A 72,089-nucleotide genomic window follows, 5' to 3' on the forward strand; every position below is an offset into this window, starting at 1 on the left:
TCCAAATTTAAAAGTGTACTTCAACCTGATAAGTCCACCTTCGTTGGCCTCTTTTACGGTTTCTTGTGGCATTTCCCATTTCTCTGCGAGCGGCCATACCCTGAAGGCAATATGCTCTTGTACTAAGTCTCTCGTTCCAATAAAAGAACAGATAACGCCGAAGGCCCTCTGGCATTCTTCGGCAGCTTCATTCATTTCAACCTTCGGCCTCCGAAGGCCGAAGCTTTGCCAAATAGGGCGCATGATTATACCTTTGATATCTTCTCGTACTGTCAGATCATTCTTCACATAAAACCATTCTGTCATCCAATCTCCGAGCCATCTCTTCCGAAAGGTTGGCACGGGGCAGCTTGACCCGGACCGGGAAACGAAACTGTAGCAGCCAAAATTATTGTGATACTGTTCTTTACCCCAAGGTTTTGTTTCATATGATAATTCATGTATATTGCAGAAGCTTTTTGCGTCAGGCTTCAGACCTTGGCTTCTCACGGCCCACACGAAGATATTCAGCCTTATAATTGCCTCGGGGGTAAGTTGATGGAGATAGACTTCGAATATTTTCAGCACCTCTACAACGAAGCTGCTCAAAGGAAATCGTAGTCCAGCTTTCAAAAAACTTCGGTATACTACGACTTCATTCTCTTCAGGGTGTGGGCAAGTTTTTTCCCCTTCGTCGGCCCTCACAATCGACAAATCCCAAAAATACCTTCCTCTCATGTTGACAAGATGATTCTCTTTAATAGTTGATTTACCATAAACTGAATGGCTTGGTCGCCAGGGACGATCTTCGGAGTCTTCACCACCACTGTCTACATCATAGCTGTCGCTGTCACCAGTATCTTCAGACAAACCTTCCAGAATCTCCTTGGTAATTTTTTCTGTGTTGGTCTTTGACATCGCTATGAGAAACCCCAAGTTTTTCTCTTCGTCAAGGCTCAGCTTCATCTCAGCAGCAGTCTTCTTATCTTCAGACATCTTCGGAGACACTAAAAAACTATTTTCAAAGCCGAAGCTTCAAAACTAAAAGCTTAGCAAATCGTAGTGCACAAGAGCTAAAAATTGAGTCAGCGGGAGCAATTGGCCAGAGAGCGTGTCAAATGAGTTTGCGGTATCGCCCTATTTATACGCCAAGAGCGTTGAAAATTGAAAGACCCCGCTTGTCAGTGAATGTTGCTATTCTAGCAAAGGGAAGGTGTTTTTTCGGACCTTCGGCGTAAAGCCTTCGTCCATGTCGCAATCTAAATTTATTATTTTAAACAAATTTTTATTGCGAGGGGCTACTGTTGGGGACCTTCGGCATCCGAAGGTCCTCAAAAACAGGATTTAATAGTATTTCTGGAGTATAATGTGTGAACAGGTATCTTCGGACTCAAGTCGGCATCACAGTAAACCAGAATAATACGAAGGTTGATGCAGCGCCGAAGGTGTAAGCAGGAAAGCTTCGGCGTGACAGCAGAAGGGGAAACCGACTTAAAGATAAAAAGGCTATTTAGACCTCGACAGATTACTATAGAATTATTATCAAGTGTAAAGGGCATGAATGTAATTTTGTATGGGTTGTGTCCCGCGCCTATAAATAGGTGAACAGTACCCCCGTACTGAACACGCTGACTTGGCATTCGCTTTTTGCGTCACGCTCGTACTATCATCTCCTTCCAGTTGAAGGTACACTTGTAATTCAACGATATTTCTGTTTATGCTTAATAATAATACATAATTATTCATGTTGTCATCTATATTCCTTACATTTCACCCTTCGTCATTATATAATGAATTTATGAAGGTATACCCTTCATAACCTTCGTCCGAAAACCATTATACCCAAAGGGAAATAATGTTTCGAAGGACGAAGGACTTTAACGATTAACATTTTTTATGTTGCCTTGTTCTTAACTCATAGCATTTGAGAACAAGTCTCCAACAGTAAGTACTCACCCTTGCTTATTTGTTGTTTTTCAGAAAAGGAGATCGCTGATCGGGTAAGAGTTACGCCTGTTCCCAACCTTGCATGTGGCTGTTGGACCGCTGATTTGCTTCGCTGCGTATATTGGGTTGCTTCAGCCCCACTCTGATGATATGTCTCGAGTTGTGGACCAACTCTTAAAGTTGATTGCCACCTTTATAGGTTTGTCTCGTTTAAGCAGATCTGGAACTATCTGATGTATAAATGTGTTTACTAGCCTCCTCGGACTAGTAATTGTATCACATTTGAGTCCCAGAGGATTGGGACGCTTCATCGTTCCTAAGGGAATGCAGAGCTATGTTTTATTCACCTAAGTAACGGTGAAAAGCTCCGAAGTCATTCCTAAGGGGATGCAGAGCTATGATTTATTCACCTATGTAACGGTGAAAAGGCTCCAAAGTCGTCCCTAAGGGAATGCAGAGCTACAATTCATTCACACCGGCATAAATATAGTTTACTTCAAAATCATCTCTATAAGTGTTCCTTTGTAATGTGTGAAAAGAAGGGAAGTTGTTTTTCGTCTTCGGCTCAAAAAAGCGTGTGAAATAAAATTTCACACATCACAAAATAAAGTAGAGAGGCAAAATGAAGCAACAAGTACGAATATATTACAAACCACTTGAAAAAATTCGAGGTATTTAAACACTTCAGACCAACGAAAATATTTCAACAAATTATCATTGTTTTTCACATGATTTCCCTTTGTTGACCTGCATCACTTCACCATAGATTTGCTCACACATTTTGAGGACAACGTCATCTATGGCTTTCTTTACAGCCCTGACAGTTGCTGCTTCGGCTTCAATAGTAGCATCCTTAGCTTCAACTTTTAGTATGCTTTACTTCAATTATCACATGTGAAATAGAAACTTCTCAGCAAAGATTAGTAAAACAATTGCTAAAGCTTGAATGCACCAAAATCTAACATAAGCGAAAAAGGTCAAATACCTTCGTCTAGGGCTGGGCAAAAAACCCGAAACCCGAAACCCGAACCCGGAATACCCGAACCCGAACCCGAAATACCCGAAACCCGAATTTTGTTCGGGAATTTCGGGTAGCAACTTGCAAAACCCGAATTTAGTTCGGGTAATTCGGGTATCACAATCGGGTACCCGAAATACCCGAATTACCCGAACTTTCATGTGTCATGTACTCATGTCATGCTTAATTATTAATTTGTACATTTATAATTATGTGTATGTGTGCATAACTTGTGATTGTAGATTGCTTGTGTTTTATATATACATGTATATCATTATTAAAACTATATTTTTATACTAATTTAATAGGGTGTATATGTTTTTTTGAAGCCAACACAATAGTTCGGGTAGTTCGGGAATACCCGAACCCGAACCCGAAATTTCGGGTACCCGAAATTTCGGGTATTGCAAAACCCGTTGTAATTTCGGGTATCGATTCTCAAAACCCGAAATTTTAAAAACCCGAATTACCCGACCCGAAATTTTCGGGTAACCCGAACGCCCACCCCTACCTTCGTCTTTTTTGCTTTGTAGCTTTTTCTAATATCTGCAGCTCTTTTAGTTGTCTGTCGTGTATGTAAAGATTTTGAAAGTCTGTGTGTGCATGCCCCACGCAGGTAAAGACAAAGGTAACAGGATACAAACATTCTCCCTATTCTTTATAGATTCTTCGATACTTATTTCCTTCCTGCCCTTCTTCCATATATCAGATAAGAATTTTTTAGTCCACTTTGAAGCCTCGTTGGTCGATATTCGGACGTGGTCAGCAGAAACTCTAAAATCAGGGTCGGTACAAACCTTCAGATGATTGCACCCGACTTTCAGCAAAACTGAAGCAGTGCTTCGGGCGCCTATCCATGCGCAATAGTACTCTTGTGCTGAGAGAACGATTTTATAAGCACGAGTTTCACTGAGCACCCACCGCATTAAACCCTCCAAGTCACCATCTGAAAATTCTTATCTTTAGATGAAGCTCCGGCAGAGGAGAAGGTCTTCAATAATTCATTATAGCATCTGTTGCTGAGGGTGTACAGTTTGCCACCATGATTCAATAGTTTTCATTAAGTTGTCTCACATGATTCACTTCATCTTTGAGATCATCTATTCTCACCTGAGCGGTGTCAAGGTTAACTGCTGCTTCGGCAGTTCGGCAGATGCTTGCATTATCTTCATCGTTTCAGCTTCATATTCCTCTTTTGCTCGTTTTAGCTCAGCCTCGAGCGATGCAATTCGCTTGTCCTTTTTAGTATTCAAAGCTTCAAGCTCTGATACTTCCCTCCCCATTATTTCTTCAACCTTGCTTTTCTCTTCGCACATAGCCTGACTTTGGTTCGACTTTCAATAAAATCTTTTTCCATAATTTTGAAATATTTCTCTTTCTCTTCGCAGTCAAATCGAAGCTCGGATACTTCGGATCTGAGCTTAACTATCTCTTTTTGGGCAGCTTCGCCCTCAACATTTCTTTTGTTTTCAGAGCTTTGCTCAGAAATAAACCCTGTGAAAAGTCAAGAAAAAAGAGATAGGTTAACTAAGTTTCATATCAGTCTAACGCGAAGTTTAAAAGTAAAATCAACAGAAATTACCTTCAGATACGTGTAAGCCACGCAATCAAAGAAATCTTTGGAGGACATGGTTGAAAGCATGGCCTCCAGCTTTAGGAAACCAATATTATCCACCATGTATTGGCATGTTTCAGTTTCCATATTATCCGAACAACAATACAAGTAATCATCTGGCCCTCCCCCAAAGATGGTGGACCCCAAAGGGTATCCAAGTTGTTCAGCATAGCCGATAGCTTCGGCCAGCTGCTTTGCACCCATAATTTTCCCTGCAACATAATGAACCCTATAACTTCGACCACCCAACTATTGGTCAAAAGGCCCTTCTCCAAGCGGTGTATCATCTTCAATAGCCTTCTTGGCCGCTTCAACCTTAGTAGGCACATTACCTTTGTCCTCCGTAGGTACATGTTTCGAGGAACCTTTCTCTTCAGTTATTACGATCGCCGAAGGTGTCACCGCTGCAGCCATTTGTCTAAACTTTAGACTACATGGTAAAGTCACATTCACAGCAGGCGATGTAGCACCTTTCGGTGCTAATATTGTACCGACAATATCCTTTTTATTAGACTCACCTTCATAAATATCAAAAAACGATCTCATTACCGGAGCTATTCGCTCCTCCTCTTCCTATTCTTCGCTCTCTGGGAGTGTCTCCAAAGGAATAACGTTTTGTGCTATCAAGGCAATAGATTCTTCGATCTTTGTCTCTTCCGCTTCCATAGAAGGGAGTTCCTCAACTACGGCTACCACCTTAGCTTCGGGTATAGCCTTAAAAAACACATGAAAAATAACAAGATATTAATACAACAAATTTATGAGCAATGCAATAAATGTTGGAGAAGCCCTTTGTACCAAAATTTCCTTTGAAGCTTGAGGTGTCAACTTAGATTGTGTCTTCGGGACTTTGCTCCGCTTCATAGTCACTCTTCTCTTCCTCTTCTTTGAATCCTGAACCATGTTGGGATTGTTAGGATTGAAGAAGCCAATAGCATCGAAAACATGGTTCAATCGTTGCCTTTTTTGAGCCGCAAAAGCCTGTTGCAAAGCTTCAGCCTCAGGTTTACTATAATTACCAATTATTTCATTGCATTTTGCCTCAATATAATCTAACCACTCATCATTAGGCTCTCAAAACTCGTCTTCAAACTTATACTTGTAGTGAATTCTGATCAACCCAGGTTCCGTGTCTAAAGCGTCTTTTTCAGACATGTTCGACATCTCCCATTCAGCTGCTAGTGGCCATGTTTTAAAAGCTAAAAATTCCTAAACAAGATCCATTGTTCTAATGTGTGTCCAAACAACATTGAAAGAAATTATAATAGCCTGAGCTTCGAAGTTGATATAACACGTTGGCTTTTTATATCCGAAGCTTGTGATAATAAGAGTCTAAATGATTTCTTTTATATCAGTCTGTTCATTCAAATCATTCTTCATGTAAAACCACTCCCTCGCCCATTCATTCGGCCACTTGCTTTGGTATGCAAGAGCTAGAAATAATGCACACCTTCGATAAGCGAAGTTGTAACTACCAAAGTTGTTGTGAAGGCCTCTAGTTGCCTTTGTCTGAAAGTGCATCTCATGGACTTGACAGGAGGCTTCACATAAAGCTTCAACATCAAATTCAACACCCTGACTCCGTACAGCCCAAATGAAAATTCCTAAACGCACTATAGCATTTGAGGTGAGTTAGTGAAGGTATATGTTAAACTTTTTCAATATTGCAACTGTTGTCTTATGCAAAGGAAATCAAAGCCCAGCCTTTAGAAAACTTTGAAACACAAAAAATTCATCCTCTCTCGACTTTGGCGCTAAATCATCACCTCCTAGTCGCACCTAATCAACATTGTCAATATAACCAAAGCGGTTAAATACCTCAATATGTCCTTCTTTGATATTTGATTTGCTAAAGTCCACATGGCTTGGCTTTGTAGAACGAATGGTAGTGCTATCTTCTTCGACGTCAATGTTGTCACTATCCTCGAATGGGTTCACAGTGTTGGCTTCGGCCTGAGAGGCGGTAGCCTCTATTGTTGTAACTAACTTCTCAACCTTCACCTCTTGGATGCTTGATGAAGGTGCCAAGGGCACATCAGCACACTGTTCTCCTGCCATTTCCTATTGAGAAAGCGTACCTTTCAACTATTTAAGGCTCGTTTGGAGGTGGAAAAGCAATCGAAGTAAGCTTCGAAGGTAGAGCAAAGTAGGAAACTGTGACGACTAAAAGGGGGTGTTGGGGGCCTTCGTCTTCTGAAGGTCCTCAAAAATATGATTTAACAATATTTTCCAAGTGTGATATGTAAGCAGGTACCTTCGGACTCGGGTCAAAAGCATATATAATATGGAGAGCATGATCGGGACGAAGGTCAATCCTATCGAAGGTCGAGTCAATCCCGAAGCTATGCGCAAGAAAGCTTCGGCTATATGGCGGAAAAAGGAACCGACTTAAAGGGGAAAAGGCTATTTAGTCCTCATAGAATTGTATATGAGTTAATAATAAATATAAAGGGCATGAATGTAATTTCTCACAGGCTGTGTCCTATGCCTATAAATAGATGAACAGTACCCCCGTACTGTTCACGTGGATTCGACATTTTCTTTTGCGTCACGCTTGTGCCTTTATTTTCTATCAAGCCGAAGGTACCAAATGTTATTCAATATTGTCCTTAAATTGACTTATAATGATATACTGAAATATATATATATAATAATGTTATTATTCACATCGTTTCTTATGCTTTACATATCTCATTCGTTGTTAATATTTATACATATATGTATGTTGAGATGATGAAGGTATGTCCTTCATGACCTTCGTCCAAAGATCATTATATCCTTCGGAAATAATGCTTCGAAGGACGGAGGGTATTAACAAATAACTTGTTTTGGTGTTGCCTTGTTCTCAATTTATAGCATTTGAGAGCAAGTCCCCAACAGGGGGTGAATTAGGACTTTTAAAACTTCTTTCTCTAAACTAGCCACATATAAACCCCTAGAAAAAACCTATGCCAATAAACAATCTAGAATGTGCAAACTAGGTTTTGTCTAAGCGTTGCTATCTCTACCATAAAGCCTAAGTTTCAATCCTAAATATTCTAACTAGAAAGGAGAGGTTGAAACTTAAGTATTTAATCTAAATACGGAAGGTAAAGAGTAAGGGTATAGATGCAAAGTTTCGTGGATGATGCCGATATTTTTACCAAGGTATCCGGAACCACGCAAGGTCCCAACTAATCCTTGTTGGTGACCCTACGCAAAGGGTATCCCACGCGAGGGCCAAGCACCATGGTCGAGTAACTCCGTAGAGAGTTACGGGCCTTCTCCACGGGCAAGTGGTACTCCGCTTCCGGCTTCTCTCGAACACTCCCCGTCGTCTCCACTATAGAGCTTCTGGACGATACGTTGCAGGCCTCGCTCCGTCCGGAACATGGTGGCAGCCGTGACACAAACTCGGTTGTCACGGTCTCGCAAAACTCTCACCCCACTAGGTACAATTACAACTCACTCAACTAACTGGGAATTACCTAGAGCAAACGCATAAGCGGTCTAACTAACCTAAGCACTTCACAAAGTACCTACGCTCAACTAACTGGGAATTACCGAGTGATTCTATTAAGCAGGTGTTTGAGCACTTGGAAATGTCAACAACATGTATTGATATGTTGCTTGGGCTCCCACACCTCCAAATGGCCAGTTGGGTGGAGTATATATAGGCTCCAACTCAAAACTAGTCGTTGGAGAAAAGTTGTTGCTTCTCTGTGGCACACTAGGCAGTCCGGTGGTAGGCACCAGACAGTCCAGTGACCTATCCGGTGCGCCACTAGCCGTTGGATCTGGCAGGTGACCGTTGGCGCTATTAGCCTTGCACCGGACAGTCCGGTGGCTCTCCTTCATAGTGCCACCAGGAACTAGCCATTGGGCTACTATTCCTTGGTGCGTCGAACAATCTGACGATCTGGCATCGTATAGTCCGGTGTGCCAGCAGACAACCTAGTGCTCTCAGCCATACGGTTCACCTGAGGCAACACTTTCTTCATGTTTTGGACTTTGCTTGATCTTCACTTATGGTCTTCTAAATGTCTTCTTTTGGGATATTTCTTCCTCAATGCCTTAGTCCAAGTCACTTCAGCATCCTGTGAACTACAAACAAACACTAGCAAATATATTAGTCCACAGGTTATGTTGACCATCAAACACCAAAATCATTTAGACAAATGGGTCGGGTCCATTTTCCTTACAATCTCCCCCTTTTTGTGATTGATGACAATACAACCAAAGCAAGAAAATATAATAAACATTTTGATGAAAATATGCAATCTTCTTGTTAGGATGCATGAATGTCCCCACAATGTGAGATTATGGACTTAAGCCTCCTCCTAACTCCATAATCCACATGCTTCCTATTTTAGACCAAAGATACTTGTAGAACCAAAACCACTTGTAAGCTCAAGATTTTAAATTTTGAAATTGGGTGGTGTTTGATATATTTTGAATTGCTTTGGTACCTAAAACTTCTCCCCCTTTGGAATCAAACACCAAAAAGGAAGACATTAAAAGCATATAGGAAGCAAATAAAACTTGTCCTCCAAAAAAATTACTCCCCTGAAAGAGTGTTCTCCCCTTTTGAAAGAATATTCTCCCCCTTTGTTATAGACGAAGATATACCCCCTATCGAATATCCTCTACTTAGGAAAAGCACATGAGAAAGAGAGGTACAAAATATGATTGATTAGACTAACTTCCCCTATGCATAGGTAAAGGATATATTTTAACAACATATGCATTTATAGCAACACAGGAAGCATAAGATATGTAATATAGTCTAATCAAAATATGGAGAAGACATTTCAATGATACAGATAGTGGAATGAAACCACTTGCAGGGAGTACTTGTAGATTTGCAGTGGAAGCTTATTATCTTTCTCCTAAGAACTCAATTTTCCTTCAATGAGACTACTACACATGATAGACTTGAAAACATGTATTAGTCTCAAAGACTTATATTATAGAGTAACCTCGTCCTAAAAGTGTGCATACAAGTTTTGAATACTTGTAGGAGACATGCACTTTGATTTTGATATCAAGAGGGGCAACTTACCTATAATCCGAACTTTGGCACATATAAGTCAAAATGACACCACTTGGGAATACCACTACTAGGATATAAACTTAGAAGCATTAGTGTCATTTACTTAGGAATGTTAATAAGCTATGTGTCGTGCTTAAAACATTTTAAACCATGTAGGTTTGCTCAAGAATATGAATTGAAAATGAGCATTCCTACCATATGATTGACCTAGTATGCATGCAACACTAATTAAAAGTAAATACCACATGCAAAACTAGGCATGTAAGGTAAAAACTAGATATAGAAAATATATACGCATATTGTTGGGGACTTGTTCTCAAATGCTTCGAATTAAGAACAAGGCAACATAAAATGTTAAATATCATTGCCCTTCGTCCGCTGAAACATTATCTCCACAAGGATTTAATGAACTTCGGACAAAGGTTACGAACATAATATTACGAAGGTTTTACCTTCGTAATTAAACATATAAAGATAATACAAAGTGAAGTTAGAACATGAAACATTAAAGGTAAATATATTAAAAACAAATGACCTCATTCGCATATTTTATTATGTGAATTTAAGATATTCGAATACAACGTTTAAGTATATTTATACCTTTGCCTTGATAAATAATTCCCGAGTGATGCGTTAGCAATTACAGGAATGTGTGAACAGTAAAGGAATACTGTTCACTATTTATAGGCACAGGACACAGCTCATGAGGAATTACAATTATGCCCCTCATAAAAGTTTACAACAATGACTCAGACCTTTGAAGGCTAAAAGGTCATTTTATCTTTAAGTCGGTTCGACCCTTCGTCTTCGGATATGCTGTAGTTCCGAAGCTTCGTGAACGGTGTCTTCGGCATCATGTTCAAGCAGCTTCAGTTGAAGCTGTTTCTTTTCGCAGGACCTTCGGCGATGAAGCATGGTCCCAACAGTAGCCCCTTCGCAGTGCTAGATCGTTTTTCGTAACGAGCTTGATCCGTGAAAAAAGTCTCTTAGGCTTTAGGAAGCCGAAGGTCCGAAAAACACCTTCCCTGAGCTCGTTGTCGAGAAACGATACAACTTTCGAGCGTGTAGCGGTCCCACCATGCAGGTTCACTGTTCTGATTTTTGCGGCCCACCGTTGAGCGGGTGCGAGCAACTGTTTGCCTGGTGTAAAAATCCTGACGATTCACCTTCTTACCTGCAGCACTATATAAACAGACGGGTAGGTGTGAAGTTACCACAGCATTCATTGCTATTGCACTGTTTTGCTACCAAAATTTTTAACCATAGTCGAAGCTTGATTTTCGCATTCAAACGAAGCTCTAATTTGGTGTTTGCTTCGTCAGAAGAATAGCTTTGGAAGAGAAGGTTATTATTTTCCAAGAAATTTTTCAAGAAATTCAAAATTAAATGGCCAGAGTGCGCTCTACTGCTAGAGTTGAGTGCGAGGGGGACGAAGCCGAAGGTGCGGAAACTATTCCTATCTCTGAAGCAATGAAGCGATCTGGATTGATGACATCAGAAGACACCCCTGCTGCTGAAGCAGAACAAGCAGATATTGAGGAGGCTGGTACTGACGATGATTACAATATCGCAGTACCGAGCAAGCCTAGTCATCTGGACTTCGGGAAATCGACTATCTCGAAGGCTGATTTCCCAAAGATGGTGAAGTCGGGCTACTTCAGCGAAGATGAGAAAAAGATGATTCGCTTTGGTGGAGAAGAGATTACCCCGAAGCCGCAAAAAGATGAAATAGTGATTTTTAAGAGTTTCCTCAAAGCTGGTTTGAGATTTCCTTTGAATAGGATGATTGCCGATGTGCTGAAAAAATTTGGGATCTATTTTCACCAACTAACTCCTAACGCTATTGTTAGGCTTAGTGTTTATATTTGGGCTCTCCGAAGCCAAGCAGTGGAGCCATTTGCCGAAGGTTTCTGCCGAGTACACGAGCTACACTACCAAACTACCAAGCAGTGGAGCCATTTGCCGAAGGTTTCTGCCGAGTACACGAGCTACACTACCAAGCAGTGGAGCCATTTGCCGAAAATTTTGGTTGTTACAACTTTGCATATCGGAAAACTACAAAATTTCCTGTGATCAGCTATCGAAGCAAGTGACCGGCAGGCTGGAAATCGGAATGGTTCTACGTCAAAGTTGCTGACGACAAGGAGAAGCTTGTACATAGTCCGCTTGAACTAATCTTCGGAGAAACCCGACATCAGTGCAATATGACACCAGAAGGTCCAACCCAAACGGTGTTGGCTGAATTCAAAATTATTGCATAGCACATTGGCACTAGGGATTTGGTGCAGGAATTTCTGGCTTTCAAAGTATTTCCAACTATGAAAGAATGGGCTATGCCGAAGCTTAAAGGAGAGAAGAAAGAGGGGGAGCTTGTCCGACTACCCTATCATTATAAATTCAAGAAATATTTTAAGGCACCCTGCCAAGAATGGCTCGATACAATCGAAATAATGAGTACTGAAATTCTTGGAAATTATTCTAAAAAAGAGGATCAATTGATGACAGCAGCCTTCGGCACCCGGCCGAAACGAAGGCTAAACAGAGTACTTGATGCTATAGGCTTTGAATATCCTGACTATGGGCGACTGGGCGGAGATGCTGGCGGCCCGAAGAGAAAAAGAATTGCCAGCGCCGTTGACGAAGAGAGCACCAAAGTGACAAAAAAGAAAAAGGAGATTTCTGAAAAGCTGAGTCCTGAAAAGTTGAGCCCTGAGCCAAAGGTGGCCGCTGCAAGAAAAAGGAAAACTGCATCTCCAGAACCAAAAACGTTGGTTCGAGAAGAAGATACTCCTGCAACGCCTTCTGCTGCCGAAGTAGAAGAGATTATGAAGGTAATGACTGAACTCTTGCCTGTCAAACTAAGTCCGCTGGCGCCGGAACTGACGAAGTTTTTTCAGAAGGACAAAGCAGCTTCGGCAGAAGAAAGTCCTGCACTGCCGAAAAACGAAGAATTATTCAAATAGTAGATGTGATCCATCAGACGCCGCCACCGACGACAATGTCAAAAATTGCTTTTGCCGAGACCGCCGAAGCCGAAGGCGCCGCAGCCGAAGCTTCCAGAGTGGAAACCACCGAAGCTGAAACCGGCGACGCTGAAGCTGCTGGGGCCGAAGCTGGGACCACGGAAGGTTCAAATCTGGAAACCACCCTTGAAGTTATTGACAATATTCTCCTGAAAATGGCTGAGGAAGAAGCTGTTGTGGCTGTGGTAACCACGGCAACTGGAAAAGGAAAGGAGCAGATCGATGACACTTTAGAAGAAAAAAGTTTTAACTTTCAAGATTTGCTTGGACAAGAGCTCACAGGCGCCGGAAAAGAAGAGTTGAAAAAATATGCCATATCTTGCGGGTATAAGCCAGGGGCTACGCTATTTGGTGGGGTCAACGAAGGGAAGCTAAGATGCCTTCGGAACCGCACCGAGGCCAAAGTTGTTAGAACCCTCTCCAAAAGTGTTGGCCTACCGAAACTAGAAGCTGACCTCTGCAGATATCAACGACACTATATCGCCGGAAGCCTGCTCTATGCTAATTTTAAGGTAACAAATTTTATTATTATTATTTTATTTATTTTTTAGGTCATTTGCTGACGAAGATTGTTTTGGCAGAGTATACTATTGAGTAAGGTTCTAAAAATGTAACAAGATCTCGAAGAAGAGAAGAACAAAACTATCATCAAAGATTTGGAAGAAAAAGTTGAAAATTACGAAGCTATTCTGAAAAAGAAGGACTTCACCATCCAGGACCTTGAAATCATGACTAAAGAACACGAAGGTGCATTAGAAAAGAAAGACTTTGTTATTCAGTCTATGGAAGGCTCCTTGGCTGAGGTCCAAGCCGAGAATAACAGTTTAAAGAATGAATTGCTCAAACAACTAGAAAAATCTGAGCAGGAGAAGAAACACCTTGAAGCAAGTCTTAAAACTGAGATGGAAAAGAATTCAAATTTGCCAAAATCGTTGAAGGAGCTTCAAGAGAAATGTCTAAGCTTCGGCAGCCGATGCGTGCAGCGGCTGAAGGATGTGTTTCATTCTATTGGAGCCAGCTCTGAAAAATTTACACCTTCAGTTGAAAACTTGCCCAGCACATTAGAATATATTGAAGGCGAGATTGATGCTCTTGATGAAGTTATTGGTGGCCATGCTGATTTCTGCGCCCTGGTAGCTTCTCGGGGCACAGCTACCGCTTTTCTGAAGGATGGCTGCATGCATGGAAAAATTGTTAATAGGCCCAATTTCAGCTTATCATCATCAGATCTGATAGATATTCCAAGCCTAGCCTGAAGTATCGGGAATAGATTTATGACCCAGATTTGGATAAATGGCGGGCGAAAAATGGCGGGTGATGAAGCTCGAAGTCATCTTAAGCCGGTAAGAAGCTTATATTCGTTACCTTTACCTTCTCCTTGAAATTTGCACCTTTCTTATTCTGTTCTTTAATATTCGTAGGATGACGAAGCTGAAGTATAACAAAGCTGAAGTATGACGAAGCTGTAGCTTGACAGTTGCTACAATATTCTTTCCTGCAAAAATTCTGGAGAGACTTTTGTTATATTATTATAGAAAAACTCATGTAAATTTGTACATACCTTGTAATATATTTTGTTCCCGCTATCTGTGTACAATCTGCTTTGTTGTGGACGAAACTTCTTTTTTGAGCCGAAGCCGAAAAACACCTTCCCTTCTTTTCGTACATAACGAAGCATAAAAAGTTTTCCTTTTTCGAAGTCTTTCCTCATTGCCGAAGCGCCTATCTTTTTTGTGTGATATGATGATGATTCTATACATGTCTAAATGAATGTTTATGAATGCAAATGATATGATGAAATGTATTGTGGAAATGAATATTGGGAATGATTCAAATCCTTTCACTTTTCAGCTTCATCGTTTACTTTTCAGTGTATCAGCGTTGACTTTTCGCTGTAAGCCTCCCTTAGGAGCTTCTTCGCCTTTTACCTTCAGCGGAATCAGCGTTGACTTTTCGCTATAAGCCTCCCTTAGGAGCTTCTTCGCCTTTTACTTTCAGTGGAATCAGCGTTGACTTTTCGCTGTAAGCCTCCCTTAGGAGCTTCTTCGCCTTTTACTTTCAGTGGAATCAGCGTTGACTTTTCACTGTAAGCTCTGCATTCCCTTAGGAACGACTTTTGAGCTTCTCCCTGTTTTCTTTTCTTTTCCCTTGACATTTACATTTTTTGGGGGATATCACTTTTATAGAATCGAAATAAAGAAAGAAAAATTACATGTTGTGGCCCCATTAAAAACCTTTCTCCCCCTTTGGAAACGAAAAGGGTGCCACAAAAAAAGAATAGAAAAAATTACATCAAATTAAACATAATATCGCCGGAGCTCATCCGCATTCCATGACCTAGGGATGTCGTTGCCGTCCATATCCTTCAATCTATAGGAACCGGGTCTTGACGAAGATACTACCAAAAAAGGTCCTTCCCACTTCAGCTGTAATTTGCCCACTGTCTCAAGGTTAGGTACTCTTCGAAGCACCAGATGTCCTGGTTCAATGTTCTTCAGCTTAACCTTTCTGTCACGCCATTTTATTTTTTCGGCTTGATATTTATTGATGTTTTCCACAGCCTGAAGTCTGATCCCTTCTATAGCATCTTTTTCCACAGAGCAATCAGCTTCGTCTTCACCTTTTGTCGAAGTTACCGTTCTTATTGATCCTGCTTTGGCCTCTTCCGGGGTTATTGCTTCATCCCCAAACAATAGTTTGAAAGGCGTAAAGCCTGTTGATCTTGACATGGTTGTGTTATGGCTCCACACTACTTTGATTAACTCGTCTGGCCACTTTCCCCTGGGCTGATTGAAGATTGACTTCATTATTCCTGTCATTATAATCTTGTTAGCTTGTTCGACAAGTCCGTTTGACTCCGGATGTCGAACTGATGCAAAATGGATCTTCGTGCCAATTTGATCACAAAATTCTCTGAAAGCTTCAGAATCAAACTGTGTCCCATTATCCACAGTAATGGCCTTGGGCACTCCGAAGCGACAAACAATATTTTGCCAGAAAAACTTTTGAATAGTAACCGAAGTTATTGTGGCTAGCGGCTTTGCCTCAATCCACTTGGAAAAATATTCCACTGCCACTACAACATATCTTAAGTTTCCCTGTTGTTGGAGACTTGTTCTCAAATGCTATGGATTAAGAACAAGGCAACATAAAATGTTAAATGATACTGTCCTTCGTCCGTGAAGCATTATTCCTTTGAGGATAATGGGTCTAGGACGAAGGTTGATAAAAGTCTTATTACGAAGTTGAACTTTCGTAATAAACTTTCAATAAACATTGTAAGATAATACAAAATAAAAGGTATAAAATGGATAAATGTTTCACAGATACATTATATCATATTCACTTAATACATTGAATCATTAAATACAATAATACCTATGCCTTGACAAAGGTTGTATTCCGAGAGATGCGATTGCAAAAATCAGAATGCGTGAACAGTAACGGAATACTGTTCACTATTTATAGGCACAGGACGCAGTCTGTGAGGAATTACAAGTATGCCCCTTATAAAAACTTACAACATTGACTCAGACATTTATGGACTAAAAGGTCATTCTATCTTTAAGTCGGTTGGCAATGCCGAAGCTTTACGAAGAGGAACCTTCGGCTATCTTATACAAACAGCTTCATCCGAGGATCGCTTCTCTCTATAAGACCTTCGGCGACGAAGCATGGACCCAACAGTAGCCCCTTTCGCGGTGCTAGATCGTTTTTCGTAACGAGCTTGATCCGTGAAAAAAGTTTCTTAAGCTTCGGAGCGCCGAAGGTCTCAAAAACACCTTCCCTGAGCTCGTTGTCGAGAAACGATTCAATTTCCCTGCGCGTGGTGGCCCCACCGTGCAGAATTACTGTTCAGTCTTTGCGGCCCACCGTACAGCGAGTGCGAGCGGGTGTCCGCCTGGTGTAAAACTTCTGGCGCTTCGCCTTCTTACCTGCGGCACTATATAAACAGACGAGTAGGTGTGAAGTTACCACAGCATTTACTGCTATTTGCACTGTTTTGCTGCCAAAATTTTTAACCGTCGCCGAAGCTTGTTTGTCATAATCGAACGAAGCTCCATCTTGAAGCCTGCTTCGGAGGAAAAAAGTATTAAAGTTTCACAAGTTCATAGCTAAATGGCCAGAGTCCGCTCTACCGCCAGGGTTGAACGTGAGGGGGACGAAACGGAAGCTTCGGAGACTGTCCCTATCTCCGAAGCCATGCAACGATCCGGGTTAGTGACTTCGGAAAGGGCTCCTATTGATGATGCAGAACAAACAATTGCTGAAGCAGAAGGAGAAGATGCTGAGGAAACTGACCCCGAAGATGATTATCACCTTGCTACGCCAAGCAAACCCAGCCATTTGGACTTCGGGAAATCTACTGTTTCGAAGGCTGATTTGTCCAAGATGGTAAAGTCAGGCTATTTTACTGAAAATCAAAAGAAGCTACTACGCTTCGGGGGAGAAGAGACTACCCCAAAGCCGGAGAAAGATGAAATTGTTATTTTTAAAAGCTTCTTAAAGGCTGGGTTGAGATTCCCCCTTCATGGGATTATTGCAGAGATATTGAAGAATTTTGGAATCTATTTTCACCAGCTAACCCCTAACGCTATCGTTAGGCTTAGTGTTTATATTTGGGCACTCCGAAGCCAGGCGGTGGAACCGTTTGCTGACAGCTTTTGCCGAGTTCACGAACTGCACTATCAGACAAAGGCTAGAAAGGATGGATTACATGAGAATTTTGGTTGCTATAATTTTGCTTACCGGAAAACTACGAAGTATCCTGTGATCAGCTATCGAAGCAAATGGGCAGCAGGGTGGAAATCAGAATGGTTCTATGTTAAGGTTGATGATGATAAAGAAAAGCTTGTGCAAAGTCCACTGGAACTGACCTTCGGGGAAACTCGCCCCCAGTGCCACATGTTACCAGAGGGTCCGACTCAAAAAGCAATGTATGAATTCAAAATAATTGCAGAGAACATCAGTACAAGGGACTTGGTCCAGGAATTCTTGGCTTTCAAAGTTTTTCCTAGTGTAAAAGAGTGGGAAATGCCGAAGCTGAAGGGGGAGAAGAAAAAAGGTGAACTTGTACGTTTGCCTTACTACTTCAAATTTAAGAAATACTTTAAAACTCCTTGCCAAGAGTGGCTGGATACGATTGAAGTGATGTGCAATGAGATACTTGGCAATTATTCCAAGAAAGAAGATCAATTGATGACTGCAGCCTTCGGCACCCGTCCAAAACGAAGGCTGAATCGAGTGTTGGACGCCTTGGGCTTCGAATACCCAGACTATGAAGATCTGAACAAAGGTGCCGGGGGCCAAAAAAGGAAAAGGGCAACTGAAGCCTTAGATGAAGGTGAAAAAGAGCCAATAAAGAAGAAAATTCAAAAGAAAAGGAAAGCTTCTTCTCCGAAGCAACAAATATCCGAAGCAGAAGAAACCCCTGCATCGCCTTCTGCTGCTGTTGTTGAGGAAATTCTGAAGGTAATGACTGAATCCTTACCTGCGAAGCTAAGTCCACTGGGTCCTCAACTGACAAAGTTTTTTCAGAAGGACAAGGAGCCCGAGAAATCAAGGAAAACAATCAAGGCAAAGAAACAAAGAATCATTACCGTGACAGAGGTAATTGACAAAACGCCGCCAAGAGCTTCGGCCCAAAAAACACGAGCGGCTGCAGAGGGAGCAGATATTGAAATTGCACCTTCGGAGGCCGCAGCCGCCGAAGTTACCTCAGCTGAAGATTTGAATTTAGAGAGCACAATTGAACATATTGACCAAATGCTGCTAGACATGGCTGCAGAAGAAGCTGCTACTGCTGCCGGAGAGACTGTGACCGTAGCGTCAAAGAAAGGAAAAGAAATTGCTGACGAAGCTTCAGAAAACGAAGCCTTCGCGTTCCAAAACTTAGTTGGAGAACATCTAACAAAAGCTGAAATAGAAGAGCTTAAAGAGTATGCCCAATCCTGTGGATACAAACCTGGGGCACTCCTCTTCGGAGGCGTTGATGATGAGAAATTAGAGTGTATTCGGGACCAAACAGGGGCCAAAGTTATTAGTACTCTGTCCAGGAGTATTGGATTCCCGAAGCTAGAAGCAGATATCAGCCGCTACCGACGACAACATGTCGTTGGTAGTTTGTTTTACTCCAACTTCAAGGTAAATGACTTGTCCCTTAACTTTTATTGCTTCTAATAAAAACATGTCTGACGAAGGTTGTGTTTGTGTAGAGTATGCTATTGAGCAAAGCCTTGCAAATGCAGCAAGATCTTGAAGATAAAAAGCATGAAGTTATAATTGGAAATTTGGAAAACAAAATAAAGGAGCAATCAGATGCTTTTGAGAAAAAGAACTTTGAACTCCAGGCAGCCGAAGGTTTACTGGCGGAAGCTGAAGCAAAAATATCAGAACTGAACACGAAGCTTCTCCGCCAGTCTGAGCAGTTCGAACAAGAAAAACAAGATCTCAATGTAAAACTTGAAGCCGAAGCTCAGCAAAATTCGGATTTGAGAAAACTACTGACAAATCTTCAAGAAAAATGCCTAGAATTTAGCAACAAGTGCATTCAACGACTAAGAAAGATTTTTCATTCAGTTGGAGCTAGCAGCGAAAAATTTACCCCCTCAGCTGAAGATCTACCAAAAACCTTCGAACATATTGAGGGGGAGATTGACGAGCTCGACGAAGTCATAGCTGGGCATGGTGACTTCTGTGCCTGGGTGGCTTCTCGAGGGACTGCTGCAGCCTTCCTGAAAGCTGGCTGTGATCATGGGAAAATTGTCAACAGGCCAAATTTCACTTTGTCACCATCAATCCTGGATGACATCCCTGATCTCGCCCGAAGCATCTCGAATCGATTTGTAAAAATGATATGGACAAAAGGTGGTCGAGAGAAGGCTGGAGACGAAGCTCGTAGCCACCTTGATCCAGTAAGAAATCATACTTTGTGCTTACCTTTTCCTGTAAACTTGATTTTGACTTCCAACGACCTTATTCGCGTAGGATGACGAAGCCGAAGCTGATGACCAAAAATGATGCCGAAGCCGAAGCTCCTTGGAGATTTAGATAGTAGACTGCAGACAGTACTTGAAAAACTTTTGAGATAACTTTTGTGAATGTAAACAAAACTTGTTTTTAATGTATGCTGTTCATACCTTGTAATATATCCTTAACTTTTCTCTAATGTATGAGAAATGCTTTGATGTGGACGAAACTTCCTTTTTTGAGCCGAAGGCGAAAAAACACCTTCCCTTCTTTTCGTACGCAACGAAGCATAGAAAACAACATTTTCCCTTCTTCTTTGTGCACGAAGCTCTTTTTTCCCTTTCTTTTTTCTCTTCTTGCCGAAGCAACCATTTTATGCTATGAAGATGATTATCCTACATATGCCTAGATGAATGTTTATGAATGCAAATGCTATGATGTAATGTGATGTGCAAATGAATGGCCAAACACGTATCCGAAGCCATATTCATAGCCATTATTTTCTTAAAAACAATCACACCTCAGCTCTGCATTCCCTTAGGAACGACTTTGGAGCTTCTTCGCCTTTACTTTTGGCGGAATCAGCGTTGACTTTTCGCTGTAAGCTCTGCATTCCCTTAGGAACGTCTTTGGAGCTTCTTCGCCTTTACTTCTGGCGGAATCAGCGTTGACTTTTCGCTGTAAGCTCTGCATTCCCTTAGGAACGTCTTTGGAGCTTCTTCGTCTTTACTTTTTGGGCACTCGATGGTGCACTCTCAGCTTTTACATTTACATTCTTTGGGGGATTTTGCTCTTATAAGACTAAAAAAGGAAATTACATATGCTGGCCCCATTAAAAACCTTTCTCCCCCTTTGGAAAGGAAAAGGGTGCCATAAAAGGAAAAATAAAAAATATGAAAAATTACATCGAATTATACATAATATCGCCGAAGCTCATCCGCATTCCAAGATCTAGGAATGTCATTGCCGTCCATATCTTTCAATCTGTATGAACCGGGCCTTGACGAAGATGCTACTAAGAAAGGCCCGTCCCATTTCAACTGCAATTTGCCCACTGTTTCCGGGTTGGCCACCCTCCGAAGCACCAAGTGCCCTGGCTCAATATTTTTTAGCCGAACCTTTCTATCCCGCCATTTGACTGTTTCAGCTTGATATTTATTAATATTCTCCACGGCTTGCAGTCTGATCCCTTCTAAAGCATCTTTTTCTATAGAATAAGCAGCTTCGGAATCTGATTCTGCCGAAGCTACTATCCTTATTGATCCGGCTTTAGCTTCCTCTGGAGTTATTGCTTCGTCACCGAATAATAACTTAAATGGAGTGAAGCCTGTAGACCTTGATGTTGTCGTGTTGTGGCTCCACACCACTTTGGTTAGCTGATCTGGCCATTTTCCTCTAGGTTGATTGAAGATTAGCTTCATTATTCCTGTCATTATAATGCCGTTGGCTCTTTCAACGAGTCCATTTGACTCCGGGTGCCTGACTGATGCAAAATGGATCTTCGTACCAATTTGGTCACAGAAATCCCTGAAAGCTTCGGAGTCAAACTGTGTTCCATTGTCCACAGTGATAGCCTTTGGCACCCCGAAACGACAAACAATATTCTGCCAGAAAAACTTTTGGACGGTAGCCGAAGTTATTGTGGCTAAAGGCTTCGCCTCAATCTATTTAGAAAAATATTCCACAGCTACCACAACATATCTCAGGTTCCCTTGGGCCGGTGGTAACGGACCTAACAAGTCAAGGCCCCACCTTTGCAATGGCCAAGTGGGTTGTATGAGCTGTGTCAAGGACGAAGGTTGTTTTTGATCTCTTGCACATTTCTGACAACCTTCGCACTTTTGAACCAATTCTGCTGCATCCGAAGCTGCCTTCGGCCAATAAAATCCTTGACGGAAAATTTTTCCAAGTAACGGCCTAGATCCGATGTGAGATCCACACAGGCCTGCATGTATTTCCTTCATTAACTCTATACCTTCGGTTCTGGATAAGCATTTGAGCAACGGAGCACAAACTCCATGTTTGTACAACTCCCCTTCTATCATGACATATGGACGAGCTCTTGCCTCTATTCTCTTGTTATAAGCTTCGTCATCTGAAAGAAATTTACCCTGAAGGTAAGAGATAATCTCAGTTCTCCAATCTTCACTAAAAACAGGAGATATATTAAGAACTGCTCTTTCAAGGAGTTCCACCGAAGGTGCTTTTATTGTTTCAAAGAACACATCCGAAGGTAAAGGCAGCCCCTGTGCTGCTGACTTAGCTAGCAGATCAGCATGCTCATTTTGTCCTCGAGGGATATTCTTGACAGAAAACCCTTCGAAGGAAGCTTCGACTCTTCGAACCATATCCAGATATTTTTCAAGCTTCGGATCCTTAGCCTTACAACTTTTGTCAATATGACCCGAAACAACCTGGGAATCAGTTTTAAGTATGGCCCTTCTGATTCCCATTGCTTTTAACTTCCGAAGACCTAAAATCAATGCTTCGTACTCAGCAATGTTATTTGTGCAATTAAAATCAAGTTTTGCCGCATAACAGGTTTTGACTTTGGAAGGTGAAACCAACACAGCAGCCGCTCCTGCTCCGAAGGTTCCCCAAGATCCATCACAAAACACTATCCAGGCTTCGTTGTCTTTATTTGTTTCCTCCTCCTGAGCCCCTGGTGTCCAATCAGCAATAAAGTCTGCCAGTGCCTGCGACTGAATCGAAGATCTATGAACATATTCAATGCAAAATTCATTGAGCTCTGCAGCCCATTTTCCAATCCTTCCAGTAGCTTCTCTGTTCCTCATAATATCCTTCAGAGGTTGTGATGAAGGAACAATTATGTTGTAAGCTTGGAAATAGTGCCGAAGCTTCCTGGAGGCCATCAAGACAGCATACAGTATCTTCTCCAACTCTGTATAATTTTTCTTTGATAAACTAAGGACCTCGGAAACAAAATATATTGGGGCCTGCCTTTTGACTTGACCATCAAGCTTCTCCTGAACAAGCGCTGCACTTACCGCTGAGTGCGAAGCTGCCACATATAACAATAAAGGAGCCCCTGGCATTGGTGGAGTCAATGTTGTTAGATCTATCAAATACTGTTTCAGTTCTTCGAAAGCCTTCTGCTGGATTGGTCCCCATTGAAAGACTTCGGCCGACTTCAGCACTTCGAAGAATGGTAAATTTCTCTCTGCCGGTCTGGATATGAATCTATTGAGAGATGCCAACCTTCCTGTCAATCTTTGAGCCCCCTTCTTTGTAGTTGGTGGCTCCATCCGAAGTATAGCTTCAATTTTACTTGGATTGGCTTCAATTCCCTTTGTTGAAACCAAGCATCCAAGAAATTTCCCCTTCTTCACTCCGAAGACACATTTTTCTGGATTTAACTTTAAGCCAGCTTGCCTGAAACTGGCGAAGGTCTCCTGCAGATCAGCAATATGATTCTCCTTCTTCGTGCTTTTGACAATGATGTCATCAACATAAGTTAACACATTTCTGCCTATTTGAGATTGAAGAACCTTCGCAGTCATTCGGCTGAAACTTCCTCCAGCGTTTTTGAGCCCCTCAGGCATCCGAAGATAGCAATATGTGCCACTTGGAGTGATGAAGCTAGTCTTCGGCTCATCTTCCTTCTTCATCCAAATTTGGTGATAGCCTGAATAGCAGTCTAACAGACTCATGAGCTCTGACGAAGCTGCTGCATCAACTAAAGAGTCTATCCTAGGTAGTGGGAATTCATCCTTCGGACAAGCCTTGTTAAGATCTGTAAAATCGATGCACATTCGCCACTTGCCATTGGCCTTTTTTACCATAACAGTGTTAGCCAGCCATTCTGGGTACTTCACTTCTCTAATAACTCCTGCACTGAGGAGTCTTTTGACTTCGTTGCGAGCACCTTCGGCCTTATCATCTGACATTTTCCGAAGCCTTTGCTTTCTGGGTCTGAAGGATGGATCGACATTGAGCGAGTGCTCAATAACATCCCTATTAACTCCGCATAGATCATTGGCTGACCATGCAAAAACATCTTTGTTATTGAACAAAAACCTTATCAAGGTTTTTTCCTGCTCTTCGGATAGTTGAGAGCCTAACAGCACCTTCTGCTCTGCTATGTCCTCACATAAGAGCATAGGCTTCGGCTGATCTGCTGAAGCTGCTTTCTCCCTTCTGAATTTGTACTGTTCACAAGCTTCGGCTCCATCTATATTATGGATTGCTTTTGAGTCAGTCCAGTTACCTTCGGCCCTTCTTGCGGCTTCCTGACTTCCATGGATAGCAATGGGTCCCTGATCCGAAGGTATCTTCATGCAAAGATAAGCAGGATGAAGGATTGCTTCGAAGGCATTAAGAGTACCACGACCAATAATTGCATTGTAAGGATATTCCATGTCAACAATGTCAAACACAACTTGCTCAGTTCTAGTGTTGTTGATGAATCCGAAGGTCACTGACATGGTGATCTTGCCCAGTGCTACAATCTGTCTTCCTCCGAAGCCACAGAGAGGATGTGTAGCATCATGAATCTTATCTTCTGGCTCTTGCATTTGTCTGAAGGCTTTAGCAAATATGATGTCAGCTGCACTGCCTGTGTCAACCAAGACATTGTGGACCAGAAATCCTTTGATAACACAAGAGATAACCATGGCATCGTTGTGTGGGTAATCTTTGAGCTGAAGGTCCTCTTGGGAGAAGGTAATAGGAATGTGAGACCATCTTGTCTTGATGAAGGGTCCTTGCACCCCAACATGCTGTACCCTTCTCTGTGCTTCCTTCTTCTGTTTCTTGTTAGCTGGCTCTGAGGACGAGCCACCTGTGATCGGTAGCACCAGCTTCGGGTCCGAAGCAGCTCCAGCTTGGTCGTTGAACGAAGCCATCAGCTCAAAAAGTGGAAGTGAGTTCACCGGAGGTGGGCGCCAATGTTGGGGACTTGTTCTCAAATGCTATGGATTAAGAACAAGGCAACATAAAATGTTAAATGATACTGTCCTTCGTCCGTGAAGCATTATTCCTTTGAGGATAATGGGTCTAGGACGAAGGTTGATAAAAGTCTTATTACGAAGTTGAACTTTCGTAATAAACTTTCAATAAACATTGTAAGATAATACAAAATAAAAGGTATAAAATGGATAAATGTTTCACAGATACATTATATCATATTCACTTAATACATTGAATCATTAAATACAATAATACCTATGCCTTGACAAAGGTTGTATTCCGAGAGATGCGATTGCAAAAATCAGAATGCGTGAACAGTAACGGAATACTATTCACTATTTATAGGCACAGGACGCAGCCTGTGAGGAATTACAAGTATGCCCCTTATAAAAACTTACAACATTGACTCAGACATTTATGGACTAAAAGGTCATTCTATCTTTAAGTCGGTTGGCAATGCCGAAGCTTTACGAAGAGGAACCTTCGGCTATCTTATACAAACAGCTTCATCCGAGGATCGCTTCTCTCTATAAGACCTTCGGCGACGAAGCATGGACCCAACACCTGTGCTGGTGGTAATGGACCTAGTAAATCAAGGCCCCACCTTTGCAACGGCCAAGTGGGTTGTATTAATTGAGTTAAAGACGAAGGTTGTTTTTGATCTCTTGCACATTTCTGACAACCTTCGCACTATTGGACTAAATTCGCTGCATCCGAAGCTGCCTTTGGCCAATAAAATCCTTGACGAAAAACTTTCCCAAGCAAAGGCCTAGATCCAATGTGAGATCCACATAGGCTTGCGTGTATTTCCTTCATTAATTCTATACCTTCGGATCTGGATAAACACTTGAGCAACGGGGAGCAAACCCCATGCTTGTACAGCTCCCCTTCTATTATGACATATGGTCGAGCTCTTGCTTCTATTCTTTTGTTGTAAGCTTCGTCGTCTGAAAGAAAATTACCCTGAAGGAAAGAGATGATTTCAGTTCTCCAATCTTCACTATAGACAGGGGATATATTGAGGACCGCTCTTTCAAGAAGCTCGACCGAAGGTGCTTTTATTGTTTCGAAAAATATTTCCGAAGGTAAAGGCAGCCTCTGTGCTGCTGACTTGGCCAATAGATCAGCATATTCATTTTCTCCACGAGGAATATTTTTAATAGAGAATCCTTCAAAGGAAGCCTCGATCCTTCGGACTGTATCTAGATATTTTTCAAGCTTCGGATCTCTTGCTTTATAGCTCTTGTCAACATGACCAGAAATAACTTGGGAATCAGTTTTAAGAATGGCCCTTCTGATCCCCATTGTCTTTAACTTCCGAAGACACAAGAGCAGAGCTTCGTATTCAGCAATATTGTTTGTACAACTGAAATCAAGTATTGCCGCATAACAAGTTTTAACTTTGGAAGGTGAAACCAACACAGCAGCTGCTCCTGCTCCGAAGGTTCCCCAAGACCCATCGCAAAACACTGTCCATGCTTCGACATCTTTATTCGTTTCTTCCTCCTGAGCCCCTGGCGTCCAGTCAGCAATGAAGTCTGCCAACGCTTGGGACTGAATCGAAGATCTGTGGACATAATCAATACAAAATTCATTGAGCTCTGCAGCCCATTTTCCAATCCTTCTAGTAGCTTCTCGGTTTCTCATAATATCCTTCAAAGGTTGTGAAGAAGGAACAATTATGTTGTAAGCTTGAAAATAATGTCGAAGCTTCCTGGAGGCCATCAAAACAGCATACAGTACTTTCTCCAATTCTGTATAATTTTTCTTTGATAAACTAAGAACTTCGGATACAAAATATATTGGGCCTGCTTCTTGACTTGGCCTTCAAGCTTCTCCTGGACAAGTGCTGCACTTACCGCTGAGTGCGAAGCTGCCACATATAATAACAAAGGAGCCCCTGGCGTTGGTGGAGTTAGTGTTGTTAGATCTATCAAATATTGCTTCAGTTCTTCGAAGGCTCTCTGCTGGACTGGTCCCCATTGAAAAACTTTGGCTGACTTCAGCACTTCAAAAAATGGTAAATTTCTCTCTGCTGATCTAGATATGAATCTGTTGAGAGATGCCAGCCTTCCTGTCAATCTTTGAGCCCCCTTCTTTGTACTTGGTGGTTCCATTCGAAGTATAGCTTCGATTTTGCTTTGATTAGCCTCAATTCCCTTTGTTGAAACTAGGCAACCAAGAAATTTCCCCTTCTTCACTCCGAAGACACATTTTTCCGGATTCAGCTTTAAACCAGCCTGTCTAAAATTAGCGAAGGTCTCCTGCAGATCAGCAATGTGATTATCTTGCTTCGTGCTTTTTACAATGATATCATCAACATAAGTTAGCACATTCCTGCCTATCTGAGAATGGAGGACCTTCGCTGTCATTCTGCTGAAACTTCCTCCGGCATTCTTAAGCCCATCAGGCATCCTAAGGTAACAATATGTTCCACTGGGGGTTATGAAGCTGGTTTTCGGTTCATCCTCCTTCTTCATCCAGATTTGGTGATAGCCTGAATAGCAATCCAGCAGACTCATAAGCTCTGATGAAGCTGCTGCATCGACTAAGGAATCTATCCTTGGCAATGGAAACTCGTCCTTCGGACAGGCCTTGTTGAGATCAGTAAAATCGATACACATTCTCCATTTACCATTGGCCTTCTTTACCATAACAGTGTTAGCCAACCATTCTGGATATTTTACCTCTCTGATAACTCCGGCACTGAGGAGTCTTTTCACTTCGTTCCGAGCACCTTCGGCCTTGTCATCAGACATCTTGCGAAGCCTTTGCTTTCTTAGTCTGAAGGATGGATCGACATTGAGCGAGTGCTCAATAACATCCCTGTTAACTCCGCAAAGATCATTAGCTGACCAAGCAAAAACATCTTTGTTGTTGAACAAAAACCTTATCAAGGTTTTCTCCTGTTCTTCGGACAGTTGAGATCCCAATAGCACCTTCTGCTCTGCTATGTCCTCACATAAGAGCATGGGCTTCGGCTGATCAGCCGAAGCAGCTTTTTCCCTTCTGAACTTGTATTGCTCACAAGCTTCAGCTCCATCTATATTATGGATTGCTTTTGAGTCTGTCCAATTTCCTTCGGCCCTTCTGGCAGCTTCCTGACTTCCATGAATAGCAATGGGCCCTTGGTCCGAAGGTATATTCATGCAAAGATAAGCTGGATGAAGAATTGCTTCGAAGGCATTGAGAGTGCCTCGACCAATGATTGCATTGTAAGGGTATTCCATGTCAACAATATCAAACACAACTTGTTCAGTCCTTATGTTGTTGATAAATCCGAAGGTCACTGGCATTGTGATTTTGCCGAGTGCTACAATCTGCCTTCCTCCAAAGCCACAAAGGGGATGCGTGGCATCATGAATTTTGTCTTCGGGCTCTTGCATTTGTCTGAAGGCCTTAGCAAATATAATATCAGCTGTGCTGCCTGTATCAACCAAAACATTATGGACCAGGAATCCTTTGATCACACAAGAGATAACCATAGCATCGTTGTGTAGGTAATCCTTGAGTTGAAGATCCTCTTGAGAGAAGGTAATTGGAATGTGAGACCATCTTGACTTGATGAAGGGTCCCTACACCCCGACATGTTGTACCCTTCTCTGTGCCTCCTTCTTCTGTTTCTTGTTGGCTGGCTCTGAGCATGAACCGCCTGTTATCGGGAGTACCAGCTTCGGAGCCAAAGCAGTTCCAACTTGAGTGTTGAACGAAGCCATCAGCTCAAAAAAGTGGAAGTGAGTTCACCGGAGGTGGGCGCCAATGTTGGGGACTTGTTCTCAAATGCTTCGAATTAAGAACAAGGCAACATAAAATGTTAAATATCATTGCCCTTCGTCCGCCGAAACATTATCTCCACAAGGATTTAATGAACTTTGGACAAAGGTTACGAACATAATATTATGAAGGTTTTACCTTCGTAATTAAACATATAAAGATAATACAAAGTGAAGTTAGAACATGAAACATTAAAGGTAAATATATTAAAAACAAATGACCTCATTCGCATATTTTATTATGTGAATTTAAGATATTCGAATACAACGTTTAAGTATATTTATACCTTTGCCTTGACAAATAATTCCCGAGTGATGCGTTAGCAATTACAGGAATGTGTGAACAGTAAAGGAATACTGTTCACTATTTATAGGCACAGGACACAGCTCATGAGGAATTACAATTATGCCCCTCATAAAAGTTTACAACAATGACTCAAACCTTTGAAGGCTAAAAGGTCATTTTATCTTTAAGTCGGTTCGACCCTTCGTCTTCGGATATGCTGTAGTTCCGAAGCTTCGTGAATGGTGTCTTCGGCATCATGTTCAAGCAGCTTCAGTTGAAGTTGTTTCTTTTCGCAGGACCTTCGGCGATGAAGCATGGTCCCAACACATATCTAAAAAGAAATGAAATAAATCTAGTTACCTTAGTCATGGGTGGGGAACTTGGGTCCAAAGTATTCACTAATCCACTTGGCAATAATCTTGATCCGATGTGATTCATCTCATGATATACATCCTAATTTTTCTAAGCCTCCAAATTCCCCAAAGTCCTTCAGACTTCTCACTTCCCTCTTTGGATCCAAACCTTCTTGGTGCTTTTCATGGTTGAGATAATCTTCTTTGGCACCCAGATGCATTTGGCCCCCTTTCCTTTGTTGGCTTTCTTATTTGCCTTGATTGCTATCATATTTTCATTCTTTTTCTTCTTGATCAAATATGGTGTAGCGACCTTTTTGTCCACCTTGTTGATATAGGTGTTAGAGATTTTGCATGTTGGCTTTTGCTTGAGCTTTTGCTTCTCCCCGGTCTTCGCCTTGCATTGGTAAGACTTGTGGCCTTCCTTGTGACATAGCCTACAAACCACGGTTTCTCCCTCTCCAGGCTTGTTCACTCCCACAGTGGTGTTATCCTATGGAGGTTGGGTTTGTTCGGCTTTGCCTTTCTTGTCAGCAAAGCCTTGCCTAGGCGAGCCACCTCTTGCCTTAATTGCTCATTCTCCATTGCAATCTCATCCAAACATGTTTCTATAACAACATTCTTAACAAGAACTTGATTGCAGGGATTAAAATCATCAATTAAATTAAAGCAAGAAGTATAAGCATCTTTCTTAACAATTTCAAGAATTTCAACTAAACATGCTCCTGGGGTGCTACCGATGCTCTCTAGCTTACTAGTTAGCTCATTATTATGTATGCTAAGAATTTCCATTTTTCTAGCAAGTTTTCAATAGATTTTTGAGAGCTAGCTAACTTAGCCTTAATTTTTTCATTCTTTTTGACAAGGCTATCATCGGTAGTTGAGGATGGAGAATTAGACTCTAATTGCTCAATTTTAGTTGTTAGCTCACAATTCAAATTTCCAAATGTTTCAAATTTTTCTAGCAAACATTTATATTTTTAGAGCTAATCAACTTATTTTCAAAGTTTTAAGCTGAGCCTTTTGTTTTGTGCAAATATCCTAAAAAATTTAACGGCATGCCCAAGTGCATCTATGGAGGGCTTTCTCTCATCATCACTATCATCACTAGAGGATGGGATACTTGTTGTACCTCTTGCCATAAGGTATTTGTGAGATGACCGTGAAGAGCATGATGAAGAGCGGTGGCTACGAGTCCTTGGAGGATCATCTCTGCTTGAAGAATCATCCTAAGTCTTGACACTTGTGAGTGCCTTCCCTTTGCCCCTCCTCTTTGTAGGTTCGGCCATATTTGGACAGTTGCCCCTAAAGTGGCACTTCTCCCCACATGCGAAGCATTCTCTCTTTCTTTGCTTTTTCCTATCAATGTTAAAGAGAAGATCCTCGACTTGCAGGGGCACACCCATTAGATTAATCTTGTGAATCATCCCCATTACCTTTCCGACATGTCAGACTATTTCTTTGTCCTCGAGGGATGATGTTGAGGATTGATCATCTTCATCATCATCATCTTCTTCCTCCTCCTCTTCTTCACTTAAGCTTGGAGCCTTCTTCTTGCCTTTCATCTTTTTGTGTTCATCACATGCAAAAGCATATGGCTTTGAAGAAGTTGGCTCCTCTTGTTGACCCATTTTCCGTGACATCTCAAATGTCGCAATTTTTCCAATCACAATCGTCGGGGTCATTTAGCTCAAATCCTCGAGGTTGTGAAGGATGGTGATGATGCTCCCATAGCTTTGTTCTGGTAGTAGGGAGATGATCTTCCTCACAATGTTCGCATCACCTAGCTTATTAATTCCAATAAAGTTGAGCTCATTATTCACAAGATTTAATCGAGAATACATATCTCTAACAAGCTCATTTTCTTTCATAGCAAAAGAATTATACTCATTTAAAACTAGGCAATGTTTTTTCTTACGAACATTGGATGTGCCGTCATGGAGCTCATGCAATTTTAGTCAAATCTCATTAGTAGTTTTCAAGGTAAATACTTGATTGAAAATTTCCATGCTAAGAGATTCATACAAGCAATTTTTGGCTCTAGCATTCAAATGAATTTCTTTTTCGTCACTTGTGGTGAGATTCTTGGGATTCTTAGGTGGTTTCATCCCATCACGAGTGACTCTCCGAACACCTAGATCAACTGCTTCTAGGTAACAAGCCATTCTAGCACTATAATATGGGAAGTTAGTGCCTTCAAAGTGTGGTGAACTATGGGTATCCATCCCCTTCCTCTAAAAAGCGTCGACTCGATTAGCGGTGAAGCTAAAACATTTCAAATGAGCCAAACTAGGCTTTGATACCACTTGTAGGAAACGGTGACACCCAAGAGGGGGGTGCGTGAGGACTTCTAAAACTTCTTTCTCTAAACTAGGCTATAAACAAATCCCTAGAAAAAAACCTATGTAAATAAACAATCTAGAATGTGCAAACTAGGTTTTGTCTAAGTGTTGCTATCTCTACCACAAAGCCTAAGTTTCAATCCTAAATATTCTAACTAGAAAGGAGAGATTGAAACTTAAGTACTTAATGTAAATGCGGAAGGTAAAGAGCAAGGGTAGAGATGCAAACTCTCGTGGATGACGCCAGTATTTTTACCGAGGTATCTGGAACCACACAAGGTCCCGACTAATCCTCGTTGGTGCCGTTATGCAAAGGGTATCCCACGCGAGGGCAAGCACCACGGTCGAGTAACTCCGTAGAGAGATGTGGGCCTTATTTATGCTCAAGTGGTGCTCCGCTTCCGACTCCTCTCGCAAGCTCCCCGCTGTCTCCACTATCGAGCTTCCGGCCGAAACGCCGCAGGCCTCGTTCCCTCTGGTACACCGTGGCGGTCGTGACACAAACTCGATTGTCACGGTCTCGCAAGACTCTTGCCCCACTTGGTATAGTTACAGCGACTCACACAAGAGTCGAGGGGTTATGTGGGTTTTCTAAACTCACTCAACTAACTAGGAATCAACTAGAGCAAGCGCATAAGCGGTCTAACTAACCTAAGCACTTCGCAAAGTATGTATGCTAATTACTGAGTGATTCTATTAAGCACTTGGGTGTTTGAGCACTTGGAAATGTCTACAACATGTATTGGTATGTTCCTTGAGCTCCCACACCTCCAAAATGGCTGGTTGGGTGGAGTATATATAGGCCCCAACTCAAAACTATCCGTTGGAGAAAAGTTGTTGCTTCTCTACGGCACACCTGACAGTCCGGTGGTAGGCACCGGACAGTCCAGTGCCCTGTCCGGTGCGCCACTACCCGTCGGATCTGGCAGGTGACCATTGGTGTTGTCAGCCTTGCACCGGATAGTCCAGTGTTAGACTTGACAGTCCGGTGGCTCTCCTCCACAGTGCCACCAGGAACTAGCCGTTGGGCTATTGTTCCCTGGTGCACCGGATAGTCTGGTGCTCTCAGTAGGACCGTCCGCCTGTGGCAACACTTTCTTCATGTCTTGGACTTTTCTTGATCTTCACATATGGTCTTCTAAATGTCTTCTTTTGAGGTGTCTCTTTGTCACACCTGTTTCCAAAGGGCAGAGCCGGGTGCATAGCATATGTGTGCCAGGATCTATTTCCACACATATGTTGACGTCACAAGTGTAATATATCAAAAGAACAATGCATAAAAGCGTAAATAACGATTATATTAACATATTACACTTCAAACAGACATAATGTCTTAACCTTTATTCATCAAAGTACAGCGAGACATGGACATCCATCCACAGGAAGATGACCGGGGGTATCACTAGACTAGCATCCATGGAGTTCAGCATCATATCTTCATCTGCAAACTTCTGATCAAAATTAAGCAAGGGTGAGCTCACTTATGGTCGGGGCTCAGCAAGTGGGGGAAAAACTAATGCAGGTTTAACAAGGTGAGGCTAAGGTTGAGCAGTAAGCATTTTAGTTGGTCAACATTTTATTAACAACACCTTTCTTACTAATAAGTGTGAATCCCAAGTATTCCCATTAAGCAAAGGTATAAGAGTATATCAAAAACACTTAAGTGAAACCACTTAAGCAAACCATTGGTAGATCATCGGATCTCGATTTATTTCCATCTTTAAGTTCAATTATCATGTGAGGAGTCCAGGCTGCTCATAACCGTGAGCACGGCTGATATATCAGTTTTACACTCTGCAGAGGTGGCGCATCTTTACCCATGAGTCGTGATTCCCTTCTTGCCTGGGTTAGCCAGACCCGTATTCACTTCCGAGGTGAATGGCCAGGGTCTCACTACGAGGCTTCTCCCTAGAGTCCTCATTACGCAAATGCTGGAAATGGTCAAACTGCATAAGGCACACCTAACGTAACCAACTTATAGCCCAGACTGCAGGGTAAAGCTTTGGGAACTATGCCCGTATCCAATCTGCCTGAGCCGGGACTATAAGAGCTTGCCAGGTGCCCCCGTTCCTGTCAACCATGACCAGCACCCAACATAAGACTTCCCTAGTTATTTAGCCAAGACCAGAGCCATGATAGTTCTCATGGTAGCACTGTTTTCCCGGGTGGTCACTCCATGTTCCAATTAATATGCAGTAATCTTGTTTAACCATCGGGTTAACAACAATAATGTAAACTTACCATTTTGGAACATTAATCTCATAAGCGGGAGTGACTGCATAAAGTTAAGTTGTAGCAATAGCATAGCTACGAAGGTAAAGTATAATTCCCAGGTTTGATCAAGGAATAAGGTTGGAAAGGTTATCTAAATAGGTAACCCGTCAAATTATGCATATATATCCAAAAGAATAAACTTTATTAAATGTATTGTTTGGGATCAAACAGAGTATGCAGAGGGAGAAGTCCACTTGCCTTGCTTATTGAAAACTTGAGACTCTTCCACTGATCTGAATAGATCTTGATTCTTAACTACTAGATCAACCACTGAATATCACACAAACAAACAAGAAGAACAAACACCACTCAATAACATACAACATTCACCATATGTAAAGCTAAAAGAAAGCCTAACGAAAAGAGCGTCCGCTTTTCAAATACGTTGCAAGTCATGGTTATAATAAGAGGGTATTCTTTTAAAAATGTGTGATCTATACTTTATAAAACAAGACATAAGCTTAAAAAATATATTAATTAAAATACACAAATATTAGGTTCACCAAATTAATCTTTTATAAATCGTCATACGTGATATGTCTAATATTAAGGGTTTATAAGACGATAAAACACGTTTTAACATTACTAAACCTTTTTAACCTTTTATAAAAGATATATGTTCTATATCTAAGGTTAATGCGCTACGAAACACGTTATTTATTTGTAAACATTATGGAACGTATTATAATTCATTGTTAAACCTTCACTTGTGATAAATTAAGATATAAGTCTAAATAGGTTTTATGTGAAAATGTCATTATTATTAAACACCTATTTATGAAAAGTTATGATATATGCTTTAATAAACTTTTATGTAAAAGACAATGAACAATAATTATATTTTATTTTTATTAGAGAGTACATGTCCTATATTTTATTAAGAAAGCTATATACAAAACAATATATAAACTAACATTATTATTAAAGAACATGAACACTAATTTCCTTAGTTTATTCTTTAGGAAAAACTAAGTGACACATATATAAATAATATGAACTAATTTTGATTAAATGATTAATTAAGCCTATATAACCAGTTGGAAACAAATATAAATCTAATTAACTAGGTTATGAGAGGACATAATTACTCTATTATTTATCTTTACATTTAGTTTAGAAATATATGACCTAGATATTTAAAATGAATATTATATTCCTTGTACGTTATTAACTATTGTTTTAGTTATGACGATGTAGCACTTAATTAAGCCATTATATAATTATTAGAAAAGTTATAGGACATATTATTTTTAAGTTTCTATTTAATACGGCTATACTTAAACATCTATAATGAATCTTGTTAAATATGATAATTGTTAAAAAGATTATTTTAAAGTTAGAAACAAATTATCTAATTCTTTAGTAAGAAACCTATCAGCATACTATCAATTTATTTATTAGAAAAATATGAGCGCCTAATCAAATTATTATAAATTCTATCCTTTCGGTTTTCTTCCTTTCTTTTCTAAATAGAGTTTATACGTGTAACTAAGAATTGTTTATTTATAATTCTTTTGACGTTAATATACTAAGAATTAATTGTAAATTACTAAATGAGACTTTTGATAACATATTCATGGTTATTATGACATAAATAAGCATTTTACTATTCTACGTAATTAAGTGTTATGCTTATATTTATCATGACTAGAAAATCTATATTTTTATTTGACCAAGAATATGTGGCATACGTGTAATACTTAACCAATTCTATAGAAATAAACTAATTATTACCTAATTATTTATACTATGAATAGTGATCTACTTTTAGATTTATCTTTTCTTTCTAAAAGAAAAATGCCATTATAATAATTAGAGATCAAATACATTAAACCACTGTTTATACTATAATATTTATATTGTTATGAATTCTATACCGCTTACTCAATATATGTTAAGAGAAGCTTTTATTGTCTATTTAGTGGTTTTAAATGCACTTATGAATATAAACTTTTAGATAAATTCTAAAATTCATCATAAACAAAATTAACTAAGATATTATTTATCTAGTGTTTTCATCAATAACACATGATCTACCAAAATCTGTCATTCCTCTTTCCAATCCCAAATTCTAAAGAAATCGTAAACCAATATCACATCTAAAAACCACTTACTAATTCATCGCACAAACACTCAAAATTAATCGTGTACACATATGAATTCCAAATCACAACGAATAATTACCAACTTCATGAATTAATTTAAAACATGATTTTGAAGTTTAAAAATGTTTGGTTTGTCTTCAACCTTGTGGTGCATGGAGGGATTTGGTCGCGGTGAGACGAGGCACGGTCAAGGACGAGCGAAGACGGCTCAGACGAGGCTCGGAGTTGAGCGTGGATGGTCCAGCTGATGCTGCGCGATCGCGTCGACGACGAACGGCATAACACCGGCGATGCGTTTGGACGACGAGGCGCGAACGGACGGTGAACGGCGTATGGCGCACAGACACGGATGGAGCTCCGGTGATCGACGGATTTCGGACTGTCCGGCGACGAGCTTCACGGCGGCGAGCTGGGCAGGGCGTGAGCAGGAGCTTGACGGCGGGTGCGCGTGAGGAGAGCGGCGGTGTGGGCGTGGTCGACAGAGTGCTGCGCGGGAGAGAAGCAAGGGGAAGGAGGAGAGAGCTAGCGGCGGCTAGCAGGGAGAGGAAATTACGATTGGAGATTTGATGGCTATTGAAGCTCAGAAACTGAAGAATTTAGAACCGGGCAGGCGAGGCGGTGGGAGTGTGAGCTGGGCGCCATCGGCTGCGAACGGAAGAAGCAGAGAAAATAGTAGCCGAAGGAAGAAGATAATTCTATGATAAGTGGGGTCCACATGCAAGAGATAAAAAGAGGAGGGAGTGTGAATTGCTGGTCCCACGTGTAAGAGAGGAAGCTTAGATGCGGTGGCTTAGCAGGCCAGGGAGGGCCGAGCGGCCACAAGAACGACCGTTCTCTTTTTTTTTAGAATTTTAAATTGTTTTAAATAAAAGAATATAATATATGTATAATTATATATATATATTTCAAAAATATAATAAAAAAGAATAAATAATATCTAATTTTAAATAATAAATCATTTTAGTCAAAAGTTTATTATTAAAGTAGATTGGGTCCAAAAAAGGAAAATAGAAACGAAAATTATTAGCCTATGCCTTTTTTTCAATTATTACTTTAATAATTCGTTCTTATTTTATGAAATGAGATTTTCATTACATAATAAATTCCAAAAACTGGATCTGAAATTCAAACAGTATATGCTTCAGCATAAATTCTATTTATTCGGAAATTGTGTAATTTGTTTTTATAACCAAATTCATTATTTAAAGCGTAAATATTTCTCCTATCTACTGGAAATTAATAGTTCAAATATGATTGTTTTCAATGCATGGATTTATGGTGTTACACTCTTCTTCAATGCCTTAGTCCAAGTGACTTTAGCATCATGTGAACTACAAACACAAACACTAGCAAATATATCAGTCCATATGTTATGTTGACCATCAAACACCAAAATCATTTAGACAAATGGGATGAGGTCCATTTTCCTTACAAGCAGGTTTGAGAAACAACATGCGCAAAAGCAACAAATGTCGTACAACTGTAGCCAAAAGAAGAGAAAGTGGGTGAGGGGGTGGAGGAACTATACATCTCAACACAGAACCCCCTAGTAGCCATGCACACCAACATGTAATTCACCTACATGTAGTAGTTCTTGGCGAGGAAGGTCCTATGCCAAAGGTTCTTATGTCCCTCAGTCATGTTAACAAAGCTTCTGCCTTGGGCCTTGTTGTCCAGGAGAAAGGTGTAGGCAACAATCAGTGCCTCCTCGAAATAGCCAGGCATCTCCATCACAGCCAGGTAGAGGTTAGCATCCACATGGGCATGTCTAGACTCTCAAGAGCACTAACCACATTGTTCACTTCATCAGACATATTGGTTAACATAAGCATCTCATCCTCACTGAAGTTCCCTCTCCTCCTCTTCCCACCCACAGTTGTGGAGAGGATCTCTATGGCCTTCCTACCCTCTCCAACATCAGTTTATGCTCTCTCTTCATAGATATAGTTGAAGGCAGGTCCCTCAACCTTGGCAGCAACACTATCAGTCTGGTTCTGTCCTAAGGCTTCACCAGAACCAAGTGCAAATTTGCCAATGGCCATAGCATGGCCAAGAATAGGCTCCATCTCAGTGTAGAACCTAATAGGGCAGTTTAGGAACTCTGCATCTTTTGGATGGTCCTAATTAAGTAATTGGAAACATATTGTTTTAGACAAGTAAATAAGCAAGGTAAGAAGACATAGGAAACAAATCATAGTGCTACCTTGCAGTGGCCAAGGTAGTGCTCCTGATCAAGCAAGATAGCATTGGTGTCACTATCCCATAAAGCCCCACTAAAGTCCTTGAGCTTAGACACCCTAGACCATTTCTGCCTCCATTTCGTCAAGTGGTTATACACCTGGGCTCATTGCCTCCCCACTGTATTCCTTAAGGGCTTTGGCCATAGAGTTCACATCCTTGTCCTTGAAGACCTTGTCAGGCCTGCTACCATCACTAAGAAGTTGAGCCATCCTCCTAAGAATAAAGTCAGAGGTGTTTTTCCACCTCATTGCCCTAGGATCCCCAGGAACAGCAGCAACAAGTTCAGCTACTGCTGGAGCAGCACCGACACTAGATGCAGCAGAGCACTAGCTACTACACCAACACCAACCCTTATCATCTCAGTCATCACATCAGTAGCTGCCACAAACCCACCCTGATCACCATCTCAGACTAAAGATATCTTACCACTGGTTTGCATGTACAAATTAGGATAATAATATCAACATTGTAATCATGGCCACAACAAGAAAACACAAATGGGAAAACTTGGTCACAGTCATGTCAATCATATTATTACATGACCATCAAACAAACATGAGTTCCATAGAAGGGTAAACAAGCTGGATTCAATAATGTGGCCCATCATATCCTAGAGGTTCCCCTCCCTCCCCAGATAGCATTACAGATGGCATCCCTCTTTGCAGCCATGGCACTGTCAAGGCAACTGCTTGCTTACACAACAACTCACAACTCAAAGAGGGATCCATCTACATGCATATAAAAATGATAGATGAATTAAGCTCATCATACCCTGCTTGGTCTCAACATGCTTGCACAATGAATCAGTAAGGAAAAAGAGCACGATTGCATCATCTAGATATACCTCCAGGTGCACGTAAAGGACAACATCATTGACCATTTTAGTATAAATCCAAAGCAAACCACATGAAAATAAAAAATTGCAGCAAGTATACCAAGCATAACAAAGTAGATAACACATCCTTAAATCAACCAAAACAGACTATAACAAATCATGAGCAACCTATATTGTACCAAACCCTAACGGATTCAACAACTAGAAGAAATAGAAGATTACATGCCGATTTCACCTTGGGCCCGGGGTCGTAGCAACAAACACCAAGTAGATCTCAAAGTAGAGGAAGCAGACTGGAAGTAGAAGTAGCCGACGGGCACAAAGAGGAAGAAGTCCAACACCTCAGAGTCCCCACAGCAGCCGGAGCAGCGTGCGTCGAGCAACCTCAAAGACAGGGAACAGAGACGAACCCTGCCAGAGGAGCTCACCGTCGCCACGAACAACTGCTCAGCACCATCGGTCTCTCACGCAGGAGGATTCGCTGGTGTGGAGCGCACACGTGGAGGTTTCGCCTTCCCGCGCGAGCCACCCATCGACACGCGAGAGCGCCCCCGAATCACTCGCCTTGCGCCGCGAGCAACCGAGCTCACAAAAGACGAACCCTAGGGGTGTTTCCTAGAGCTAGGTGGGGGAAGGGGGAGGGGTTAATGTGCACGCGCACAACCGAGCTCTCAAATGGACCAAACAACACAATCACTAAAATTGCAGCCTAGAAGCGCAGTCAGGTGGTCGGGCCACCTTCACAAACACCACTTCTTACCGATTAGTAGAAAAAAAAACTCCTCGGCCCCAGCATTTTCGTGCAAGGGGCGAGCCGCCAGCTACTGCTGGCCTTTTCCCTCACACAAGTCACACGCACACCCGCTAGCCCCCGTCCCCCGTCCCGCCCGTACCTTCCTCCGCCGCCTCCGTCCTCGTTCCAACCGTGGGCAGCAGGCAGGCCCAAGTATCTGCAGTAGATTGGTGGAGAGGAAGAAGACGGCAGGCACCCACGCAGATCAAACGTGCTCCGCCACCCTTGGTTTCGGCGAATCGGCGCCGTACGCCGTAAATCGAGCCGTCTCCGAGCAGATCGACGCGCTGCATAGCAATTCGACCCGTCTCCGGCCAAATCGACGTCCAGAGCTGCAAATTGACCCATCTCCGCGCTGACCTCCGCTTGTGCCTGCCGAGGAGCGCCGAAGTTACGCCCTTCTCGTGAAGGTGTGCGCTCCGACTCACTTAGATGTAGGTCTATGTAAGAAGAAGAATCCCAAACAATAAGATGGACACCAAACGCATAGCTTTTTTGTATAGTACTTCTTTAGGAAGTGGCTTCCCTGGCCAGCTCTAGAAAAGCCAGCTCAAGCAGATCCAGACGGGGCCGACTGCGCAACCTGTTCGACCGGTCCTGCACCGCCTCTCGGTCGCCGAGCTTGGCTCTCGATCCCGCCGCTGGGGCACGGTTGGGGGCTTGACTCACATTTGGTGCTAAAAATTTACTATTCTAGAGCATTTTGCCTCCTCATTCATTAACTCAGATTGTTGAGATGGCAAAAGATGATGTTTATTCCGCCTGAAATCTTATTTGCACAATACATAGGCATTTTTATGGCATTTCTAGCAGCTGAAACAATAAATACTGTTTGTCGGTTCACTGAAGCATATATCGTTTCTAATTTGGTAATTGAGCCTCACTTAGATGATGGCATCAAATGTTTGACCTTGATGTTCTGCTAGGTAACATTAGTTGGTTACTTTTATCTGGATCATGTTCATCACGGTAGCATCATATGTAATGCTGTCCACACAAGTCAATCCCAGGGATTTCTTTAGATATAAATTTGTAATAGTTCGATTCATCTAATCTTTGATTATGTTAACAGAGATCTGATTGTTGATTTTTTTTGAAACTTGCCTTTTTATTTTTTGCTTTGTTTATGCAACAAAAGTTCTGTTAAAGTTTCTTTTTTATTACTAGGAGTAGAAAATTTAGAATTAGGAAGTCCCTAATGTTATTTCCTCATTTACAAATTTAGACATCCTTGATAAACCTGATGGCTATCGCGGAGAGCTGTGTTGATGCGGTGGTCATGGAGATGGTGGCTGTCTACTGCGGTGGCCTCTATGCCGCCAAGCCAGAGCTTGCTGCCCGCCGCATTGAGGCCATCGGCTTTCAGGTTGGGCACCAGCTCTCTGAGAGGTATAGCCAGAAACAATTTTTTTTCTCCTGTTCTGTTCTTCATCTGCCTAATTCTGCACTCAGGTTCCTAGTCCAAACCTTAACCGATGATCTGTCACCCTAGTGTGGTTCCAGTTAGGCAGTTACTGATACAAATAAATCTCAAAATGTTTCTCTTAGTTGAGTTCTAGTTAGTGCAGGCTCTTAGATTTGGTATTACGATCCAGCCTAAACCTCATGGTTCATGGGCCTTTTGGGAACCTTACATCATTGCTACCGAGAGACGGGGATATTGATGAAGATGTTAGCCATAAAATCAAAGCAAGGTGGATGAAGTGGCGTCAAGCATCTGGCGTTCTATATGATAAGAGAGTACCACAGAAACTAAAAAGCAAGTTTTATAGGACAACAATTAGACCTGCTATGTTGTATGGTGCAGAACGCTGGCCTACAAAAAGACGACATGTTCAACAATACGTGTTGCGGAAATGCGTATGTTGGTTGGATTTGTGGCCATACAAGAAGGGATCGAATCCAGAATGATGATATACGGGATAGGCTAGGGTTATCACCAATCAAAGAAAAACTTGTCCAACATCGCTTGAGATGGTTTGGACATGTCCAACGGAGACCCCCAGTAACATCAGGGCATAGTAGGATCCTAAGGCACAATAGTTTTACTGCTAATAAAAAGAGAGGAAGAGGAAGACCAAAGTTGATATGGGAAGAGACAGTAAAAGGAGACTTGAAAGGACTTGATATACCCAGAAAATTTAGCCTTGAATAGGTGCGCATGGAAAACAACTATCCATGTGCCTGAACCATGACTTTGTGGGTTCTATCGGGTTTTTAATTCTAGCCTACCCCAACTTGTTTAGGATAAAAGGCTTTACTATTGTTGTTTGCATACATGTTTACTGTTGTGTTGTGCTTCTTTACTTGTTTAGAGCACAAGGCCTCTCTGCCTGTAACATCTCAGGCACAATATTTTATGCTCTGCAAATCTGTCTCAGTTTTCTGTGTGATTAATTTTTTTAGTCAGTGCAATGCTCCAATGCATGTACTTCTGCAGACTCAACCATTTTTTGTTCATATTCAGATATACCATGGAGCGTCCACGATTTAGTGATCATCTTGAAGCAATCAAATTTATCTGCAAAGACTTCTGGTCAGAGCTGTTCAAGAAACAGATTGACAATCTGAAAACAAATCATAGGGTGATGCAGAAATACTTCCTGTCTGTTTTTCCTTCTCGTTAACCACTGACATCTCTTGACTACCTATACATGCAGGGTACCTTTGTCCTTCAAGATAACCGTTTTCGGTGGCTTACTCGTGTTTCTCTAGATCCATATACAGAGAACAGAGATTCAACTGAAAATGATTCTGCAGCATTGGGTGATACAGCAGCCCAAACAACTACCATGCTTCTGTATTTCCCATGTGGATTGATAAGAGGTGCCTTGACTAACTTAGGAATTCCGTGTTCTGTCTCTGCTGACATGTCAAACCTTCCAGCATGTAAGTTGAGCTATGCTTTTTTCTGATCTTTTTAACATGTGGTTAATTTTCATCGTTTGGTGATCTGTTGCACATCTTATATCAACCACTAGAGTCAAACAAGTACCCAAGTAATCGTTGCCCACAACGATAGAGGGAGGATGTGAGGGATGTGGTGGGTGGGAATGGGATAACGAGCTGGTGGTGGGAGTGGTATGGAAGGAGGCTCTGGAGTCGACCACCCAATCGGTCAGAGAGGGAGAGGGTGGTGAAGCCACAGGGTGCGCAGAAAGAACCAGGGGAGGAGCTCCGACAAAGGCACGGGTAGGGGAGGAAAACACCAAGGTCTCGATTGCCAGGGAGGCAATCGCAGCTCGGGGAAAAACAAGGGGTCTAGACACGTGGCGGCCCGCATGTGGGTGAAGCTCGATGCAATCATGAAAGACAGGGCCCATGGCATGATCGAAGGCCACGAGAGTGCCCCAGACGAGCTGTTCGTCATGGAGGACACGCACAGGAATGGGATGTGGGACGGGAGCCGTGAAGGAAGAGTCCCCGGAGGCGAAGCCAGAGGGGCGGAGGGTGGTGAGACCCCGTAGGCAAATCTCGACGGAGGGCCAATGGGCGTGCTAGCGTGCCTGGGAAGAGTGCCCGGAGTGCCGGCGGTGGGTGGAGTGTTGGCGGCTAGGGCAAAAACAAGGCCCTCAGTGGTGGGAGGGGGATTCTATGGAGAGCCCCGTGGGCGAGCCGAGAAGGCCGCCCTATACAGCGGTTGGACCGGTAGCATCGATGACAGGGGCAGCGCACGCGCCTGAAGTATCAAAGGGTGGCGTTCGACTGGAGTAGTGGATGGCTGCCAGCACAGGGTTGGTGGACGGGGAATGGGAGCGAAGCTCCATGGCGCGTCGGCAAGAAGGAGGAGAGCCTGGCGGCGATGGTGTTTGTCGGCGCCGACAGCAGGTGCGGCTGGGGGGCATTGACGACGGAGGGGAAGGCGGCGGCGGGCGTCCAAGGGAACAGCGGCCGGCGACGGGTCTGGTGGAGGCACAGGGGGCGCGCGACCTGGGGAGGGGAGGGCGGGCCCTGGACGCGGGCGCACGGCATGGGGGCACACAGTCCAATGGCGGCGGCACCGGCAGGGCAGGACGCGGGCGGTGGGGGAGGCGTGGCCGGCGTGGAGGCAACGCCGGCAAGAAGGGGAGGATGCGACCGAGAAGCAAGTGGCCAGTGGGGAGGAGGGGTGCCTGCGGCCAATGTTTACAAGTCGGGCGACCAGCTGGTCGAGTGAGAGGGGCGACCAGGCGACTAATCGCGATTAGGGCGACGATTAGTCGACCTAATCGGTCCTGGTCGACCTCTGGTCGTCCGTTAGTCGTCCTATGGATTTAAGGACATATGTATATGTATATAACTATATATTAACTATATAAACACTGCATTTCTGCAATAATATAGGCATAATTAGTAGCAGACTAGCAGTAATTCAGTAAAAGTGTAAAACTGAATCCATCCAAAGTCTAAACTGAAAGTAATATTACCTGCTGGCTGCTACCTAGAGCAGATCAGGTAACAGAGGGAAAGGGAAGGTTGGGAAATAATCAGAGAAGGGAAAGGGAAGGCTGGGAAATAATCAGAGAAGGGAGAGCAAGTGCTACCTTCAGATGACGAGCTCATCTTCAATTCTTGACTAGCTGAGTAGCTGGCAGACGCCGGACGGCTGGAGCACTTGGAGGCCTGACCGCTGGAGCAGAGACGCCGGCAAGGACAGAGGAGAGGAGAGAGATGTCGGCAAGGACAGAGGAGAGGAGAGGATTAGGGTTTTCTGGCGGCTAGGAAATGTTCTGGCGGCTGGGAGCCTGGGGGGTTTCTGAAGGGGCGCTACTGTAGATGGGCCAAAAACTAGAGGGAAGCCCAGTACCAAAAGTCCAGAACTGAAACGACCAAAAACGACTAGACTGCGCTCGACCAGACGACTAATCGCCCAGGTCGACGACTAGTCGGACGACTAGGACGACTAGAAACCCTAATCGCGTCGTCCTCCTAATCGCCCATCTCCAGGCGACCAGCCCGACTAATCGCGATTAATCGCGATTAGTCGGACGACTTGTAAACACTGCCTGCGGCTGGTCTGCACCAGCCCAGGGGGAGGGCGGCCAACGGCGGTGGGGAAGGTGACAGTGACCGACGGCTATGGGAGGAGGGAGGAGAGAGAAACCAGGCTCTACCAAGTTGGAGAATGAAAACCCTTAACCCTAACTAGGTTAGGGAATGGTGTATATATTGATAGATGTTGGGACTGGCCTATTACACAAGGGTGTGACAGTAATTACAAGGGGCTAACCCCAAAACCCTAGGCAGGTACTCTAACACTTATTGGCCAGAGGTTGTAATGATGTAGAAAGTTCAATTTTAAGATACTATTGCAATGTTTAATCTAGCAGCGAGGGTTATACAAACTACAAAGTGAAATGTTAGAAGATTGGATTCAGACATTAAAATCTACTCACTCCATTTCGAATTATAAGACATTTTGGTGTTTATAGATACTTTACTATGTATCTAGACATTATATATCGAAGTGCGTAGCAAAAAATATGTATTAGACCGCCTCCAACAGCTTACCTATATGGCCATGCAAAACACTGTTTTGCACTGTTCGCAGTGGAGTTTGAACATATGGATGAGGATGGGTAAACTGCTGGAGATAGTCTTATAATTTGGAATGGAGGGAGTAGATAAATTGTGGTTTATTGATTTACCTTTTACTTGTTAGACTCGTAATTAACTAGACAATTTTTTGCCTATGATATGGTTTTGTGACCTTCAAATTTGGTCAGTTCCATGCCTGTTACCATAATTGGCTCATTGCCTAAGAGTGCATCTCCTCTATTGGTACCCATGGAGGCATGGGCAATTAATTTTGGGTACTACAGATCTGTACTGCTCATTACTCATCTTAGCACATTCTTTTGGTTAGTACGGTACATGCTGCTTTCATGCTATTCCTTGAATATTTCTAGTGTTTATGCAAACATGTTTCTGCTATGACCCTTTAATTTTCATTCAGTTTCTGCTGTGAAAATTCTTTTAATGTTCAAATAATCTGGATTGAGTTAGAATGGAAATTTCATTTTTCATACTGAAGCATCAAAGCCTCAGAAGAACACATTGTTGTGATGGAATTTAGGCTCCGGTGAATCATGTGGCAGGACTTTCTTGCCATTCGAAAGGAAATCTTGTTGGGTCCTTACTTTCTTCTACTTTAACCACTTTGAGATCCTCTTGGCATCTCCTAATCTATTTCATGCAACTCGGAATAGCACTGTATATCTCATCATTTGCTTTATAGTGACAGCAAGTTGTCGCTCCATTTCATATTTTCAATGCCTATGGCATGAATTTTGCCTTATGCGAACATGACAGTTATCTAAATTGTGTTTATGTTCTTGATGACAGGTTCGTTTGTGGTGCGCATAAAGACATGAACTGTGAGAAACGATACAAGTACAGCATGAAGATCTGACAGTACCTGCTTCTGGTTCAAGCGGGTTGAACATTGAAGACAGCAGTATTTGGGCATGCATTAGATGTATCGTGGTACTGCATTTAGCCCCGTTTGTTTTTTGTTTTCTTTTCCTCCAGGAATTACTTGTTTTCACTATCTCAAAATGACTTTCCCGCAACCTCCTCATGAGAGCATGTACAACCCCATTTAAGGGCTAAGTGAAAAAATACAAAATACGGGCTCTTCGCGAAGAATCCGTCTTATCATGACTTTCTATACACGTCTTTTAGCTGTATTTATGATCTACGGTCTCAAGGTTATACCATGAAGTCTCTTAGCCGTCTCTTATACTTAGAAAATCAAACTGGTGTCTCAGGGTCGTACATGCCTTCACTATATTCCACCTGTCTTTACATGACTCTCCATAAATATATAAATATATATATATTAGAATATATATATATATATATATATATATATATATATATATATATATATATATATATATATAGGGCAGGTATAACGGGAGCCCTGGGCTTCCAATAGTTAAAGGAAGCTCAGGCCGACCACCCCTGCAAACTGGTTCAACCAGCGCGCCCAAACAGGCTGTCGGGTGCGCCACCTGCCCCACGTCTGTTAGCGCAAAAAAAGGAATGCATGCATGAGTCAAACACGATCCAATGCATGCACATAAATTTAGGAAAGATATGTGCGACAGTTTCTGTTTTTAAAATTCTTTATTTCCTCCATAAATTTAGGATCGCTGCAACAGCCATGCAGCTAGACGCGTAAGGACCATTTTATGATATATACTGAGACTAAATATGCTACACTGTGTTAATAATTATGCAATTCGATATACTGCGTAAAAATCTGTTACCAGCTGCATGCACACGAATTTATGATAAAAAAATGTGCAATGAAAGGAAATGAATTACACGCATAGAAACAAAAAATCGTATTTAATGTTTTATTTCCTTCATAAATATAAGGTTCCTCCAACAGTCATGCAGCTAAAACACATTAAATCTAGTTTATGACATATACTAATACAAATTATACTACATGGTGTAGGTATTTATGTAATTCGTTACACTGCGTAAAAAATCTGGCATGTTGTTCACTGGTGGATGCACCTCCGGGTTGGAGCGTAATAACCTTAAGTTTTGAGCATAAAATCCCTCAATTATAAGCGTATATACCGAGCCAATGTGAGAGGTTGATAGCTCTAGTAGGTTGTTATTACGATCCTATTTTTATGGCAGATCCGAAAAATATGGCAGTCGCATGCATGCGGTTATACAGATCCTAAAATTATGGCAAAATGCATGCATGAGTCAAACACGTTCCCTTGCATGCGCGTCAATTTAGGAAAGATATGTGTGGCGGTTTCTATTTTAAATGCTTTATTTCCTCCATAAATTTAGGATCGCTGCAACAGACATGCAACTAAAACTCGTAATGACCATTTTATGCTATATACTGATACTAAATATGCTACACTATGTAGATAATTTTGCAATTCGGTATACTGCGTAAAAATCTGCTACAGGCTGCATGCACACGAATTTATGATGGAAAGAATATGCAATGAAAGGAAATGAATTGCATGCATAGAAACAAAAAATCACATTTAATGTTTTATTTGCTTCATAAATATAGGATCCCTCCAACAGCCATGCAAATAAACGCATTAGAACTAGTTTATGATGTATACTGAAACAAATTATACTACACGGTGTAGGTATTTATGCAATTCCTTACACTGCGTAAAAAATCTGGCATGTTGTTCACTGGTGGACGCATCTCCGGGTGGAGCGTAAAAACCTTAAGTTTTGAGCATAAAATCCCTCAATTATAAGCGTAAATACCGAGTCAATTAGAGGTTGATAGCTTTAGTAGGTTGTTATTACGATCCTATTTTTATGACAGATCCGAAAAACATGGCAGCCGCATGCATGCGGTTTCTATTTTTATACAGATCCAAAAATTATAGCAAAATCGTGAGAGTTTCCATTGCATGCGCGTAAATTAAGAACAGCATAAATCAAGGAATTGTCTTTCCAATGTGCATGTAGTAAACTGATATACGAACCCTGTGTTAAAACATAAAATCATACAGTTTTTAGCGTAAATAATACATGTGGTAGGCATAAAACACAATAAACGAAAAGAAAAATGCGCCGGATCGGAGGATGTCACGCGCGATCATCGCTGCGCGCATCTCGCCCCTTCCGTGACGTCGCTCGCTCGAACATCGCGCCTCATGCGTCGCCGTCGCTACTCGCACGTCGACGGGCGTCGCTTGCTCGTCGGCCTTGGAAGTGTCGCCTCCTCGGTGCTTCGGGGACGCCGCCGCTTGCCCGCATAAGGGCCTCGCTGCGGATCGAGGAACCTCCGCCACCGCGCGTCGAGTTAATGGAGTTGCGGCCACCGGCCTGGGATCCGTCGTCGCCGCACAAGGGCGCTGCCGCCGCTCGCCCTCTGGATCGGGGGCCGCCACCGCCGGCCTTGGAACCGCCGCCACCGCATGTCGAGGTCGGGGAGCCACGGCCACCGCAGCCACTGGCCGGGGTCCGCCGCGCGCGCGCTATCGGGCAACCGCCGTCGCTAATGAATCGAGATGGGGCATGAAAAATTGAACCCTAGCACTCCGGGTCCTATTTTATAGACGTCCGGATGTGGTCCGGCTCGACCGGATTGCACTGTCTGGCCCGGGCTTCCTTTAGTTATTGGAAGCCCAGGGCTCCTAATATACAATCTATATATATATATATATTAGAAGCATTGGGCTTTTAAAGAGTGACCAGAAGCCCTGATCCAACATCACTTTTCGATTTAGCCGCATCACCTCAAACAGACCATGTCTCGAGTTGTTTATAAAAGTTACCCGAGATCACCACGAGTTAGGGTTTTAGTGCGGTAGCGGTTGCGGGCGGGCGGATCCAGCGTGTGACGGTGGCCTTGCGGGCTGGTGGATCTAGCGCGGGCGGCACTGACCAAGCGCGCGGCGGCTACCGCCGACGTGGCGACCTTGCAGGAACCTGCTACCGCTGTTGGTCACGTCCGCGATGGAGAGTGCGCGCGTCCGATCTCGCGGTTCCCCAGGGCGTCATGGGGCTGCAGCGATTGCGCGACGGCGGAACCAACGCGCGTGGGCAGGCTAATCCGACACGGGCGGACCACGATGGCGATGCCCGACATGCGAGCACGTAGGTCTGGCGGGATCCGACGTGGACGGGGCGCGACCGAGTGGTTCCGGCGTGGATAGAAGGGGTCAGTGGCGGGCGGACTACGAGTTCGCGGTTGGCGGACGGACACGACACCTTCACAGGCAACGCAACTGAGATGGTATCAGCAATGGCGAACTTCCCTGAGGGCGGGCGAGCTGCGACGCCGGCCTCCCCTAGGCGCGAGCAGCGTCAGAACCCAGAGGCGTGTGCGGCGGGCGATGGCTCCCTTAGGGCATGAGCGACGACGTGTTTTTATACTACTCTATATACATATTTATGCCAACTTTAATAGGTGTTTATGACATATTTCAGTCAATGGCTATCCTTCCATCTATTGTCTGTTTATGATATTTCTATTCACATTTTACGCAAACGTTTATAGATTTGTATGTATTATTTCGTTACTTAATCTAGTGTGTATATGGGGTTTCTAACATTTACGTTAGCTCGGTATTTACGATCATAACTGAGAGGTTACGATCGAACATGGAGATGCGTCCAAACAGTGACCTGCATGCCAATTTTTAAGTAGTATACCGTAATGCATAAATATCTTCACCGTGTAGCATAATTAGTATCAGTATGTATCGTAAACTGTTTGTAACGAGCCTAGATGCATGGCTGTTGTAGGGATTCTATTTTTATGGACGAAATAAAACATTTAAATCAATTTTTTTGTTTCCATGCATGACAATCCATTTCCTTCCAACGCACATTTTTACCATCCTAAATTTGTGCGCATGCAGCAGGAAACAAATTTTTTACGCGGTGTACCACACTACATAAATATCTACATCGTGTAGCATAATTAGTATCAGTATATATCATGATCTGGTTCCAACGAGCCTAGCTACATGGCTGTTGGAGAGATCCTATTTTTATGGACAAAATTAACCATTTAAATCAGATTTTTTGTTCCCATGCATGCCAATCTATTTCTTTCAACGCACATTCTTTGTCATCCTAAATTTGTGTGCATGCAGCAGGAAACTGATTTTTTACGCGGTGTACCACACTGCATAAATATCTACACCTTATAGGATAATTAGTATCAATATATATCATAAACTGGTTCTAATGAGTCTAGCTGCATGGCTCTTTGTAGAGGTCCTATATTTATGGGAGAAATAAAACATTTAAATTGGATTTTTGGTTTCCACGCATGTCAATCCATTTCCTCTCAGCCACACTGCAAAAACATACGATAACACTACGGACCGTCCGATGGAAAAGCAAGCACCGTCCGAGACCAAGCACGAACCGCCAGGCCACAGGCGCGGACCATCCAGTTGTTGCAAAACCAGAAAAACCCGAAGGTGACAGGTTCAGTAAAATTCATTTTTAGCATCCTCGCGGATTGTCTGGGGTGCACGGTCGGACCGTCCACGACTGCTTTATCTGACATCTGACGACGCATCAAATGCTCTATAGCCGTTGATATAGCCGTTACTGTTGACCGTTGCGATTTCAGCCGTTGATGTGCAGGGACGGACCGTCCGCAGTCGACAGAAAAAGACCAACGGCTAGGAAGTGGTTGGAGGCTATAAATACAACCCCAACCACCTCCATTCACCACATCCAAGCATTCCACTCATACACACTCAATACAAGAGCTAGCAATCCATTCCAAGACACATTCAAAGCTTCCAATCTCTCTAAGTTCCACAACTGAGACAAGTGATCATTAATGATTAGTGACTTGAGAGAGTGTGATTCGTATTTTATTTGTTGCTTGGTTTTCTTAATCGTGCTTTCCTCATCTCTCTCTAAACTCTCTAAGTGTTTTGTAAAGCTTGCAAGAGACACCTAATTGTGTGGTGATCCTTGCGGGGTCTTAGTGACCTGTGAGATTGAGAAAAAGCACTCAACCGGTCTAAGTGATCGATTGAGAGAGGGAAAGGGTTGAAATAGACCCGGCCTTTGTGGCCTCCTCAACGGGGACTAGGTTCTTTGGAACCGAACCTCGGTAAACAAATCGTCATGTTCATTTGTGATTGATCTCCATTTGATTTGTTTCCCCTCTCTTCCTCTCTCTAAAAGTTCCCTTACTCATATTGATTTGAGTTTGCTCCTAAGGTTATCCGCATTGATTGAGCAACTCATAGCAAGGAGAACCATCTTCCGCACTCCGAATTATTTCTAAAACTAACCCCGGGTTTAGTGCGTGTTCAAAGTTTATAATTTTCAGGTTTCGCCTATTCACCCCCCTCTAGACGACTTTCAGACTCGTTCCACAACCTCCTTCTGTCAGGGTCAGAAGGCGGACTCAACTCCCAGTCTAATTGGGTGAGTCACAACCTAGCCCAGGAGTGCCTCGTAGATAACATGCTAGAGGACCACTCCCCACTCATGGAAAACCCTGAGGGGACCCCCACTAGTGTCACGATGCATGTGGCAGCATCTGCCCCGCCTCGGCTCAACCTACCTTCTTAGAAGTCAATGCTAGGATCGAGCCCTTCTTAAAGCAACTAGTGTCCCATGACTGGAAGACAAGGGATACCGCAGTGGTGGATGGGCCGGGCACACCAGGGTGCATAACGGACGCATGCCACAACAACTAAGGTCTACCGCAACCTAATCTACGATGTGGATGGACCGCCTCAGTTCCCTCAGGCGCGCCAAAATGTCGCGGTCGTCGCGGCAATCCTAGACAAACTCCCCAAGTTTGAAACTTCGAGTGAACGAAGAGCTCATCGAGAAATCCAAGGCCTTCTTGACCTCGCTATGCAGCAACAGGCCACATGTCCCATGTCGTGATGCTGGTAGTCGAGGGCCAACCAATGTACTGCATCCATGCCAATGGGAAATAACGATTCATTGTGACAGCTGCCCGAGCTCGAGGAAGGCATGACATGGATCTCGCCTTATCGGCGGCCAAGGTTGGACAGAAGCGCGCGGAGCGTACCCGACCAAGGTCCCAGGGAGGAGGGGCGGGAAGAGTTAGGCAACGACCATCGGTACAACAAGCACCACGGAGGCCGCTTCAATACTGATGAGGACCAAAGTTTGAGCCCTCCACCGCCGAGGCCTCAAGCCTTTATCCACCACATCCCCAGGGTGCCAGTATCGCAACGATGTAGGGCACCCACCAACATCACAAAGTACTCGGGAGAGTCCAACCCTAGCCTCTGGCTGAGGGGCTACTAATTGCCATGTCATGCAAGAGGGGCAGACCTTGACAATTTCATAATCTGGAACCTCCCTTTGTACTTTGCGGACTCAGCACGAGCATGGCTCGAGAACCTGAGGTGAAAGGGAATTAGGCTTTCACCTAGTTCCTAATTGATTTTGGTGGTTGAATTGCCCAACACAAATAATTGGACTAACCAGTTTGCTCTAGTGTATAAGTTATACAGGTGCCTAAGGTTCACACTTAGCCAATAAAAAGACCAAGAATTGGGTTCAACAAAAGAGCAAAGGGATAACCGAAGTGTGCCCTGGTCTGGCGCACCAGACTATCCGGTGTGCCACCGGACAGTGTCCGGTGCACCAGGGAACTCCAAACTGAACTTCGCACCTTCGGGAATTTTCAGAGCCGGCGCGCTATAATTCACCGGACTGTCCGGTGTACACCGGACAGTGTCCGCTGCTCTAAGAGGTCGCGGCTCTGAACTCGCCAGCTTCGGGAATTCGCATCAGCTGCTCCGCTATAATTCACTGGACTGTCCGGTGTAACTACGAGGCAACGGTTACTTCAGGCGCCAACGGCTACCTGCAGCGCATTAAATGCGCACCAGCGCGCGCAGAAGTCAGGCACGCCCATGCTGGCGCACCGGACAATCCACAGGGCATGTCCGGTGCGCCACCGGACATCCAGGCGGGCCCAGCAGTCAGAGCTCCAACGGTCGGAACCCTAACGGTCGGGTGACGTGGCTGTCGTACCGGACATGTCCGGTGTGCACCGGACTGTCCGGTGCACCATACGACAGACAACCTCCACCAAACGGCTAGTTTGGTGGTTGGGGCTATAAATACCCCCAACCACCCCACATTCAAGACATCCAAGTTTTCCACCTTCCAACTACTTACAAGAGCTAGGCATTCAATTCTAGACACACCCAAGTGATCAAATCCTCTCCCAACTCCACAAAGGCATTAGTGACTAGTGAGAGTGATTTGCCGTGTTCTTTTGAGCTCTTGTGCTTGGATCGCTTGCTTTCTTTCTCATTCTTTCTTGCAATCAAACTCACTTGTAATTGAGGCAAGAGACACCAATCTTGTGGTGGTCCTTGTAGGAACTTTGTGTTCCAAGTGATTGAGAAGAAAAGCTCACTCGGTCCAAGGGACCGTTTGAGAGAGGGAAAGGGTTGAAAGAGACCCGGTCTTTGTGACCACCTCAATGGGGAGTAGGTTTGCAAGAACCGAACCTCGGTAAAACAAATCCACGTGTCTCACTCCTTATTCGCTTGCGATTTGTTTTGCACCCTCTCTCGCGGACTCAATTATATTTCTAACTCTAACCCGGCTTGTAGTTGTGGTTATTTTTGAGAATTTCAGTTTCGCCCTATTCACCCCCCTCTAGGCGACTTTCAATTGGTATCAGAATCCGGTGCTTCATTAGAGCCTAACCGCTCGAAGTGATGTCGGGAGAACACGCCAAGAAGGAGATGGAGACCGGCGACAAGCCCACTACAAGCCACGGGAAAGCTTCATCGGAAGAGTCCCGCAACAAAAAGAAAGGGAAGGAGAAGAAAGCCTCCTCCCACAAGTCGCATCGGAGTGGCGACAAGAAAAAGAAAATGAGGAAGGTGGTCTACTACGAGACCGACACTTCATCACCTTCCACCTCCGGCTCCGACGCGCCCTCCATAACTTCTAAGCGTCAAGAGCGCAAAAAGTATAGTAAGATCCCCCTACGCTATCCCCACATTTCAAAGCGTACTCCTCTACTCTCCGTTCCATTAGGCAAACCACCGGTTTTTGACGGTGAAGATTATAATATGTGGAGTGACAAAATGAGGCATCATCTAACCTCACTCCACACAAGCATATGGAATGTTGTTGAGTTTGGTGTACAGGTATCATCCGTAGGGGATGAAGACTACGATTCGGATGAGGTGGCCCAAATTCACCACTTTAACTCCCAAGCCACCACTATACTCCTCGCCTCTCTAAGTCGAGAGGAGTATAATAAGGTGCAAGGGTTAAAAAGTGCGAAGGAAATTTGGGACGTACTCAAGACCGCGCACGAGGGAGACGAGGTGACAAAGATCACCAAGAGGGAGACGATCGAGGGGGAGCTCGGTCGATTCATGCTTCACCAAGGGGAGGATCCACAAGCTATGTACAACCGCTTGAAGACCTTGGTGAACCAAGTGCGCAACCTCGGGAGCGAAAAATGGGATGACCATGAGATGGTCAAGGTTATTCTTAGATCCCTCGTATTTCTTAACCCTACACAAGTTCAATTAATTCGAGGTGATCCTAGATATAAACTAATGTCTCCCGAGGAGGTTATAGGAAAATTTGTGAGCTTTGAGCTAATGATTAAAGGCTCAAAGAAAATTATCGAGCAAGGCACCTCCTCCACGCCTGAGGCACAACCCGTCGCATTCAAGGCAACGGAAGAAAAGAAGGAGGAGGCTACTCCAAGTCGAACACCCATCGACGCCTCCAAGCTCGACAACGAGGAGATGGCGCTCATCATCAAGAGCTTCCGTCAAATCCTCAAGCAAAGGAGAGGGAAAGACTACAAGCCCCGCTCCAAGAAAGTGTGCTACAAATGTGGTAAGCCCGGTCATTTCATTGCTAAATGTCCATTATCTAGTGATAGTGACAGGGGCGACGACAAGAAGGGGAGAAGAAAGGAGAAGAAGAGGTACTACAAGAAGGGTGGCGATGCCCATGTTTGTCGGGAGTGGGACTCCGACGAAAGCTCTAGCGACTCCTCCGACGACGAGGACGCCGCCAACATCGCCGTCACCAAAGGCCTTCTCTTCCCCAACGTCGGCCACAAGTGCCTCATGGCAAAGGACGGCAAAAAGAAGAAGGTTAAATCTAAATCCTCCACTAGATATGAGTCTTCTAGTGATGAAAATGCTAGTGATGAGGAAGATAACTTACACACTCTTTTTGCCAACCTCAACATGCAACAAAAAGAGAAACTTAATGAATTGGTTAGTGCTATTCATGAGAAGGATGATCTCTTGGACACCCAAGAGGACTTCCTTATTAAAGAAAATAAGAAGCATGTTAAGGTCAAGAATGCTTACGCTCTAGAAGTAGAAAAATGTGAAAAACTCTCTAGCGAGCTAAGCTCTTTCCATGAAACGATTGACAACCTTAGAAATGAAAATGCTAATTTATTAGCTAAGGTTGATTCTCATGTTTGTAATGTTTCAATTACCAATCCTAGAAATAATGATGATGATTTACTTGCTAGGATTGAAGAATTGAACATTTCCCTTGCTAGCCTTAAAGTTGAAAATGAGAAATTACTTGCTAAGGCTAAAGATTTTGACGTTTGCAATGTCACTATTTCTAACCTTAGAAGTGAAAACGATATATTACATGCTAAGGTTGTAGAATTAAAATCTTGCAAACCCTCTACATCTATCGTTGAGCATGTATCTATTTGTACTAGATGTAGAGATGTTGATATTAATGCTATTCATGATCACATGTCTTTGATTAAACAACAAAATGATCATATAGCAAAATTAGATGCTAAAATTGCCGAGCATAACTTAGAAAATGAAAAATTTAAATTTGCTCGTAGTATGCTTTATAATGGGAGACGCCCTGGCATCAAGGATGGCATTGGCTTCCAAAGGGGAGACAATGTCAAACTTAATGCCCCTCCTAAAAGATTGTCTAATTTTGTAAAGGGCAAGGCTCCCATGCCTCAGGATAACGAGGGTTACATTTTGTACCCTGCCGGTTATCCCGAGAGCAAAATTAGGAGGATTCACTCTAGGAAGTCTCACTCTGGCCCTAACCATGCTTTCATGTATAAGGGTGAGACATCTAGCTCTAGGCAACCAACCCATGCTAAGGTGCCTAAAAGGAAAATTCCTAGTGCATCAAATGATCATGACATTTCATTCAAAACTTTTGATGCATCATATGTTTTAACTAACAAATCCGGCAAGGTAGTTGCCAAGTTTGTTGGGGGCAAACACAAGGGCTCCAAGACTTGTGTTTGGGTACCCAAAGTTCTTGTTTCTAATGCCAAAGGACCCAAAACCGTTTGGGTACCTAAAGTCAAGAACTAAACTTGTTTTGTAGGTTTATGCATCCGGGGGCTCAAGCTGGATCATCGACAGTGGGTGCACAAACCACATGACAGGGGAGAAGAAGATGTTCTCCTCCTACGAGAAAAACCAAGATCCCCATCGAGCGATCACATTCGGGGATGGAAACCAAGGTTTGGTCAAAGGATTGGGTAAAATTGCTATATCTCCTGACCATTCTATTTCCAATGTTTTTCTTGTAGATTCATTAGATTACAATTTGCTTTCTGTATCTCAATTATGCAAAATGGGTTACAACTGTCTTTTCACTGATGTAGGTGTCACTGTCTTTAGAAGAAGTGATGATTCAATAGCATTTAAGGGAGTGTTGGAGGGTCAGCTATACTTGGTAGATTTTGATAGAGCTGAACTCGACACTTGCTTAATAGCTAAGACTAACATGGGTTGGCTCTGGCACCGCCGACTAGCCCATGTTGGGATGAAGAATCTTCATAAGCTTCTAAAGGGAGAGCACATTTTAGGACTAACCAATGTTCATTTTGAGAAAGACAGGGTTTGTAGCGCATGCCAAGCAGGAAAGCAATTTGGTGCCCATCATCCACACAAGAACATCATGACGACCGACAGGCCGCTTGAGCTACTCCACATGGATCTATTCGGCCCGATTGCTTACATAAGCATCGGCGGGAGTAAGTATTGTCTTGTAATAGTGGATGATTATACTCGCTTCACTTGGGTATTCTTTTTGCAGGAAAAATCTCAAACCCAAGAGACCTTAAAGGGATTCTTGAGACGGGCTCAAAATGAGTTCGGCTTAAGGATCAAGAAAATTAGAAGCGACAACGGGACGGAGTTCAAGAACTCTCAAATTGAAGGCTTCCTTGAGGAGGAGGGCATTAAGCATGAGTTCTCCTCTCCCTACATGCCACAACAAAATGGTGTAGTGGAGAGAAAGAATAGAACTCTATTGGACATGGCAAGAACCATGCTTGATGAGTACAAGACTTTAGATCGGTTTTGGGCCGAGGCGGTCAACACCGCTTGCTACGCCATCAACCGGTTATATCTACACCGAATCCTCAAGAAGACATCTTATGAACTCCTAACCGGTAAAAAGCCCAATATTTCATATTTTAGAGTCTTTGGTAGCAAATGCTTTATTCTTGTTAAAAGAGGTAGAAAATCTAAATTTGCTCCTAAGACTGTAGAAGGCTTTTTACTAGGATATGATTCAAACACAAGGGCATATAGAGTCTTTAACAAGTCCTCAGGACTGGTTGAAGTTTTTTGTGACGTTGTGTTTGATGAGACTAACGGCTCTCAAGTAGAGAAAGTTGATCTTGATGAGATAGGTGAAGAACAGGCTCCGTGCATCGCGCTAAGGAACATGTCCATTGGGGATGTGTCCCCTAAAGAATCCGAAGAGCCTCCACATGCACAAGATCAACCATCCTCCTCCACGCAAGCATCTCCACCAACTCAAAATGAGGACGAGGCTCCAGTTGATGAAGAAGAAAATCAAAATGATGAGCCACCTCAAGATGACGACAATGATCAAGGGGGAGATGCAAATGATCAAGACAAGGAGGATGAAGAGCCACGACCGCCACACCCAAGAGCCCACCAAGCAATCCAACGAGATCACCCCGTCGACACCATCCTCGGCGACATTCATAAGGGGGTAACCACTAGATCTCGTGTTGCACATTTTTGTGAGCATTACTCTTTTGTTTCCTCTATTGAGCCACACAGGGTAGAGGAAGCACTCCAAGATTCGGATTGGGTGGTGGCGATGCAAGAGGAGCTCAACAACTTCACTAGGAATGAGGTATGGCATTTAGTTCCACGTCCTAACCAAAATGTTGTAGGAACCAAGTGGGTCTTCCGCAACAAGCAAGATGAGCATGGTGTGGTGACAAGGAACAAAGCTCGACTCGTGGCCAAGGGGTATTCACAAGTCGAAGGTTTGGATTTTGGTGAAACCTATGCACCCGTAGCTAGGCTTGAGTCAATTCGTATATTATTAGCCTATGCTACTTACCATGGCTTCAAGCTTTACCAAATGGACGTGAAGAGTGCCTTCCTCAATGGACCAATCAAGGAAGAGGTCTACGTTGAGCAACCTCCCGGCTTTGAAGACAGTGAGTACCCTAACCATGTCTATAGGCTCTCTAAGGCGCTTTATGGGCTCAAGCAAGCCCCAAGAGCTTGGTATGAATGCCATAGAGATTTCCTTATTGCTAATGGCTTCAAAGTCGGCAAGGCCGATCCTACTTTATTCACTAAAACACTTGACAATAATTTGTTTATATGCCAAATTTATGTTGATGATATTATATTTGGGTCTACTAACGAATCTACATGTGAAGAATTTAGTAGGATTATGACACAAAAGTTCGAGATGTCGATGATGGGGGAGTTGAAGTATTTCTTGGGATTTCAAGTAAAACAACTCCAAGAGGGCACCTTCATTTGCCAAACAAAGTACACTCAAGACATTCTCAACAAGTTTGGGATTGTAAGGAAAATGGACCCTGGGTCATTTGGCTAATTGAATTTTGGTGTTTGATGAACAACACAATCCGTGAACTAATGTATTTCCCAAGTGTTTGTGTGTTGTAGTTCACAGGATGCAAAGTGGATTGCACTGAGGCTCTGAGGATGCAACACCTCAAAGAAGACATTATAAGACTCATAGAAGACATTACAAAGTAATATTGAAGACACTTTATATATGCTAAGAGTCCAACACATCAAGAAGTAGAAGTGAGATACAAAGCTACAAAACAAAAGTGAAGTTGATAAAGTTGAGAGGAAGGGCTGACTGAATTGGAAGTGTTTCACAACATCAAATCTGTTCAAACTGACATGGCTTCAACTCTGAGATGTAGACAATTTTATAAGCTTTCCAAAAAGTCCAAGATCATCAAAATCGGAGTTCGGAGCTAAAAGTTATGCCCATAATACGAAGTCGGAATTGCTGAAAAACTGCAGTAGCATATGGGATGTCCGGTGCACACTGGCCTGTCCGGTGTGCCAAATTTGCTCAAACTGATATGGCTTCAACTCTAGGATGTAGAGAATTTCATAAGCTTTCCAAAAAGTACAAGATCATCGAAATCGGAGTTCGGAGCTAAAAGTTACGGCCAAAATACGACAAGCGGACATGGGCTGTCCGGTGCACACCGGACCGTCCGGTGCGCCATGTCCGGTGCGCCATCTTCGGAAGCTCAAACGGCTACTTTTAACGGCTAGTACACGTGGGATGTCCGGTGCACCACCGGACAGTCCGGTGCACCTGTCCGGTGCGCCGCAGAAAGCTGCAGAACTGCTTTCCAACGGCTATATTTGAGTTGGGGCCTATATATACTTCACCCAACCGGCCATTTGGATGTGTGGGAGCCCAAGAAACATACCAAGGCATATTGTAGACATTTCCAAGTGCTCAAACACCCAAGTGCTTAATAGAATCACTCGGTGATTAGCGTAGGTGCTTTGTGAAGTGCTTAGGTTAGTTAGACCGCATTAGCGCTTGCTCTAGGTGAATCCTAGTTAGTTGAGTGAGTTTTGTAAAACCACACAACCCCTCGGCTCTTGCGTGAGTCGTTGTAATTGTACCGAGTGGGGCGAGAGTCTTGCGAGACCGTGACAACCGCGTTTGTGTCACGGCCGCCACCGTGTACCGGAGGGAACGAGGCCCGCGGCGTTTCGGCCGGAAGCTCGATAGTGGAGACGGCGGGGAGCGTCCGAGAGGAGCCGGAAGCGGAGCACCACTTGCGCGTGGAGAAGGCCCGCGGCTCTCTACGGAGTTACTCGACCGAGGTGCTTGGCCCTCGCGTGGGCTTCCCTTTGCGTAGGGGCACCAACGAGGATTAGTCGGGACCTTACGTGGTTCCGGATACCTCGGTAAAAATACCGGCGTCATCCACGAGAGTTTGCTTCTCTACCTAGCTCTTTACTTTCCATATTTATATTAAGCATTTAAGTTTCAATCTTGTAGTCATACTTGTTTAGTGTAGATTGAAACTTAACCTTTGCGGTAGAGATAGCAACACTTAGACAAAACCTAGTTTGCACACTCTAGTTTGATTACTTGCAAAGGTTTTGCTCTAGGGATTTAATTGTGGCCTAGTTTAGTAAAAGTTTTGGAAGTCCTAATTCACCCCCCCTCTTAGGCGTCACCCGTTTCCTACAAGTGGTATCAGAGCCCGGTTTGGCTCATTTGAAACGCTTTAGCTTCACCGCTAAAAGAGCCGACGCTTTTTAGAGGAAGGGATGGATACCCATAGGCCACCACACTTCGATGGCACTAACTTCCCATATTATAGTGCTAGAATGGCTTGTTACCTAGAGGCCATTGATCTAGGTGTTTGGAGAGTCACTCGTGACGGGATGAAACCCCTCAAGAATCCCGAGAAACCCACCACGAGTGAAGAAAAAGAAATTCATTTAAATGCTAGAGCCAAAAATTGCTTGTATGAATCTCTTAGCATGGATATTTTCAATCAAGTATTTACCCTGAAAACTGCTAATGAGATTTGGCTAAAATTGCATGAGCTCCATGACGGCACATCCAATGTCCGTGAGCAAAAACATTGCCTAGTCTTAAATGAGTATAATTCTTTTGCTATGAAAGATGATGAGCTTGTTAGAGACATGTATTCTCGCTTGAATCTAATTATCAATGAGCTCAATTCTATTGGCATTAATAAGCTAGGTGATGCGGACATTGTGAGGAAGATTATCTCCCTGCTACCACAACAAAGATATGGGAGCATCATCACCATCCTTCACAACATGGAGGACTTAAGCAACATGACCCCGACCATTGTGATTGGGAAAATCGCGGCCTTTGAGATGTCGCGAAAAATGAGTCGGGGAGAGGAGCCAACTTCCTCAAGACCATATGCTTTTGCATGTGATGAAAGGAAGGGCAAAAAGAAGGCTCCCACTCCAAGTTCCTCAAGTGAAGAAGAGGAGGAAGAAGAAAGTGATGATGATGAAGATAATCAACCATGCACATCATCCTCCGAGGACGAAGAAACGATCCGACGCGTCGGAAAGGTAATGGGGATGATCCGCAAGATTAATCTAATGGGTGTGCCCCTGCAGGTCGAGGATCTTCTCTTTAACATTGACAGGAAAAAGCAAAGGAAGAGAGGATGCTTCGCATGTGGGGAGAATGGTCACTTCAGGGACAACTGTCCAAATATGGCCAAACCCAAAAAGGAGAGGAGCAAAGGCAAGGCGCTAACAAGTGTTAGAACTTGGGATGATTCTTCAAGTGAAGATGAACCTCCAAGGACACGCAGTCACCGGTCCTCGTCACGATCATCACGGTCATCACACAAATGCCTTATGGCAAGAGGTAACAAAAGCATTCCATCCTCTAGTGATGAAAGTAGTAGTAATGATGAAGGTGAGGGAAAGCCCTCTCTAGATGAGCTTGCGGAAGCCGTAGAATTTTTCCAGGATGTTTGCACTAAGCAAAAAGCTCAACTTAAAACTTTGAAAAATAAGTTGGTTAGCTCTCAAAATGATTACAAAGGTTTGCTAGAAAAATTTGAAACTTTTGCAAACTTAAATAGTGAGCTATCAACTAAAATTGAGCTATTAGAATCTAGTGCTCCATCCACTGCTACCGATGATAGCCTTATTAAAAAGAATGAAAAACTTAAGGCTAAGTTAGCTAGCTCCCAAGAAGCTATTGAAAATTTGCTAGAGAAAATGGAAATTCTTAGCATACACAATAATGAGCTAACTACTAAGCTAGAAAACATTGGTAGCACCCCAGCAGCATCTTTAGTTGAAATACCTGAAATAATTAAGAAAGATGCTTCTACTTCCTGCTTTGATTTAATTGATGATTCTAACCCCTGCAACCAAGTCGTTGTTGAGAATATTGTTGTAAAGACATGTTCGGATGAGGTTGCAAAGGAAAATGAACAATTAAAGCAAGAAGTGGCTCGCCTTGGCAAGGCTTTGTATGACAAGAAAGGCAAAGCCAAACAAATCCGACCTTCACAGGATAACACCACTGCGGGAGTGAACAAGCCTATGGAGGGAGAAACTGTGATTTGTAGACTATGCCACATGGAAGGCCACAAGTCTTTCCAATGCAAGGCGATGATCGGGGATAAACAAAGGCGAAAGCTCAAGCAAAAGCCATCAAGCAAAATCTCCAACACCTACATCAAAAAGGTGAACAAAAAGGATGCTACACCATATTTGATCAAGAAGAAAAAGAACGGAAAGGTGATAGCAATCAAGGCCAACAAGCAAGCCAACAAAGGAAAGGGGGCCAAACGCATCTGGGTGCCATAGGAGATAATTTCAACCATGAAAAGCACCAAGAAGGTTTGGATCCCGAAAGGGAAGTGAGTGGATCGAAGGTCCTTGGGAAATTTGGAGACTTGGCAAATTTGGATGTATATCATGGGATACATCATATTAGATCAAGTTTATTGCCAAGTGGGTTAGTGAAAATTTTTGACCCAAATTTCCCACCCATGACTAAGGTAACTAGTTGTATTATATTTCTCGTTTTTAGATATGCGTATCTATTTACCTTTTATCTAGTTTACCTTTCTTGCCTAGTATTACATTTGTTATGTACTTTTGTTCAAAATCATGCATACTAGGTAAATCATATTGTAGGATTGCTTGTTTTTAAATTCATATACTTGAGCAAACCTACATGGCTTAAAATGTTTATTTAAGCACGACACATAGCTTCTATATCTCTCCATAGTAAATGATGCATAAATTGAAAATTTTGATTCCTACAAGTTGTATCATTTAACTTATATGTGCCAAAGTTAGGATTATGGATAATTTACCCCTCTTGATATCAAATCAAAGTGCATGTCTCCTACAAGTATTCAAAACTTGTATGCACACCTTTAGGGGGAGGTTACTCTATAATCTAACACTTTGAGACTAACACCTTTTCAAGTCTATTTCTTGTGATAGTCTCATTGTAAGGAAAATAAGGTCCCCAGAGAAAGACAACAATCTTCCACTGCAAAATCTCCAAGAACTCTCATGTCTCTCAAGCTCGTCATTGATCTTCAATTGGTATCTTTTGAGACTACATTCAGTATCGTTTACATGTCTTCTCCAATATTTGATTAGACTATATTTCATATCATATGCTTCCATGTTGCTAAAAATGCATAAGTAGTTAACTCATATTCTGTTACCTATGCATAAGGGAAGTTAGTCTTTTCAAATCATGTCTTGCACCTCTAATTTTCACATGCTTTTTCCTAAGTAGAGGATCTCTGTCAGGGGGAGTATTTCTTCATCTCTAAAAAGGGGGAGAAACTTCTTTCTAAAGAGAACACTCATTTAGGGGGAGTTCCTTTCAACTGGTATCATTCATGTGGTTTAATTTAATATCCTTCTAAGTGATATCATTTGATAAGATTCTTGATGAGGGCAAGCTTTTTTTTTACTTCCTACATGCTTTTAATGTCTTCCTTTTCGGTGGTTGATGCCAAAGGGGGAGAAGTTTAAGGACCAAAGCAATGAAAACTATATCAAACACCAAACACCACCAATTTTAAATTTTATATCTACAAATGGTTTTTCCAGTGGTTTTGGTTATTTGGTCCAAAATAGGAAGTAAGTGAATTATGGAGTTAGGGGGAGGCTTAAGTCCATAATATCACATTGTGGGGACAAACTTGCATCCTAGCAAGTAGATTGCATATTTTTATTCAAATACTTGTAATATTTGCTTGCTTTGGTTGTGTTGTCATCAATCACCAAAAAGGGGGAGATTGTAAGGAAAATGGACCCCGGGTCATTTGGCTAATTGAATTTTGGTGTTTGATGAACAACACAATCCGTGAACTAATGTATTTCCCAAGTGTTTGTGTGTTGTAGTTCACAGGATGCAAAGTGGATTGCACTGAGGCTCTGAGGATGCAACACCTCAAAGAAGACATTATAAGACTCATAGAAGACATTACAAAGTAATATTGAAGACACTTTATATATGCTAAGAGTCCAACACATCAAGAAGTAGAAGTGAGATACAAAGCTACAAAACAAAAGTGAAGTTGATAAAGTTGAGAGGAAGGGCTGACTGAATTGGAAGTGTTTCACAACATCAAATCTGTTCAAACTGACATGGCTTCAACTCTGAGATGTAGACAATTTTATAAGCTTTCCAAAAAGTCCAAGATCATCAAAATCGGAGTTCGGAGCTAAAAGTTATGCCCATAATACGAAGTCGGAATTGCTGAAAAACTGCAGTAGCATATGGGATGTCCGGTGCACACTGGCCTGTCCGGTGTGCCAAATTTCCTCAAACTGATATGGCTTCAACTCTAGGATGTAGAGAATTTCATAAGCTTTCCAAAAAGTACAAGATCATCGAAATCGGAGTTCGGAGCTAAAAGTTACGGCCAAAATACGACAAGCGGACATGGGCTGTCCGGTGCACACCGGACCGTCCGGTGCGCCATGTCCGGTGCGCCATCTTCGGAAGCTCAAACGGCTACTTTTAACGGCTAGTACACGTGGGATGTCCGGTGCACCACCGGACAGTCCGGTGCACCTGTCCGGTGCGCCGCAGAAAGCTGCAGAACTGCTTTCCAACGGCTATATTTGAGTTGGGGCCTATATATACTTCACCCAACCGGCCATTTGGATGTGTGGGAGCCCAAGAAACATACCAAGGCATATTGTAGACATTTCCAAGTGCTCAAACACCCAAGTGCTTAATAGAATCACTCGGTGATTAGCGTAGGTGCTTTGTGAAGTGCTTAGGTTAGTTAGACCGCATTAGCGCTTGCTCTAGGTGAATCCTAGTTAGTTGAGTGAGTTTTGTAAAACCACACAACCCCTCGGCTCTTGCGTGAGTCGTTGTAATTGTACCGAGTGGGGCGAGAGTCTTGCGAGACCGTGACAACCGCGTTTGTGTCACGGCCGCCACCGTGTACCGGAGGGAACGAGGCCCGCGGCGTTTCGGCCGGAAGCTCGATAGTGGAGACGGCGGGGAGCGTCCGAGAGGAGCCGGAAGCGGAGCACCACTTGCGCGTGGAGAAGGCCCGCGGCTCTCTACGGAGTTACTCGACCGAGGTGCTTGGCCCTCGCGTGGGCTTCCCTTTGCGTAGGGGCACCAACGAGGATTAGTCGGGACCTTACGTGGTTCCGGATACCTCGGTAAAAATACCGGCGTCATCCACGAGAGTTTGCTTCTCTACCTAGCTCTTTACTTTCCATATTTATATTAAGCATTTAAGTTTCAATCTTGTAGTCATACTTGTTTAGTGTAGATTGAAACTTAACCTTTGCGGTAGAGATAGCAACACTTAGACAAAACCTAGTTTGCACACTCTAGTTTGATTACTTGCAAAGGTTTTGCTCTAGGGATTTAATTGTGGCCTAGTTTAGTAAAAGTTTTGGAAGTCCTAATTCACCCCCCCCCTCTTAGGCGTCACCCGTTTCCTACAAGTGGTATCAGAGCCCGGTTTGGCTCATTTGAAACGCTTTAGCTTCACCGCTAAAAGAGCCGACGCTTTTTAGAGGAAGGGATGGATACCCATAGGCCACCACACTTCGATGGCACTAACTTCCCATATTATAGTGCTAGAATGGCTTGTTACCTAGAGGCCATTGATCTAGGTGTTTGGAGAGTCACTCGTGACGGGATGAAACCCCTCAAGAATCCCGAGAAACCCACCACGAGTGAAGAAAAAGAAATTCATTTAAATGCTAGAGCCAAAAATTGCTTGTATGAATCTCTTAGCATGGATATTTTCAATCAAGTATTTACCCTGAAAACTGCTAATGAGATTTGGCTAAAATTGCATGAGCTCCATGACGGCACATCCAATGTCCGTGAGCAAAAACATTGCCTAGTCTTAAATGAGTATAATTCTTTTGCTATGAAAGATGATGAGCTTGTTAGAGACATGTATTCTCGCTTGAATCTAATTATCAATGAGCTCAATTCTATTGGCATTAATAAGCTAGGTGATGCGGACATTGTGAGGAAGATTATCTCCCTGCTACCACAACAAAGATATGGGAGCATCATCACCATCCTTCACAACATGGAGGACTTAAGCAACATGACCCCGACCATTGTGATTGGGAAAATCGCGGCCTTTGAGATGTCGCGAAAAATGAGTCGGGGAGAGGAGCCAACTTCCTCAAGACCATATGCTTTTGCATGTGATGAAAGGAAGGGCAAAAAGAAGGCTCCCACTCCAAGTTCCTCAAGTGAAGAAGAGGAGGAAGAAGAAAGTGATGATGATGAAGATAATCAACCATGCACATCATCCTCCGAGGACGAAGAAACGATCCGACGCGTCGGAAAGGTAATGGGGATGATCCGCAAGATTAATCTAATGGGTGTGCCCCTGCAGGTCGAGGATCTTCTCTTTAACATTGACAGGAAAAAGCAAAGGAAGAGAGGATGCTTCGCATGTGGGGAGAATGGTCACTTCAGGGACAACTGTCCAAATATGGCCAAACCCAAAAAGGAGAGGAGCAAAGGCAAGGCGCTAACAAGTGTTAGAACTTGGGATGATTCTTCAAGTGAAGATGAACCTCCAAGGACACGCAGTCACCGGTCCTCGTCACGATCATCACGGTCATCACACAAATGCCTTATGGCAAGAGGTAACAAAAGCATTCCATCCTCTAGTGATGAAAGTAGTAGTAATGATGAAGGTGAGGGAAAGCCCTCTCTAGATGAGCTTGCGGAAGCCGTAGAATTTTTCCAGGATGTTTGCACTAAGCAAAAAGCTCAACTTAAAACTTTGAAAAATAAGTTGGTTAGCTCTCAAAATGATTACAAAGGTTTGCTAGAAAAATTTGAAACTTTTGCAAACTTAAATAGTGAGCTATCAACTAAAATTGAGCTATTAGAATCTAGTGCTCCATCCACTGCTACCGATGATAGCCTTATTAAAAAGAATGAAAAACTTAAGGCTAAGTTAGCTAGCTCCCAAGAAGCTATTGAAAATTTGCTAGAGAAAATGGAAATTCTTAGCATACACAATAATGAGCTAACTACTAAGCTAGAAAACATTGGTAGCACCCCAGCAGCATCTTTAGTTGAAATACCTGAAATAATTAAGAAAGATGCTTCTACTTCCTGCTTTGATTTAATTGATGATTCTAACCCCTGCAACCAAGTCGTTGTTGAGAATATTGTTGTAAAGACATGTTCGGATGAGGTTGCAAAGGAAAATGAACAATTAAAGCAAGAAGTGGCTCGCCTTGGCAAGGCTTTGTATGACAAGAAAGGCAAAGCCAAACAAATCCGACCTTCACAGGATAACACCACTGCGGGAGTGAACAAGCCTATGGAGGGAGAAACTGTGATTTGTAGACTATGCCACATGGAAGGCCACAAGTCTTTCCAATGCAAGGCGATGATCGGGGATAAACAAAGGCGAAAGCTCAAGCAAAAGCCATCAAGCAAAATCTCCAACACCTACATCAAAAAGGTGAACAAAAAGGATGCTACACCATATTTGATCAAGAAGAAAAAGAACGGAAAGGTGATAGCAATCAAGGCCAACAAGCAAGCCAACAAAGGAAAGGGGGCCAAACGCATCTGGGTGCCATAGGAGATAATTTCAACCATGAAAAGCACCAAGAAGGTTTGGATCCCGAAAGGGAAGTGAGTGGATCGAAGGTCCTTGGGAAATTTGGAGACTTGGCAAATTTGGATGTATATCATGGGATACATCATATTAGATCAAGTTTATTGCCAAGTGGGTTAGTGAAAATTTTTGACCCAAATTTCCCACCCATGACTAAGGTAACTAGTTGTATTATATTTCTCGTTTTTAGATATGCGTATCTATTTACCTTTTATCTAGTTTACCTTTCTTGCCTAGTATTACATTTGTTATGTACTTTTGTTCAAAATCATGCATACTAGGTAAATCATATTGTAGGATTGCTTGTTTTTAAATTCATATACTTGAGCAAACCTACATGGCTTAAAATGTTTATTTAAGCACGACACATAGCTTCTATATCTCTCCATAGTAAATGATGCATAAATTGAAAATTTTGATTCCTACAAGTTGTATCATTTAACTTATATGTGCCAAAGTTAGGATTATGGATAATTTACCCCTCTTGATATCAAATCAAAGTGCATGTCTCCTACAAGTATTCAAAACTTGTATGCACACCTTTAGGGGGAGGTTACTCTATAATCTAACACTTTGAGACTAACACCTTTTCAAGTCTATTTCTTGTGATAGTCTCATTGTAAGGAAAATAAGGTCCCCAGAGAAAGACAACAATCTTCCACTGCAAAATCTCCAAGAACTCTCATGTCTCTCAAGCTCGTCATTGATCTTCAATTGGTATCTTTTGAGACTACATTCAGTATCGTTTACATGTCTTCTCCAATATTTGATTAGACTATATTTCATATCATATGCTTCCATGTTGCTAAAAATGCATAAGTAGTTAACTCATATTCTGTTACCTATGCATAAGGGAAGTTAGTCTTTTCAAATCATGTCTTGCACCTCTAATTTTCACATGCTTTTTCCTAAGTAGAGGATCTCTGTCAGGGGGAGTATTTCTTCATCTCTAAAAAGGGGGAGAAACTTCTTTCTAAAGAGAACACTCATTTAGGGGGAGTTCCTTTCAACTGGTATCATTCATGTGGTTTAATTTAATATCCTTCTAAGTGATATCATTTGATAAGATTCTTGATGAGGGCAAGCTTTTTTTTTACTTCCTACATGCTTTTAATGTCTTCCTTTTCGGTGGTTGATGCCAAAGGGGGAGAAGTTTAAGGACCAAAGCAATGAAAACTATATCAAACACCAAACACCACCAATTTTAAATTTTATATCTACAAATGGTTTTTCCAGTGGTTTTGGTTATTTGGTCCAAAATAGGAAGTAAGTGAATTATGGAGTTAGGGGGAGGCTTAAGTCCATAATATCACATTGTGGGGACAAACTTGCATCCTAGCAAGTAGATTGCATATTTTTATTCAAATACTTGTAATATTTGCTTGCTTTGGTTGTGTTGTCATCAATCACCAAAAAGGGGGAGATTGTAAGGAAAATGGACCCCGGGTCATTTGGCTAATTGAATTTTGGTGTTTGATGAACAACACAATCCGTGAACTAATGTATTTCCCAAGTGTTTGTGTGTTGTAGTTCACAGGATGCAAAGTGGATTGCACTGAGGCTCTGAGGATGCAACACCTCAAAGAAGACATTATAAGACTCATAGAAGACATTACAAAGTAATATTGAAGACACTTTATATATGCTAAGAGTCCAACACATCAAGAAGTAGAAGTGAGATACAAAGCTACAAAACAAAAGTGAAGTTGATAAAGTTGAGAGGAAGGGCTGACTGAATTGGAAGTGTTTCACAACATCAAATCTGTTCAAACTGACATGGCTTCAACTCTGAGATGTAGACAATTTTATAAGCTTTCCAAAAAGTCCAAGATCATCAAAATCGGAGTTCGGAGCTAAAAGTTATGCCCATAATACGAAGTCGGAATTGCTGAAAAACTGCAGTAGCATATGGGATGTCCGGTGCACACTGGCCTGTCCGGTGTGCCAAATTTCCTCAAACTGATATGGCTTCAACTCTAGGATGTAGAGAATTTCATAAGCTTTCCAAAAAGTACAAGATCATCAAAATCGGAGTTCGGAGCTAAAAGTTACGGCCAAAATACGACAAGCGGACATGGGCTGTCCGGTGCACACCGGACCGTCCGGTGCGCCATGTCCGGTGCGCCATCTTCGGAAGCTCAAACGGCTACTTTTAACGGCTAGTACACGTGGGATGTCCGGTGCACCACCGGACAGTCCGGTGCACCTGTCCGGTGCGCCGCAGAAAGCTGCAGAACTGCTTTCCAACGGCTATATTTGAGTTGGGGCCTATATATACTTCACCCAACCGGCCATTTGGATGTGTGGGAGCCCAAGAAACATACCAAGGCATATTGTAGACATTTCCAAGTGCTCAAACACCCAAGTGCTTAATAGAATCACTCGGTGATTAGCGTAGGTGCTTTGTGAAGTGCTTAGGTTAGTTAGACCGCATTAGCGCTTGCTCTAGGTGAATCCTAGTTAGTTGAGTGAGTTTTGTAAAACCACACAACCCCTCGGCTCTTGCGTGAGTCGTTGTAATTGTACCGAGTGGGGCGAGAGTCTTGCGAGACCGTGACAACCGCGTTTGTGTCACGGCCGCCACCGTGTACCGGAGGGAACGAGGCCCGCGGCGTTTCGGCCGGAAGCTCGATAGTGGAGACGGCGGGGAGCGTCCGAGAGGAGCCGGAAGCGGAGCACCACTTGCGCGTGGAGAAGGCCCGCGGCTCTCTACGGAGTTACTCGACCGAGGTGCTTGGCCCTCGCGTGGGCTTCCCTTTGCGTAGGGGCACCAACGAGGATTAGTCGGGACCTTACGTGGTTCCGGATACCTCGGTAAAAATACCGGCGTCATCCACGAGAGTTTGCTTCTCTACCTAGCTCTTTACTTTCCATATTTATATTAAGCATTTAAGTTTCAATCTTGTAGTCATACTTGTTTAGTGTAGATTGAAACTTAACCTTTGCGGTAGAGATAGCAACACTTAGACAAAACCTAGTTTGCACACTCTAGTTTGATTACTTGCAAAGGTTTTGCTCTAGGGATTTAATTGTGGCCTAGTTTAGTAAAAGTTTTGGAAGTCCTAATTCACCCCCCTCTTAGGCGTCACCCGTTTCCTACAGGGATGAAGGAAGCCAAGCCCATCAAGACACCCATGGGAACCAATGGGCATCTCGACCTTGACACGGGAGGTAAATCCGTCGATCAAAAGGTATACCGGTCGATGATTGGTTCATTACTTTATTTATGCGCATCTCGACCGGACATTATGCTTTCCGTATGCATGTGTGCAAGATTCCAATACGACCTAAGGAATCCCACCTTACGGCCGTAAAACGAATCTTGAGATATTTGGCTTATACTCCTAAGTTTGGGCTTTGGTACCCTCGGGGATCCACATTTGATTTACTTGGTTATTCGGATGCCGATTGGGCGGGGTGTAAGATTAATAGAAAGAGCACATTGGGGACTTGCCAGTTCTTGGGAAGATCCTTGGTGTCTTGGGCTTCTAAGAAGCAAAATTCGGTCGCTCTTTCTACTGCCGAAGCCGAGTATATTGCCGCAGGACATTGTTGCGCGCAATTGCTTTGGATGAGGCAAACCCTGCGGGATTATGGTTACAAATTAACCAAAGTTCCTCTTCTATGTGATAATGAGAGTGCAATCCGCATGGCGGATAATCCCGTTGAGCATAGCCGCACTAAACACATAGCCATTCGGTATCATTTTCTTAGGGATCACCAACAAAAGGGGGATATCGAGATTGCATACATTAACACTAAAGATCAATTAGCCGATATCTTTACCAAGCCACTAGATGAACAAACTTTTACCAAACTTAGGCATGAGCTCAATATTCTTGATTCTAGGAATTTCTTTTGCTAATTTGCACACATAGCTCATAAGTATACCTTTGATCATGTCTCTTTCATATATGCTATGACTAATGTGCTTTCAAGTGAATTTCAAACCAAGTCATAGGTGTATTGAAAGGGAATTGGAGTCTTCGGCGAAGACAAAGGCTTCCACTCCACTCTATTACTCATCCTTCGCCGTCGCTCCGAGCATATATCCATCTTTGGTATAATCTTCACTCATATGTTTTATTTGCCAAAGGGGAGAAAATAGTTAGAAAAGGGCTCTAATGACTCCGTTTTTGGCGATTC

General features: G+C 42.9%; 1 protein-coding gene and 1 pseudogene across 1 annotated transcript; one reads left to right on the forward strand and one right to left on the reverse strand.

The window, feature by feature from the left end:
* Nucleotides 1–37,223: 37,223 nt before the first annotated feature.
* On the reverse strand, nt 37,224–38,325 carry LOC118473581 (uncharacterized; annotated as a pseudogene).
* Nucleotides 38,326–39,465: 1,140 nt separating this feature from the next.
* LOC100282812 (uncharacterized) lies at nt 39,466–46,208 on the forward strand. The gene is made up of 5 exons (NM_001155718.3): nt 39,466–39,924; nt 40,740–40,903; nt 41,982–42,099; nt 42,175–42,403; nt 45,839–46,208. The coding sequence occupies exons 2-5, from the start codon at nt 40,758–40,760 to the stop codon at nt 45,865–45,867; spliced, it is 522 nt and encodes a 173-aa protein (NP_001149190.1). The 5' UTR covers nt 39,466–39,924; nt 40,740–40,757; the 3' UTR covers nt 45,868–46,208.
* The last annotated feature ends 25,881 nt before the right edge of the window (nt 46,209–72,089 follow it).

Source organism: Zea mays, chromosome 10, assembly GCF_902167145.1.
Source record: "Zea mays cultivar B73 chromosome 10, Zm-B73-REFERENCE-NAM-5.0, whole genome shotgun sequence".
In the NCBI taxonomy this organism is placed as follows: domain Eukaryota; kingdom Viridiplantae; phylum Streptophyta; class Magnoliopsida; order Poales; family Poaceae; genus Zea; species Zea mays.

Bases quoted from the DNA above. Each gene is read 5' to 3' on its own strand.
- LOC100282812 (NM_001155718.3), top strand. From the start codon at position 40,758: ATGGCTATCGCGGAGAGCTGTGTTGATGCGGTGGTCATGGAGATGGTG. The intron at 40,904-41,981 runs GTATAGCCAGAA...GTTCATATTCAG, and splicing joins GGGCACCAGCTCTCTGAGAG to ATATACCATGGAGCGTCCAC. The intron at 42,100-42,174 runs GTGATGCAGAAA...CTATACATGCAG, and splicing joins ATCTGAAAACAAATCATAGG to GGTACCTTTGTCCTTCAAGA.